We start from the raw sequence: 71,768 nt of genomic DNA on the forward strand, positions 1-71,768 counted from the left end.
AAAGGAGAAATATTCCACGGTGGTCTCATAGATATCTTAGAGATAAATATTCTATGATATATTCTTAGGGATATTTAGATTATATATCTGATGCTAGGGGTATAGGTCTTGTAATCAATAAATATGAGAAAAGTCTTGGAAGACAATTTAGATTGTTTTGAGAATCACGTGTAATCCTCTTGGAGTCTCTGGGGTTCATAGAGTAAGAGAGTTGTGAGAATCAAGAGGGTTGTTAAATTCTTTTCGGGTTGGGTCTTGTAAAGGAGGTTGGGAAAAGCGAGTATGATCTCTGTTGTAATCTCTTATTTTCGATATAGTGGATATTTCTGCTTTGTCAATGCATGTTTTCCTCGGGTTTTATCACGTATATTTGGTGTCATTTATTTTTTGAAGGCTCATTATTCTAATTTCATTTGGGTATCTTGTTACAACAAGTTAACTGACCGGTGGTAGTCGTTCCTTAAATAAGGTTTGGGGATTGCCTCCCTAGCTAGTTCTTTCTAGGGATTATTCCTCTTATTCATATATGTCAGGCGTAAAATTAAATAAAAATTAATTCTTCCATTATATTACAGTGTGCGCTTGACAAATAGTCAAGACCAAACTAATTAATTTTTTCTTGACGTACTGCAGACGTTGCTAATAAATTTCCTGAGCAAATGTTTTCCCGTTGAAAATTGTATTATCGCAGACCATTGTACCAATCCTAGCGAAAGAAACCAAAACTGATCCAGTGGTCCTTGCGGGGCTGTCATTTCATGGAAAGCAGAAAATCACCGCCGGGTGGGTAAGCAGCATGAATATAAATATATAAGGGCGAATGAACGAAGAAGAATGCGAAGGCAAGTGGGAGAGAGTTGCATATAATTCAGGCGTTATGGTTTCACATCAGTCATTTGCATTGGTAATGCAGCTAAGCGCTCAGTTGTTAATACTCTTAGGATTTTGTGGGAGTGGAGGCTTGTCAATAGCATGCTTCGAACCAGAGAGAATTGGGCTGATGAAGCTCAAAGCCGCCTTCAATCTCCCTAATGGGTCGGCACTTCCTTCGTGGCGTGATGATCAAGGTGATTGTTGCAGATGGGAAGGTGTCAGCTGCCACAACATCAGCATGCGAGTGACTAAGCTCCTGCTCAATCATACACGAGATTCTAGACTAGCCCCGTGGTCTCTTAAGGCCTCCTTTTTCCTCCCTTTCGAGGAACTTGAAGTACTTGACTTGGGCTTCAATCAGCTAACTGGTCTCTCTCTCTTTCTCTCTCAGTCATTGTTACTCTGCCCGCTCGAGCTAGTCTTTTTTTTTTTTTTCCTTTTTGGACGAGACCTCTCCAGCTAGTTTGCATTTGTGTATGTTTTCAAGTATACTTCTACTGAAAAATATGGTATATATATATCAATGGCTACTGCGGATTGTCATGAAGTTTCTTCTTTTCTTTACTTTCTTCCACTGGCAGCTTTTACGGAGACGTTGAGATTGAAGAGACTGCAAGTGTTAGATTTGCGTGCAAACGAACTAACAGAGGTCCCCTCCTTGCATGAGTTGCCATCCTTGAATGCACTGTACTTACAATTCAATTATCGCCCGAAGAACCTCTCCCGTCTTGAAGGTGCATACTGAGTACTGCACCAATTAATCTAGTACCAAAGCGAACCCCTTTAATTCTTTCATCCTCATAGTCAAGCTTCTAAGACTTTCTATATATATATATATAACAGGACTGAAGCTGGAGGCGGTAGATGTCTCGTTCAATCATTTGGCTGGAGATAGTCTTTCAGCAATTTGGAGCATGACATCCCTTAAAGCCTTGTCGATAGCTGGCAATCAATTGGGAGACTCAATATTTCAAGGTAACTTATCTGAAATTTATCCTATCTTAGCGTAGTTTTCCAAAATATTTCAGATTCTTGAGTTTATATCGCACTTAAGACTAGCAAAATCTATTTGGACAGGCTTGTGTCAGTTGAAAAGTCTTGAAGAGTTGGACGCTTCCTATAACGAGTTTGTAAGCAGCATTCCACCATGCATTCAGAACATGACCTCACTCTATGCACTCGATCTTCATCGTAACCATTTTGGAGGGAACATCCCTTCCTCCCTCTTCGCTAATCTCAAGTCACTACAATACATCTCTCTTTCCGGGAATGCTTTTGAAGGGTCGTTTTCTCTCGCTGCATTAACCAACAACTCCAGGCTTGAAGTATTTGATCTCGCCAACAATTACCATCGGTTGAATATCACAACAGAGGATCCTCTCTATGCTCCTTCGGCTCAGTTGAAGATCTTCTGTTTATCTGACTGTGCACTCAACGAACCTCGTGGTGTCATCCCTACCTTTCTACGAGACCAACATGAGCTAAGACTTCTTGATCTCAGCCATAACAACATGAGAGGAGCTTTTCCATCTTGGTTATTAGAGAACAACACAAAACTAGAGGCCTTAAAGCTTTCAAATAATGCCTTCTCCGGAAGTTTTAGTTTCAACTCCTCCACTGCAAGCAATGTTGACATCCAGTTGATAGATATGTCGTCAAATTTTATAGATGGAGAGTTTCCAGTTTCTATCGGTTCCACCTTTCCGAATTTAGCTTTCATCAACATGTCCAGAAATCTTATTCGTGGGGGAATCCCTTCTTCTCTGGGTGACATGAGGTTGTTGTCTTTGCTAGACTTGTCAAATAATGATTTCATCGGAGAGCTGCCAGAGTCTTTACTCTGCAAGTGTCAACGTCTCGAGGTTCTAAAGTTGTCGAAGAATGATTTGCGTGGTGAAGTACTTCCAAGAACGGCTAACTTGACAAAGTTACATACTCTGTCTTTGGACAACAATCAATTCACAGGAGTGATTTCTCCTGGGTTGCTTAACAGCCCCGGCTTACATACTCTGGACGTAGGCAGCAACTTTCTGTCAGGAACCATCCCTAATTGGATCGGAGACTTTGAAAGCTTGGAGAATCTTCTGTTGACGAATAATTCCCTGGAAGGTCCTTTGCCGTTGAGATTCTGCAAATTAAATCTAAAGTTCCTGTGCCTTGCTGCTAATGATTTTGGTCCCACGATACCTTCATGTGTAAATGTTTCTGTGCTATCACATTTAAGCTTGGAGAGCAATCATCTTAGAGGACCTTTTCCACAGTTTCTACATGACGCCTCATCGATAGTGACATTGAATCTCAGAAACAATGGATTGTCGGGAAAAATTCCTCCGTGGATTGGATCATTTTCAAAACTTCGGGCTCTTTTACTGAAGGGAAACAATTTTGAAGGTCTGATTCCTCACGAGTTGTGCCACATAAAGAATATGAGCATCATGGATCTATCAAATAATAGTCTTTCAGGACCCATTCCGTCTTGTTTGAATAAGCTGGATTTCGGAAACCTGAGAGTTCTCGGAACATTTAGTACGCTTTCTTTTTCGACAGCATCTCTCTCAATGATATATAAATTCAATTCGAAGGTTTCATTCTTCGTTGAAGGTGCTGTCGAAAATGCTTACACGGATGATAAGTTAGTAGAAGTGCAGTTCATCTCCAAGAGCAGGTTAGAATCTTACAGGGGAAATATCCTGGAATACATGTCTGGGCTAGATCTCTCGTGCAACAATTTGAGCGGTTCTATCCCACTAGAAGTTGGGTACATGATCGATCTTCTCATATTGAACCTTTCAAATAATCATCTCATGGGCCCGATTCCGAGCACATTCTCTGGATTGAAGCAAATAGAGAGTCTGGACCTTTCGTACAACAGGTTGACTGGAAAAATACCACCGCAGTTGACAGAGCTCTCCTTCTTATCGATCTTCACTGTGGCTCACAATAACCTATCGGGGCAAACACCTGAAAGGAAAAACCAATTCGCCACGTTTGATGAAAAGAGCTACGAAGGTAACATCTTCCTCTGCGGGCTGCCATTAGAGAGTTGCAACAGTTCAGAGCAGTCTCCGCTGACAACAACAATTCCAGATCAAAAGGAAGACTACTCCTTCAGAGAAGCCTTCGCATGGAGCTTTGCAGGATCATATGTCGTAGCATTCCTTGGAACTGTGGCGTTTCTCTTCATTAGCTCCCACTACAGAACAATCATGTTTAACTTTTTCTATAGGCAAATCAACTGTTTTTATTGATAGGTTTTTATCGATAGGCAGATCACACGTGATGGAGAAGAGCTTTCCTGTATGATGGTTTAATGTTCTAGGAAGTGGCTTTTCATATTACTATGTGTTTTTCAGCTTCCCTCCTTCTGATCAATAAGTGCATCACGAGACTCATTCAGCTGCTTCTCTTCATATTCGGAACCATTCACCCAGGCCTCCCTCATCCTTTGGGCTAGCCGATTGAGAATGAGCAACATCTGCACAAGAGAACTGGTGAGAGAGTCCATTCTCAGTTTATAAAGCACAATTCAATCTTTGCAATCCTATAGGTAAATTAACCTTAGGATTTTTTTATTTCTCTTGCACCAACTGTTCATTTGCACCAACTGTTCATAGCAGGGTGCAATATATTCTCCGCAAGTACAATAACGCCCTGATGTCGGTGGGGACCTTTTGACGATTGAAAGTATGGACATGTTTTTCTTCTTGTTGTTGCTGCTGCTGCCGTTGTTGTTAGTGTATGTACAACTCTTTGAATGCCGAGAAAGTCCATTCTTGGAAATGGATTATATTCGGGCCATGGGCATTTTCGTTTTTCTATGTGAGTTTTGGCAAATAGCATACTGAGGTTCTTTGAACAGAGGATAAATTGGATGTGTGATCCATCCATCTTGCTATATCTGCTCTTTTTTCTTTTTTCTTTTCCCCTTTATTTTTTACTATAAGGAAGAGGCTTGTAGAGCTACAAAGTATGAAAAGCAAAATAGAGAAACACCAAAGTTCTATTAACGAGAATCGAACTCGGGAGCTATCGGTACCAAGACTTGCCACCTCTGCTCTTCTTAATTAACCTTCAAGCACTTGTACTCTTTTAATTTTTTATTTGTCCAAGCCCTGGTTGGTGGCAATGGTATACCGAACCATACAGGTCACACACCTTTTGTCAACTTTTATTTAGGAGAACACACTGGTCACACACCCATTGTCGACTTTTATTTAGGTGAACACGCTACGATATGCCCTATATCAACTAAAAGTAGGTATAACCCCGTGCATTACATGGATTTATAAAATTTTTTATTTATTAGACATGGGCCATATGTCTCACGGAAAAAAAATATTAATTTATTGAAAATTTTCTAAGTTATGAATTTTTTTTCAATTTAAAATTTATTCGACTGACTTTTCTTCATAATGTTTATATAATAAACAACGATCATAATTAGATGATCGTGGCATTACGTAGTTTAAACATCAAGTCATCTTGTTTATCCATGACTTTTTTTTTTATCTTTCAGGAATATATTTAATTTATAACGTGAATTGGATAAATTTCTTTTTTCTTTAGAAACCTTTTAATGCTTATTCTTGATTTTCGATATAATAATTTAATGTAATTATGCAATAAAAATAAAACAATAGAGAAAGTTAGAGAATTTAGACAGTTGAGATTTTCTTAATTACAGGATGAATGCTATGAAGATTTGCACTTCTTAGAAACACTAGTGAAAATGCATTTGTGTTGCACTTGATGTCAATTAAGCATGTAGCTAAATTAATACTACTTCTTTTTACTATTTTGTCTTTAAATTTCTCTTAAGTAATTAAATTTTGAATTTTGTTGGTTTTGAAAATTTATTTTGAATTTGTGTATCGAACTTTAATTTTAAAATTCCTCGCATTTTGAAAATTATTCAGAGTTATACAAATTTTTATTTTTAGTTTATTTCACTATTCTTTATAGTTTATTTTTCTAAATTTTATTTTATTTTTTCTTAAATTTTATAAATTTTTCTTTTTCTTGGATTTTATGCAATTTATTTTGTTTTTAATATTTTTGATTTGTGCCGACGTCATCTAAGGGAGCAATTGAAGAGATGCATCATCAAGAACTAACGGCTTTTGATATTTCACCAAGAGCTGAGGCTCTCGAATAAAGGCCTATGGATTTCACTTTTCTGTTTTAATATATTATATATTGATATATTGATATTGATGGACGCACGCCATGATCGTTTGAAACTTTAAATCGTACTGATTATACGATCTAATAATCCCGTGAGCGATCATGCTCTCATCGTATAGATTTCCGATCATTTGACCAGTATCGAAATAGGACGCTTGAGCAAAGATAGCAGGGTGTTACGATCTTACCATCCTACGAGCGATCCTACAGCCTTGTTGGCCAAAGCCAGAGTCGTGGATGTTGATGTGAGTTGACACTGTCCACTAGTAATTTCTGGCCATATTATATTATATCTTTTTTATATTATTACTGGTATATTATCATATCTTTCTTTGTTCATGTCAAGGTTGATTCAAATTTTGATTAATGAATCTCAAATTTGAATTCGAATTCGAATAGTGTTGAGAGGATTTGTCTGATTTGTTGAATGGTGCCACTGCCATGTTGAAGACCACTCGCACGCAGGGGCGGAGCCGGAATTTCCATTCAGGTGGGACAAACTCATACTTTTGTGACAAAATTTAAAAAATTCAAAATTCAGGGGGGGTTAAAATACTAATTTTACATCAAAAAAATTCATACTTTTGAAATAAAATTGAAAGAATTCAAAATTCAAAGGGGCAATTGCCCCCTGCCAATACATTGGCTCCGTCCCTGCTCACACGGGATATATGATGGACATACCTATAACATATATTTACAGGGATTCATACGGGCCGCTAAGATGACCCGAGTGATGTAGATAACGTCCTTCGCAATAAACAAAAATGGCAAAGATAGCCCTCCTTACCACTTATCAATCAAGAAAAAGGAAAATAACTAATAAATAACTAAAATCAAGAGGCGGCCATATAAAAATAATGGTCTAGTCAGAAGAATATAATTTCAATTTACAAACTTGAGGAATCTGATGTGGATTTACCCAAAAATATAATAAATAACTAAGACCCACTTCATGTTCGTCGAGTTTGTAAATTGAAATTATTTCTTCTAACTAGACCACTACTTTTATAAATTCGCCTCTTGGACTTTGCTCCTCCCAAATCTCAGGCTTTCTTATCCGAATTTCGAAGAAATTTCTCTGTAAAGTTGGGACCCCCCATGAACAGGTTCCTCTTCAAGAACTCTCGAGCTCTCCTCTCTTCCCAATTCACCCGATATAGCCTCTGCGTCGAATCGGACCGATGGGCTGCGAGGGGTTGGCCAGAGCCGGAGTCGTGGAAGTCGATGGAGGGTCTCATCTGGTGCTCGGCCAACCACGCACCGCTGTCTCCGATCAGCTTCTTGAAGAGGTCGGCTAAGGTCCATAGGGACAGGACATCTCCGGTCTATGGTCCGGTGGAGTACACGTGGGGTGAGACTCATGCGCGGTGCGTGCGCTTGGCTTCCGCCCTGGCACAGCTCGGGATTTCCCGTGGGGATGTGGTGAGTGAGTAGAATTCTCCCTCCAATCCATGCCTGGGTGATTCTGTTGATTGATGTTGTTTGTGGTCTCTGGTTAGGGCCAAATTGATACACTTGCAACAACAGTGGGACCAATTTGAGTTTACTTACATGCCATTTTGAGACTTGTTTCAAACTACACAAGGAACCCATGAGAATGCTTTGTCTGGAAATTGATCAGATTAGTTCAAATTTAGTTGCATTATTTCTTTCCCCTCCCCCTCTATTCTGCTTTCTCGTTTACGGCTTTGTTTTAATCACAGGTGGCCACTTTAGCCCCGAACGTGCCTGCCATGTACGAGCTGCATTTCGCGGTGCCGATGTGACGTAGCGGAACCTAAATTGCGATCTGTTGATTCGCGTATGAATACCAGACAACAACCTTCTATCACCTGTTGATTCTACGAATACTAGGAATAAGTATCAAACTTGAAAACAAATTCGAGATTGGAAGAAAGAGCACGGTAGCTCTACAACTTTATTGATAAATTCGAAATTCAACTCCCTCAACCATAGGGTTGTACAAAGTTTAAATAGGTCTTAAAAATGCTTAAATTGCACAAAAAATATAAACTTTCCTAAAATTGTAAAAACGTTCTAAATAACATAATTGCCTGTTTGAGACCCTAAACGATGGAATTTGCCTTAAATATAAAAAAATCACAGCAAAGCGGTGAGTTTTGATTCAGAGGCCGTTTCCTTCGAAATAGGGTTATCAAAACCTGTTTTTCTCCAGGTAACGACTTGCCGTCTCTTCTACCGCATCATTCTCCCCTAGGTGGAGAGAATTCACCCTCGAATTGTTCTCGTCCGAGCTGTCACCCGTGTAAGGAATCAAGTGCTTCACATTAAACACATCAGCAGTATGAATGTGGCTATGAAGCTTAAGCCGATATGCATTCGAATTGATCTTCTCTATAACCTTTACCGGCCCAATCTTCCTTGCTGAAAGCTTGTTGTACTCCCCAGCTGGATATCGATCCTTAGTAAGAATTGCCCACACATAATCACCCACTTCAAATTTCACCGAACGACGCTTCTTATCCGCAGCTTGCTTATACTTGGCATTAGTTGCTGTCAAATGTTCAAACACTGCTTGATGAATCTCTCGCAAGCTATCCACAAAATCTGCTACCTTACCATGAACTTTAGATTTGTTAGGTAAAGGAATTAAACCCAAAGGACCCTCGGGAATAGCAGCATACACAACTTGGAAAGGGCTAAAACTCGTGCTATGATTGACTGCATGATTATGGGCAAACTCAGCTTGGCACAACTTGAGATCCCAACTCTTCACATGCTCCCCCACCAGACTTTGCAGCAAGTTACCCAACAACCAATTCACGACCTCAGTTTGCCCATTGGTTTGGGGATGATAAGCACTACTGAATTGCAGCTGTGTATCCACCATCTTCCATAAGCTACGCCAAAAGTGGCTAAGGAATCGGGTATCCCGATCAGAAACAATGGACTTTGGTAATCCATGAATACACCTCACGAAAGTACAGTTGAGGCACTCGAATAGCATCTGTCGTTTTCCTACAAGGAATAAAATGCACCATCTTAGAGAATCGATCAATAACAACATAGATGGAATCATTACCACGCTGTGTTCGCGATAGACCAAGCACAAAATCCATGCTGACATCCTCCCAAGGTCGCGATGGAACCGGTAATAGCATATATAACCCGGCATTGGTAGCTGTCCCTTTGGACACGTTGCAGACCCGACACCTCTGCACGTACTTTTCCACCTCCTTGCGAATGGTCGGCCAAAAATACGAGCCTTGCACTAGCTGTAACGTCCGATCTCACCCAACATGCCCTTCTCCATGCAGCTCCTTAATTATTTGCAAACAGAGGCTGCAATCTGGAATACACAACTGGTTGCTCTTGAACAGAAACCCATCATGCAGCAAAAATTTTGACTTCTCCCCAGCATGAACTTTCCCCAAAACATTAGAGAAATATGGATCAGTCTCAAGCAAATCACAAAAACAGTCAAACCCAGGTACCTCAATACGCAGATTAACAAATAGATTGTTCTTGCGGCTCAACGCATCAACCACCCGATTCGTCACCCTTTACTTGTGTTTCACCACGAAGGTAAAACGCTGCAAATAAGAAATCCACGAGGCATGTCGTGGGGACACCTTATCTTGGTGGTGAAGGTGTTTTAATGCCTCATGATCAGTATAAAACACGAACTCTCGATGAAACAAATAATGCCGCCAATTTTTGACTGCTTGTACCACCGCATAGAACTCCACATCATAGGTGTTGTGCTTTAACTTAGCCCCAGATAGCTTTTCACTGAAATATGCAACATGCCTATTGTTCTGGCTCAAAACTGCACCAATGTCCACTTTAGAAGCATCACAATGTAACTCAAAGAGCTGAACAAAATCAGGCAAGACTAATATTGGGGCAATCGTAAGATGCATCTTGATAAGCTGAAATGCCTTCTCCACTTTTTCCGTCCACGCAAACTTTTCACTCTTCATGCAATCTGTTAAAGACGCCATAATTGTATTGAAGTGAGGGATGAAACGCCTATAAAAGGATGCAAGTCCATGGAAGCTGCGAACTTCAGTAAGTGTCCTCGGTTGCGGCCATTGCCTCACCACTTCGATCTTGGACTCATCTACCTTCAGTCCTTCCCTAGAGACCACATACCCAAGGAATAAAACCTTCGATGCCATGAATACACACTTCTTCACGGCAGCATAGAATTTCTCCCTGCGAAGCACGCACAAAACTGCCCGCAAGTGCTGGAGATGCTCTGTTTGGTTAGCACTATAAATCAGAATATCATCGAAATAAAAAACAACGCACTTGTCAATGAATGGTCGCAAGGCCTGATTCATCACACACATAAAGGTGCTCGGTGCGTTAGACAGCCCAAAAGACATCACCATTCACTCATACAATCCCTCATGTGTTTTGAAAGCTGTTTTCCACTCGTCGCCGGGCCTTATGCGAATCTGATGGTATCCACTCTTCAAATCCAGCTTCGTAAACACTGTTGCACCGCTGACCTGATCAAGCAAATCATCCAATCGAGGAATTAGAAATCTATATCGCACCGTAATTCTATTAATGACTCGACTATCCACACACATGCGCCACGAGCCATCCTTCTTGGGCATAAGCAAGGCTGGAACTGTACAGGGACTCAAGCTTTCACGGATATGTCCCCTGGCCAGCAACTCCTCAACCTGCCTCCGCAACTTCTCATGTTCCCCAGGACTCATTCTGTAGTGGGGTCTATTTGACAGTGTCGCTCCTGGCTCCAAGTCAATTCGGTGTTGAATATCCCGCAAGGGTAGCAAGCTATCGGGAAGCTCATCAGGAAAGACATCCATATACTTAACCGCTACAGGTGCGGCTACAGTTGGAATTGTCGCCTCACCGGCCACTTTTTTTCCGATTAGCACATAAATTGACTGCGATTCGTCCACCTCTTCTTCGAACCTCGCCAATGACAAAAGCTTCGTTTCTCCACCCATAGAGGTTGGTTTCTCCATCTCTCTATTGGGCACTAACACAATCTTCACATTTTCAAACATAAAACTGTATGAGTTAGTCCGCCCCTCATGAATCACTCGACGGTCATACTCCCACGGCCTACCCAACAGTAAATGACATGCATCCATTGCCACCACATCACACCACACAACATCTTTATGTTTCAGGCCAATGGAAAAAGAAACCAATGCACGTTCTGATACATTAACCTCGCCTCTCTTTTTCAACCAAGCCAGTTTATAAGGCTTAGGATGTTTCTCTGTCTTGAGGCCCAATTTCTTCACTACCTCCGCAGAGACAATATTCTCGCAGCTGCCAGCGTCGATAACAAAACGACACACCTTACCAAGAACAGTGCACGTGGACTGAAAAATATTATGCCTTAGCCAATTGTCGTCTGCAATCTTAGGCGTCAAGCATGAACGCCCAACAACCAGTGCCGTTCCTGTGTCTCCAGTCATGACTTCTTTTTTGACGACCTCCTCACTATCAAACTCAGGATATTCGACTTCCTCCACATCCTCATCTTCGCCCTCCTTCGTGTCAACGAAGAATGTCTTTTTGCCAGCGGTCTTCCGGCACTCAGACTGCCTGTGACCAACCTCGCCACATCCAAAGCACTTCATCCCAGCACCTGTTGGTCTATTTGGCTGGTTTGTGTTAGTAGTATTTCTGTTGGCTCCTCCTCCAGGGCGGTTCACCTCGCTACTGCCACCACCACTACCACCAGGACGACTCGCACCACTACTGCTTCCTATACTGGAGGAATTCTCGAAATTACTATTGTGTCGGGACTGTTTTTCAACTTGTAGAGCCCTTTTATGTGCTGCTGAGACACTGGATCGATCAAACATATTAACAGTATCTTGAATCTGCACCCGCAATCCTCTGATATACCTCACCACTAATTGATCTTCAATTTTGTGTACCTCATTCTGGACTTTAAGTTGGAAAAACTCGGTGGTATATTCATTTACCGTTCGAGTTCCTTGCCGTAAATTCTGCAATTGCTGATACATTAATCTCTAAAAATTATATGGCAGAAAACTGGCTCGCAAGTGTTTCTTCATCTTCTCCCACGTCACAACTTTTGACTTGCCCAATTTGCTTCTGGTCAATTTGAGCTGCTGCCACCAAGTCGTGGCTCTGTCTCGCAACCTAATTGCTACCAAAGGTACACGTTTGTCTTCGAGCACTCCTTTAAATTCCAAAATCAAGAAACTCCTCAGATTTGAGGCTGCCATGAAATTCTGGAATTTCAGTCCGCATCCCCAACTCCCAACGCCTCCTGTCTTCCTCGAATGGTCGCCTCCTGTCATGCTCGACAGCGCCCCTTTGCTGTCTTCGTGGAATATCAGCAAAATAGTTCTCTCCTTCCGACTCCTCTTCGGTTTCCTCTCGATCAGGGTCAGAATTCGGATTAGGGTTTCTCCGATTTTAGTTCTCCACAAGTGCAGCCATCTGCTGTGTGAACTGCTCCATCATACGATCCATTCTCTGTTCTAGTTGTCACAGGTTGTCACGCTCAAGAACATCGTCCACACGATCCCTTCTCCTGGGCGGCTTGGCTGTTCCAGATCAAATCGTAGTCTCTGATACCAACTGATGCAGCGGAACCTAAATTGCGATCTGTTGATTCGCGCACGAATACCAGACAACAACCTTCCATCACCTGTTAATTCTACGAATATCAGGAATAGGCATCAAACTCAAAAACAAATCCAAAATTGGAAGAAAGAGCACAGTAGCTCCACAACTTTATTGATAAATTCGAAATTCAACTCCCTCAACCCTAGGGTTGTACAAAGCTTAAATAGGTCTTAAAAACGCTTAAATTGCACAAAAAATATAAAATTTCCTAAAATTGTAAAAATGTCCTAAATAACATAAATTGCCTGTTTGATGCCATAAATGATGAAATTTGCCTTAAATATAGAAAAATCATGGCGAAGCGGTGAGTTTTGCTCCGGATGCCGTTTCCTTCGAAATAGAGTCGTCAAAACCTGTTTTTCTCCAGGTACCGACTTGCCGCCTCTTCTACCGCGTCACGATGGCTGGCGCGGTTCTCTGCACGCTAAATGCCTGCCATGACCCTGCAATGGTCTCAGTCCTATTGAGACATTCAGGGGTGAAGCTCATCTTTGTGGACTATGAGTTGTATGAGATTGCCCCAAGGGCCCTTGACCTCATTGGAAAGATTTCAAATTGATCAGCCTCGGACATGATTTTTACACTGCAAAGTTTGATAATTCAGAAGATAGGGAGTACGTACTTCGGGAAGGTCCCCGGATAATCCTCGGCCATTACCTTTCGATGAGGGCATGGGTCCCTGATTTCGTCCCCTCCAAGGCTACAATCGATAGGGCGGCAGTGTGGGTGAGGATTCATGAATTCCCTGCGGAGTAATATACTGAGGAATGTCTTTTGGGAGCTAGGGAATATCATTGGTAAAACAGTTAAAATTGATTACATTACTGAGGCTCATGAGAAAGGGAATTTTACCATATCCTTCACGATTCTTACACGTGCATATCCTGCACTAGTCACCCAGTAATCAACATCGATATTGCGTCCAAATAGAAACGACGGATGATCCAAAACTCACGACGTATGCTATAAGATCAACAGACGGCATCCAATCTATATGCCGCAGAGCAGATTCTTGCAACCCTTCAAATCTATCATTCCTCAGTTAACCATATACGTGTCAAATTCGAACGGGTAAATGAGACAAGACCGCGTTTTTCGGAAATGGATCAACTGTTGCCCGTGAAAATCCAGTAACGGTCAACAGACAGTGAAGTCCTTTTCTCCTTAGAAATTTCAAACTGGACACCTGGAGGACGTCTTTTCCCCGCGTACATGTAGACCATGTGAAATATTGTTACTATCAACATCAGGTTTTTAATAAAAGTAACCTTTATCTTTCGTTAAATTTTAAGGAAAGCAATGTTATTATCATCTCCTCTTTTCCTTCGTCTTCCCATCAGGAAAACTTTACCTTTTAACGGATTGACTTAGTTTGACTAAATTAATCGATGCTCAATTGACTTTCGGATATCAGGGTTTCACACCGAAAAAATATCAACATATATATATTGACTAAATTATTATTAAATGCAATAATATTATTCTAAACATTATTATTGTTAATAGGATATTGATACAATAGATAAAAAGATAGAGATTATGATAATTCCTATTTGAAAATGATTAATTCAACATATGTACAACTCGACCACCGCTTAGTTATACAAATTTTTGTATTATGGTCATCATATATATATATATATATATATGTATATAAGAACTTTTAAATATATCCATAATAATCTACCCAAAAAATCCATAATAAATAATATTATTTACTCGTAATATAATGCTGTATATATACATCGGAATTAGCTAATTGCTTTTTTCTTTTTCCCTGGCCGTTCAATCAATTGCTTGAGGTAAAAGTAACATTATCTATCTACCCATAAAAAAAATACATCATACAAAACTGATCCAGTGGTCCTTGCGGGGCTGTCATTTCATGGAAAGTGGAAAATCACCGCCTGCTGAGTAAGCAGCATGAATATAAATATATAAGTGCGAATGAATGAAGAAGAATGAGAAGGCAAGTGGGAGAGAGTTGCATATCATTCAGGCGATATGGTTTCCCATAAGTCAGTTGCATTGGTAATGCAGCTAAGCGCTTTGTTGTCAGTACTTTTAGGATTTTGTGGGAGTGGAAGGTTGTCAATAGCATGATTGGAACCAGAGAGGATCGGACGGATGAAGCTCAAAGCCGCCTTCAATCTCCCTAATGGGTTGGAACTTCCTTTGTGGCTTGACGATCAAGGTGATTGTTGCAGATGGGAAGGTGCCAGGTGCCACAACATCAGCATGCGAGTGACTAAGCTCCTGCTCAATGATACACGAGATTCCCGCCTAGGCCCATGGTCTCTTAATTCCTCCTTGTTCCTCCCATTCGAGGAACTTGAAGTACTTGACTTGGGCTTCAATCAGCTAACTGGTCTCTCTCTCTCTCTCTCTCTCTCTCAAGTCATTGTTACTCTGCCCGCTCGAGCTAGTCTCTTTTTCTTTTTTTCCCCCTTTTTGGAAGACCGCTACAGCTAGTTTGCATTTGTGTATGTTTTCAAGTATACTTCTACTGGAAAATATGGTATATATATATCAATGGCTACTGCGGCTTGTCATGAAGTTTCTTCTTTTTCTTTACTTTCTTCCTCTGGCAGTGTTAATGGAGACTTTGAGATCGAAGAGATTACAAGTGTTAGATTTGCGTACGAACGAACTAACAGAGGTTCCCTCCTTGCATGAGTTGCCATCCTTGAATGCACTGTACTTACAATTCAATTATCGCCGGAAGAACCTCTCCCGTCTTGAAGGTGCATACTGAGTACTGCACCAATTAATCTAGTACCAAAGCCAACCCCTTTAATTCTTTCATCCTTACAGTCAAGCTTCTAAGACTTTCAATATATATATATATATATAACAGGACTGAAGCTGGAGGCGGTAGATGTCTCGTTCAATCATTGGGCTGGAGATAGTCTTTCAGCAATTTGGAGCATGGCATCCCTTAAAGCCTAGTCGATAGCTGGCAATCAATTGGGAGACTCAATATTTCAAGGTAACTTATCTGAAAGTTATCCTATCTTAGCGTAGTTTTCCAAAATATTTCAGATTCTTGAGTTAACATCGGACCAATGACTAGCAAAATCTATTTGGACAGGCTTGTGTCAGTTGAAGGGTCTTGAAGAGTTGGATGCTTCCTATAATGAGTTTGTAAGCAGCATTCCACCATGCATTCAGAACATGACCTCACTGTATGCACTCCATCTTCATCGTAACCATTTTGGAGGGAACATCCCTTCTTCCCTCTTCGCTAATCTCGAGTCACTGCGATATATCTCTCTTTCTGGGAAAGCTTTTGAAGGGTCATTTTCTCTCGCTGCATTAACCAACAACTCTAGGCTTGAAGTATTTGATCCTGCCAACAATTACCATCATTTGAATATCACGACAGAGGATCCTCTCCATGCTCCTTCGGCTCAGTTAAAGATCTTGCGTTTATCTGACTGTACACTCAACGAACCTCGTGGTGTCATCCCTACCTTTCTACGAGACCAACACGAGCTAAGACTTCTTGATCTCAGCCATAACAACATGAGCGGAGCTTTTCCATCTTGGTTATTAGAGAACAACACAAAACTAGAGGCCTTAAAGCTTTCAAATAATGCCTTCTCCAGAAGTTTTAGTTTCAACTCCTCCACTGCAAGCAATGTTGACATACAGTTGATTGATGTGTCATCAAATTTTATAGATGGAGAACTTCCTGTTTCTATCGGTTCCTCCTTTCCAAATTCAGCTTTCATCAACATGTCCAGAAATGTTATTCGTGGGGGAATCCCTTCTTCTCTGGGCGACATGAGGTTGTTGACTTTGCTAGACTTGTCAGATAATGATTTCATCGGAGAGCTGCCGGAGTCATTTCTCCGAAAGGGTCAACATCTCGAGGTTCTAAAGTTGTCGGAGAATAATTTGAGTGGCGAAATACTTCCAAGGACGGCCAACTTGACAAAGTTACATGCTCTATCTTTGGACAGCAATAAATTCACCGGAGCGATTTCTCCCGGGTTGCTTAACAGCCCCGGCTTACATTTTCTGGACGTAAGCAGCAACTTTCTGTCAGGGACAGTTCCTAGTTGGATCGGAGACTTTGAAAGCTTGGAGAATCTTATCTTGTCGTATAATTCCCTGGAAGGTCCTTCGCCTTTGAGCTTTTGCAAATTGAATCTTAAGCTCTTGTGCCTTGCAGCTAACGGTTTTGGTCCCACGATACCTTCATGTGCAAATGTTTCAATGCTATTACATTTAAGCTTGGGGATCAATCACCTTCCAGGACCTTTTCCGCAGTTTCTAAGTGATGCTTCATCAATAGTGACATTGGATCTCAGAAACAACGAATATTCAGGAAAAATCCCAAAGTGGATTGGTTCATTTCCAAACCTTCAGGCTCTTTTATTGAAAGAAAACAACTTCGAAGGTCTGATCCCTCACGAGTTGTGCCAGTTAAAGAATATGAGCATCATGGATCTATCAAATAATAGTCTCTCAGGACCCATTCCGTCTTGTTTGAGTACTCTGGATTTCGGAAACCTGAGAGTGCTTGGAGCATTTCGTACACTCTCTATTTCTAATGCATCTGCCTCTATGATCTATAAGTTCAATTCGAAGGTTTCATTCTTTGTTGAAAATGCTGTAGTAACTGCCTACACGGATGATCAATTAGTAGAAGTGAAGTTCATCTCCAAGAGCAGGTAAGATTCTTAGAGGGGAAGCATCCTGGAGTACATGTCTGGGCTAGATCTCTCGTGCAACAATTTGAGCGGTTCTATCCCACCAGAAATTGGGTACATGATCAATCTTCTCATATTGAACCTTTCAAATAATCATCTCCTGGGCCCGATTCCAAGCACATTCTCTGGATTGAAACAAATAGAGAGTCTCGACCTTTCATACAATGGGTTGACTGGAAAAATACCACCGCAGTTGACAGAGCTCTCCTTCTTATCGATCTTCACTGTGGCTCACAATAACCTATCGGGGCAAACGCCTGAAAGGAAAAACCAATTCGCCACGTTTGATGAAAAGAGCTATGAAGGTAACATCTTCCTCTGCGGGCTGCCATTAGAGAGTTGCAACACTTCAGGGCAGTCTCCGCTGACACCAACAATTCCAGATCAAAAGGAAGACTACTCCTTCAAAGAAGCCTTCGCATGGAGCTTTGCGGGATCATATGTCGTCGCATTCCTTGGAACTGTGGCGTTTCTCTTCATTAGCTCCCACTACAGAACAATCATGTTTAACTTTTTCTATAGGCAAATCATCTGTTTTTATTGATAGGCAGATCACACGTGATGGAGAAGAGCTTTCTTGTATGATGTTTTAGAGTGCGTTTGGATTTAGAGTTGAGTTGAGTTTTAGTTTTAATTGATTTCTAATGATTGTATTGTTGAATTATGAGAAAAAGTTTGAAAAAGTAATGAATAGTTGAGAGAAAGTAATGATTAAATAATGATTGTGTTGTTGAATTGTGAAAAAGTAATGAATAGTTGAGAGAATTTAATATTAAAAATTGAATTGAATGATTAAAAAATAAAAAAATGTAATGATTGTGTTGTTGAATTGAAAATAAGTGGAATTGAGATGAGTTGAGTTGTGTTGTTTTAGGAAGTGACTTTTTGTATTACTATGTTTTTTTCAGATTCTCTCCTGATCAATAAGTGCAACACGAGACTCATTCAGCTGCTTCTTTTCATATTCGGGACCATTCACCCGGGCCTCCCTCATCCTTTGGGCTAGCTGATTGAGAATGAGCAACATCTGCACAAGAGAACTGATGAGAGAGTCCATTCCCCGTTTATAAAGCACAATTCAATCTTTGCAATCCTATAGGTAAATTAACCTTAGGATTTTTTTTATTTCTCTTGCACCAACTGTTCATAGCAAGCTGCAATATATTTCTCTGCAAGTACAATGATGCCCTGATGTCGGTGGGGACCTTTTGACGATTTAAAGTATGGACATGTTTTTCTTGTTCTTCTTGTTGTTGTTGTTAGTGTATGTACAGCCCTTTGAATGCCGAGAAAGTCCGCTCTTGGAAATGGATTATATTCGGGCCATGGGCATTTTCGTTTTATTTAGGAGAACACACAGGTTACACACCCATTGACCACTTTTATTTAGGTGAACATGCTACGATATGCCCTATATCGACTAAAACTAGGTACCACCCCATGCATTACGTGGGTTTTTTTTTAAATATTTATTTATTAGACATGACCACATGTCTCACGGAAACAATATTAATTTATTGAAAATTTTTTAAGTTATGAATTTTCTTTCAATTTAAAATTTATTCGACTGACTTTTCCTCATAATTTTTATATAATAAACAACGATCATAATTAGATGATCGTGGCATTACACAGTTTAAACATCAAGTCATTTGGTTTATCCATGACTTTTTTTTTAATCTTTCAGGAATATATTTAATTGATAACGCGAATTGGATAAATTTCTTTTTTCTTTAGAAATCTTTTAATGCTTATTCTTGATTTTTGATATAATAATTTAATGTAATTATGCAATAAAAATAAAATAACAGAGAAATTTAGAGAATTTAGACAGTTGAGATTTTCTTAATTACAGGATGAATGCTATGAAGATTTGCACTTCCTAGAAACACTAGTGAAAATGCATTTGTGTTGCACTTGATGTCAATTAAGCATGTAGCTAAATTAATACTACTTCTTTTTACTATTTTGTCTTTAAATTTCTCAAAAGTAATTAAATTTTAAATTTTGTTGCTTTTGAAAATTTATTTTGAATTTGTGTTATATTCGAACTTTAATTTTAAAATTCCTTGCATTTTAAAAATTATTCAGAGTTATACAAATTTTTATTTTTAGTTTATTTTACTATTCTTTACAGTTTATTTTTCTAAATTTTATTTTATTTTTTCTTAAATTTTATAATTTTTTCTTTTTCTTGGATTTTATGCAATTTATTTTGTTTTTAATATTTTTGATTTGTGCCGACGTCATCTAAGGGAGCAATTGAAGAGATGCATCATCAAGAACTAACAGCTTCTGATATTTTACCAAGAGCTGAGGCTCTCGAATAGAGACCTATAGATTTCACTCTTCTATTTTAATATATTATATATTGATATATTGATATTGATGGACGCATTCCATGATCGTTTGAAACTTTAAATCGTACTGATGTGATTTCCGATCATTTGACCAGTATCGAAATAGGACGCTTGAGCAAAGATAGCAGGGTGTTACGATCTTACCATCCTACGAGCGATCCTACAGCCTTGTTGGCCAAAGCCGGAGTCGTGGATGTTGATGTGAGTTGACATTGTCCACTAGTAATTTCTGGCCATATTATATTATATCTTTTTTTTTTACTACTGGTATATTATCATGTCTTTCTTTGTCCATGTCAAGGTTGATTCAAATTTTGATTAATGAATCTCGAATTTGAATTCGAATTCGAATACTGTTGAGAGGATTTGTCTGATTTGTTGAATGGTGCCACTGCCATGTTGAAGACCACTTGCACACAAGGGCGGAGCTGGGATTTCCATTCAGGTGGGGCAAATCAGTGTTATCAGAATCGTACCGGACATCAAACCGATCGAGGTATGAGTTCATGAGTTTATAGGTTCAACCGGGGTCGATAGGTCGGATCGCATGTTTAATTATAAAATAAATAAATATTTATTATTTTAAGAAAATAGTATAAAATACAAGAAAATTGTAATGGGAGGAGCATTTAGGTAAATTCACACGACCGAGCATGTTGAAAGGCCCAAGCTGCACACACACGCACACTCTCCCTCCCTCGTCAAGCGCCCAATGTCCTCAATCCACACTTTTTAATTGATTAATCTTTTATTTATAAAAGGAAAATTAATAAATAATTAAAAGGAAAAAGAAAAATCAGAAGGACAAATAGTCAAATACCAACGAAATGCAGAAACCGGCAAAAAAAAACCCACTCATTTGCGAAAGAGGGGGGAGAGAGCAATTCCTTCGTCTTCTTCACAGTTTCTTCCCTCTTCTTCAACCTCCTCTCAGGTAATTCTTCCCCTCGCCACAGTAATTCGAAGCTTTGCGTGCCGGAATTAGATTGTGTCTGCCGACCCTTTTCTGCAAACTTTGTTTCTTGGCGGATAGCACGAAGAAGAAAGGCAAAATAATGGCGGTCCCTAAAGCAAATCCGAAGTTGGAGAGCTTATTAATGGCGGTCCTGCTGGGTTCTGATAACCCCTATTGAGAATTCATCATAAAGTTGCCATTTTGATTGCTGGGTTCAAATCTAAATCTGCCTAAGAAAGGTGGGGCGAAAAATTCGAAGCCGACGAGGTAAGTGGTAAGCTCCATTGTTGAGATATGCCCAGCTCGAGAAAGATGGCGGTAGGAGGAAAGGACTGGGTGGTTTCTGTTCAGCTGCTTCTTCTTCCTGCTCTGCTTCTGCTATTTCTAGCGACGGTCGGGGAAGCCCAGTCGTCGGGGACCGAGAGCATTAGGGTGTGTTTGTTTTTTAAAAATTATTTAACTCAACTCCACTTATCTTCAATTCAATATCGCAATCATTACTTTTTTATTTTTAAATTTTTTTTTAACCATTCAATTCAATTTTTAATATTAAATTTTCTCAACTATTCATTACTTTTTCACAATTCAACAACACAATCATTACTTAATCATTACTTTCTCTCAATTATTTATTACTTTTTCACACTTTTTCTCATAATTCAACAATATAATCATTACAAACCAATTAAAATCAAAATTCAACTCAACTGAACTCTAAATCCAAACACACTCTTAGTGTTCTAATAAATGCGGGGTGAATTCCAGTGTAACACACTGGGTTTGAGGTGAGGAGCGAAGATGAAGAACAGAAGGAAGAAGACTAGGATTTTCGATTCAATTCTGCAATTTTGCTCCTTTTTGATTTCGGGTCGGGGGATTTGGTTCGGATTTTCTTTAAAAATTTTGAACCCATGTAACCGGCCGGTTCGAATGGATTCAATGGGTTTATCTAAAAACCGGCCGATTTTTTGAGTTCATCGGTTTTTTTTGTGCATTTTCGGTTTTTAAGCTAAACGGACCGGACATAGGTCTGGTTTCCAATCCGATCGGTCGAACCGATCGATCCTGTCCGGTTTTGATAATACTGGGGCAAACTCATACATTTGGGAGAAAATTTAAAAAATTCAAAATTCAGGAGGGTAAAATATTAATTTTACATAAAAAAAACTTCATACTTTTGGAGTAAAATTGAAAGAATTTAAAGTTTAAGGGGGCAATTGCTCCCTTGCCAATACATTGGCTCCGTCCCTGCTCGCACGGGATATATGATGGACATACCTATCATAATAAACAAAAATGGCAAAGACAACCCTCCTTACCATTTATCAATCAAGAAAAAGGAAAATAATTAATAAATAACTAAAATCAAGAGGTGGCCTTATAAAAATAATGGTCTAGCTAGAAGAATATAATTTCAATTTACAAACTCGAGGAATATGACGTGGATTTACCCAAAAAAATATTAAATAACTAAGACCACTTCATATTCGTCGAGTTTGTAAATTGAAATTATTTCTTCTAACTAGACCACTACTTTTATAAGTTCGCCTCTTGGACTTTGCTCCTCCCAAATCTCAGGCTTTCTTATACGAATTTCGAAGAAATTTCTCTGTAAAGATGGGATTCCCCATGAGCAGGTTCCTCTTCAAGGACTCTCGAGCTCTCCTTGCTTCCCAATTCAACCGATATCTTACAGTGATCAATCGGAGCCTCTGCACCGAATCGGACCGATGGGCTGCGGGGGGTTGGCCAGAGCCGGAGTCATGGAAGTCGATGGAGGGTCTCGTCCGGTGCTCGGCCAACCACGCGCCGCTGTCTCCGATCAGCTTCCTGGAGAGGTCAGCTAAGGTCCACAGGGACAGGACATCTCTGGTCTATGGTCCGGTGGAGTACACGTGGGGTGAGACTCATGCGCGGTGCGTGCGCTTGGCTTCCGCCCTGGCCCAGCTCGGGATTTCCCGTGGGGATGTGGTGAGTGAGTAGAATTCTCCCTCTAATCCATGCCTGGGTGATTCTGTTGATTGATGTTGTTTGTGGTCACTGGTTAGGGCCAAATTGATACATTTGCAACAACAGTGGGACCAGTTTGAGTTTTCTTACATGCCATTTTGAGACTTGTTTCAAACTGCACAAGGAACCCATGAGAATGCTTGGTCTGGAAATTGATCAGATTAGTTCAAATTTAGTTGCATTATTTCTTTCCCCTCCCCCTCTATTCTGCTTTCTCGTTTACGGCTTTGTTTTAATCACAGGTGGCCACTTTAGCCCCGAACGTGCCTGCCATGTACGAGCTGCATTTCGCGGTGCCGATGGCTGGCGCAGTTCTCTGCACGCTAAATGCCCGCCATGACCCTGCAATGGTCTCGGTCCTATTGAGACATTCAGGGGCGAAGCTCATCTTTGTGGACTATGAGTTGTATGAGATTGCCCGAAGGGCCCTTGACCTCATTGGAAAAACCGGAACGGAATTACCGGTCCTAGTTGTTATTTCCCAATTGGATGGCTCTGATTCACCCTCTTCTCATTCCGCTCACGAGTCGTACGAGGATCTTGTTGCAGGTGGGTGCGATGACTTCGACGTGTTGAGACCCAATAGCGAGTGGGATCCGATAAGTATAAATTACACCTCTGGTACAACCTCGAGGCCTAAGGGGGTGGTGTATTGCCACAGAGGCGCTTATCTCAATTCCATCTCGACGTTCCTCCTCCATGGCATGGGGCCGCCACCCGTCAATTACCTGTGGACCGTCCCGATGTTCCATTGCAATGGATGGTGCCTCACTTGGGGCATGGCGGCCTTAGGAGGCACCAACATTAGCCTCCGGAAGGTCACTCCAAGGGGAATTTTCGACAATATAACTCGACATGGGGTGACCCATATGGGTGGGGTCCCAACCGTCCTGAACATGATTGTGAATTCTCCAGCGACTGATCGTCAGCCACTTCCCCATCCGGTGGTGGTCATGACCGGTGGCTCACCACCCCCGCCTCAGATTCTCTCAGGGATGGCTGAGTTGGGATTCCAGGTTTCTCACCTATACGGCCTCACGGAGACTTACGGACCGGGGACATATTGTGACTGGAAGCCCGAGTGGGACTCACTGCCGAATGAAGAGAAATTTAGGATGAAGGCCAGACAAGGATTTCAACATCTTGGGCTGGAGGAGGTTGATGTTCAGGACCCAATCACGATGAGTAGCATCCCGGCTGATGGGCAGACTATCGGAGAAGTAATGTTTAGGGGAAACACGGTAATGTGTGGATACTTGAAAGATCATGAAGAGACCAGGAAGGCCTTCGAGGGAGGCTGGTTCCATAGTGGCGATCTTGCAGTGAAGCACCCTGATGGGTATCTCGAAGTTAAGGACCGATTAAAGGACGTCATTATCTCAGGAGGAGAGAACATAAGCTCGGTTGAGGTAGAGACAGTCTTATATAGCCATCCGGCGGTTCTTGAGGCTGCAGTGGTGGCTCGCCCTGACAACCATTGGGGCCAGACTCCGTGCGCGTTTGTGAAGCTGAAGGAGGGATGCCAAATAAGCGATTACGAGATATTAGATTTTTGTAGGGCCCGCCTGCCTCACTACATGGCTCCTCGGACGGTTGTGTTTGAGGACTTGCCGCGGACCTCGACGGGGAAGGTACAAAAGTTCATCCTTAGGGAGAAAGCAAAGGCCCTAGGTAGCTTGTCTTGAACAGCAAGAAGGACACAACCTCAATCAAAGCTCCCATTTGTGATTACAATACCCAAAATTTTAACAGGAGTAATAATTCCGATACAATGAGTTTCAACTATTGATGCAGCACAAATGGTTATTCTGCTTACATTGAGAAATGCATCCAGATCCGACCTCAGCATTCATGCTCGCCTCAGAGGGCCCCATGTAGGGTCCAGTCGAGTCGGGTAATGTAAGTATTGATAAGGGAGCCGCAGTACAAATGGTTCCCGATCTTTAAGCTTGCAGAGACTAATGTCCATCCGGAGTCATAATAGTGCGCGATCAGGTTTCCTTCAAGGTCAACCAAAAAAGGCCCACCGTTGTTCCATTGATATGGAATGGTAAGGTGCTTGTGCAAGATAGCGAGCACTTACCTGATAAAAGGATATTTCAACACCAGTTCCCATGTAACGCTATTCCCCTGCAAAAAATCAGACGATCAAATGAAAGTCGACACGAAAAAGTCCCATGGCTTAGAACGTGAAGCAATAACTATAGGATCGCTTTATTCCTTAATCTTATAATTTAGTTTTCGATCAATCGGCAAAGTCTCTTCCGTATACTGTATAGGATACATCCGACAAAAATATTCACGAATTCCAATACACAGAAGTTAGTCATTAATTTTCAAGCAGCATTGATGAGGACTGCACCGCAAAAGGAAAACGTTGGACCTGTGCTAATATCATACTGGGAAATCGAACGACTGCAGATAATTAAAAACCTACCTCAGGGAATAAAAAAACTAATGAAAATCATCGAGCTATCGTTCCCAGCCAGTACTAGCTTGGTAACATTTTGTGGTACTGTTTCAAACGCATATACTGATTTTCTGCCACTATGTGACTAGTCAGGGCAATACAAAAGATGGAGTCAAGAGTTTTCTTACTTGGGTGAGCTCAACCCAGTAATGACCTTCCTGGTCACACCGTATGTTGTCGGGCATACCCGGCAAATGGTCAATGAACTTATCAACTGTACCATTTTCTACAGTAAGGACATTTGATTTCTACAGCATGGTCATTGGTAATATCAAACAAGAAACATAAAAAATTAACAATTGAAGTCCGGATTTAATTCTCAAGCTCATGTCATGATAGTTGAGCACAAGTTGAAAAAGAGCAGAGAACGAGGACCTGATTCCGACCCAACTTACATGAGCGTTTCGCAAAACACTACAAAATCTTGATTCGGGGAGACTGCCACTCCATTGGGGAAATGGAGGTTATGAACCAGCACCTCAGTCCTCCTCGTCCTCGGATGAAAGCTCATGAGTCGCCCGTGGGGTCTGCCCTCGAGAAGGTCTAGGGCAGCCTCTTTCGGGCCATACTTTTGAGATGCATCGGTGAAGTATATTGTACCAGCGTCTGCAACATCCACGCCATCCACTAGCTTGATCTTCACCCCCTCTGCTTCGTTAGTTAACAGCTCCATTTTTCCATTTTTTCTGAGTCTGAGAAGCCCCTGTTTTTGCAATACCAACTAATTTTTACCGTTCAAAAAGAACTTGGAAAGTTAAACATTTACTCCAGTTATTTTGATTGTAATCAATTTAGTCCTCCAACTTTTTGTGTCGTCACAGATTATTTGTTACTTCACATTTTTGGTCGCCCCTAGAACCGTAGGCAGCTTTCATATAAACATTTCCTAAACGATCGTAGCATGTGAAATTTTGAAGAATATACCGGCCGACCTTTTCGATGTCCGTCACAATAACTTCTTTATGCCCATCGAGGACAAGCCCAATTGGCCTGCCACCGGTATTGACCCAGTTCTCCACCACCGAGTCATTCAACCTTACTCGCTTGACCCACCCATCAGCGCAGCCCGTGTAGATGAGCCCCCTTCGGGGTCATAAGTGTCAGCACCCAATTTCGGTCCATCGGCGCCGCGGGGGGGGGGGGGAATTTGTCATTTCCCAATTTATCACCTTTTCTTAAAAAATATATATATATTCAGGCGAACAGGGCAGGGCCGAGCAGCGCTCACCGGCTGCCCGTGAACCGCCGGCCCAGAGAAAAAAAAAATGTGTTCGGGCAGGTCGGGCAGCGCTCACCGGCTGCTCGCAATCCCCGCCGGCCCGGAACCCCCAAATCGCGGATTTTCGCGATTTTCTCCAAAATCGACCAAAATCTTAACGGAAAAGGGGAAGAGATTGCAATTAAATGGACAGAAAAACAATTCGGATGCACACGAACAGAACCCAGTGAGAGAAAACGGGAAATTTGCTCTCGTTTTGGGGAATTTTGAAATCGGTCGAATTCGGAACCATCGCCGGAAAATCGCAAAATCTTCCCCGATCCCGACCGTTTTAACCCCGGTGAAACCCAGATCGACCACGGCGAAGCATCGATGGTGTCCAGAACCGTCACCGGCGTCCATTCCAGCCCTCACCGCGGCATCCAGGGGCGAGAACCGCCGCCCGCAGCGTCGTCGCCGCCGTTCCCGGCGATCCCGACAACCCGTCGGCTAACCGGCCTCTGCCCATTTCTTTTGCTTCGCAGGCCCAACCCAAGTCCATTCGGCCCAACGCGCCTAGTCCGGCCCAGCGCTCTTCCGGGCGGTTTCTCCTTGGGGCGGGTCCAATCCGACCCGATTCGCTCGGTGATTTTTTTTATTTACAGAATCACCTCTCAACTTTCCAAGCTAGGTAAATTCTAGACTTAGTGGCATGATTAGGGCTCATTTCCTGAATATTATTGCTTGCTTGATGGATATAATGTGAAATGAGCGCTCTTTGATTGCGTGGGTGATCGGATTTGTCCCGAACTCGATTTTACGAACTTTCTATTTTGTCACATTTTAGTCCAAAGGACGCATTTTATTTTATTTTATTTATTTTAGATCTACCCTGAACTCTAAAATTATTTTCAATCAAGTCCCGGTCACTTTACTATTTTCAATCAGTCCTTGGATTTTCCAGAATTTTTCTAAACATCCCAAAGAGCTTTTCAAATTGTTTCAGTTTAGTCCTGGGACCATTTTTCACCCTTTTCAGATCTGCCCTGAATTTCAAAAAATTCTTTTCAATCAAGTCCCAGTCATTTTACTATTTTCCAATCAGTCCTAGAATTTCTAGAATTTTTCAAGAATCCCAAGGAACTTTCCAAGTTGTTTCAGTTTAGTCCTGGGGGCATTTTTATTTGTTTTCAGATCAGTCAAGATTTTCGAATTCATTTCAAATAAGTCCTAGGACGTTTTCAGTAATTTTTACACTGTCCACAATTTTTTTTAGTATTTTCAAATCAGTCCCCAATTTTTTCAGAATTTTCAAATCGGTCCCCGAAACTTCATCCGAATTTTCAAATCAGTCTCTGCTCTTTTAAAATCGTTCAATTCAGTCCCCTAGACATTTTCTAAAAATATCCAACCATTTTCTACTTGGATCACCCATCGACAATGTATGTGCCCCATTTAAATATTTTATTTTTGTAATTATATGTATACAATGTGATAATGTCGAAAATTAGAGTTTATCGGGCGATCAATTAATGGCCATCTCGACGACTCGAAATTCGTAGATTAACACATTCGGCAAATTTCTAATCAACCTAAAATTCTACATACGGGATAATCGGGACGTTAAATTTGGCTAAATTAAATCACTTGACTCTTTTAAATGAATTGTACAAACCGATTAATAATCTGTAATCACGTCGACAGTTCAAGAACTGTTAGTCACTCCCTTTTTAAATTCACAATTTCAAAAGCATTGAGATACGTGCTACGTAATCTTGATTTTTCATACACACACATATTTTTTCGATTCAAGGGGGATGACTATCGGTTCTTGTCCTGCCGTCACTTTAGTATAGATTTGTGTTTAGAACGGGTTAAAACATGGAAAAACAAATTAATCTCAAACTCGGCTTAAATCAAACTTGGGCAATAGTCAAATAGAGGGTTAGGTTTTGGGTTTTAGGTGAAAATACTCTTAATCTGTAAAAACCATATTGTCACAATACATAATTATCTAAAAATAACCCACACATTCGAGACTTGACTACAGACATCATGTCTGTCGGGTCCCTTAAAATAATGCCAAATGCTACACGTCCTCTCCATCACCCCGTTTGTTTGTTTTAGGGTAGGATTTGCATGCCAAGATACCTCGGTTAATAATCGGTTAACTCACGTAAATTCGGTAATAAAAAAAACCCCATTGTTTGTTTATTTATGCTTACTTGTTACATTTGGGCACTTGTTTGTTATGCGGGTCGAGCCCGATCCTTTAGGACACGATTCACACAGTGTCCAACGCCCATAACCGTCGATCACGGGTCTAATGCCCCTACACACCGAGTGCGCATTTAATTTAATTTTCGATCTTTTCCAAAACTATACGGTGAGCATGAGTGAAATCATGGCCGAATGCGAACCGACCGGGATTTAGTCATTGTAGCTTGTCTTTTATTTATTTGAGAGAACAATGTAAGGGTTTATGATGTGTATTTACTCATGTAATAATCCCGGTCGGAGAGTGGACGGTTCAAGTGTCTCTTCGAATTTACGGTGTCAAAACGGGCGAGTCGAGTGCAACTCTAAATCATGCGGTAAATAAATAAAATGGCAAGTCTACCTAACTAGAGTAACGAAAGGGCTTGTGGGATATAGGCCCACACGTAATAGAACCCCCGAATTCGAAATTTTCGGTTCCGTACAAGACCATTGCCTTAGCATACTAGGTGTATCCATACCCTTAGACCCGGGCAACTCACCGGCCCTCGACCTTCGGGTCGTAAACAAGTAGTGGCGACTCCTTCTCACGTGCATCCATCGCGCGTCCCCGGGAAGGTGGACACTCCCAAGCCGCGTTGCATAGGCGCGTGCATGCGTGACCCGACGAGATGAAATTCGGGTGCGCACAATAAGCAATATCCTCTGGACCTTGCAGTTTCTGCTCACCAAACCTATGCGACCTGTCCAGCATGTGGATGTTTACTCGCTGAGCCGCCACCGGCAGGTGGCCAATCAACTCATGGAGAGGCAGCTCGGCCGGGTCAAGTGACTCCTGGTGGAAGAGGAATATGGCGGGTAATACAGGGAACAAGATCAATAGGAAAGCGAATGGTCGCCATAGATGGTGCTTGTTTCCTGATTTGGAGCTCGACAAGTTGATTCGGACATTGGAGGCGGCTCAGTGGTGATTCTGCGCAAGAAAGTGCACATCATTGAGATTGTGATTATAGATAAATTGGGAATGTTATACTTATCAACTATGTAAAATTAAAAAAAAATCATCAATACTTTATAAGAGAATCATAATTTCGAGGGTGTTTGCTATGAGATAATCCATATGGATTACTGGATTACCATAATTGGCTAAAGCAAATTACTAGTAAAGTAATCTAGATGTAATCTACTTTCTCATTCAGCCAGTAATATACTTTTATCTGTAGGGAGTGACTATCTACATCAGCAGCAAGATTATCACTAATGTATAACTTTATCAATTCATACCAAACATGATAATCAACATTACCAGTACTTTTAAAGATGGAAATTTATCTAAATGGTAATCTAATTACTAGTAATCGAAACCGCACCTTCTATCAAAATTAAAGTTGAACTTGCCCTGTCAGCGTACCCAAAAAAAAAATGTCGGGATTGCTAATGACCACAGCATCCTCGTACACCATCCCAATTGCCCATTGGTTTGCTCCTCACTTTGTATCTTCAATCTTGAAACCGCTCTGTTTGCTTGCTCTACCCTGCTCTATGCGTAACAGAGCAGCTGGTGCAGCTGGAAAGGGAAGATAAGACCCACCAAGAACGGTACGGTCACTTTTTTTTGCTGAGCTCTTTCAACTTTCTGGTGGCTACATGTTACTATGCGCTGAAGGATTGGAGATTCCGCCACGGAGGAGGAGGAGCGAATCGACTCGTCCTTTTATAATTTTCAATTAATTAATAACATATTTCATGGAAAATTCATCAATATTTCTTTTTTGTGGACAAATCTATCTATATTTACATTATAATTAGTACTCATATTTGATTTGATGAAAACAATTTTACATCTTCATTTAAGAAAAAAGATTGAAGGATTTATGCATCGAACTCAAGTCATAATAGTTATCCACTTCCCGTTCTAACATATGTTGGGAATTCTCTTCAATTAAAAATGAATTAGTGTCTCTCCTGGCTAGAAATAAACCGACATCTGAGCGAACAGCAGTTTTTTGTTAATAGACGTCTAAGTGAAGCAGTAAAGTGGACCACGACGGGGAAGATACAGAAGTTGATCCTTAGGGAGAAAGCAATGACCCTTGGTAGCTTGTTTTAAACAGCGAGAAACGGGGCACAACATCCATGAAAGCTCCCATTTGTGATTTACAATACCCAAAATTTTTACAGAGTGAGAACTCCGGTACAAGGAGTTCCCACTATATGTTTATGCAGGTCTTAGTCGATTATTGTGCTTATGTTAATAACTGCATCCAGACCCGACCGAAGCATTCCTGCTCGACTCAGAGGGCCCCATGTAGGGTCAAGTCAAGCCGAGTAATGTAAGCATTGATAAGGGAACCACAGTACAAATGGTTCCCGATCTTTAAGCATCCAGTGACTAATGTACATCTGGAGTCATAATAGTGGGCGATCAGGTTTCCTTCCAGATCAACCATGAGAGCTCCGCCGTTCCCTTGATATGGAAGGCTCAGGTACTTCTGCAAGATCCAGAGTGCCTTTCGGATAAAAGGATATTTCAACACCAATTCCCACGTGAAGGTATTCGTATTCCCCTGCAGAAAATCACATGAGAACCTGAGTTTCACCTCATTCATCTGTATGCCAAGATTTAGTCAATTCTAGAAGAGGTGAACAAGATTGCAGAGAATTATTAGAGCTTAGAATTTAGTTTGTCAGTCGACGTAGTTTCCTTGAGCGCATCATAGAGAATGCATCGTAGGAAAACATCCACAAATTGATTTGCAAACAGCATTGACAGGGACCTTGTGGTATATGGGGAACCTTGGACCTGCCTTCATATCAACCTAAGAAATCTAACTGTTACATAATTAACAGCCTAACTCGGGCAAGCATAAATCGTAACAGAGCAATGAAAAACTAATGAAAATCATTGATCTATTGATTTTATGCCTCTATGTGACTAGTCATGCCAGTGCAACAGATAGAACAGGAGTTTACGTACTTTGGTGAGTGCAATCCAGTAATGGCCTTCGCCATCGTACCGGATGTTGTCAGGCATACCCGGCAAATGGTCGATGAACTCATCGACAGTACCACTTTTCATGCCACTAATGTAATACTTCTTGCATCTGTTCCTGCAATGTCAGCAAGGACATTTGAGTTCTTCATGGTAGTATCTAACAAGACATCAAATATCAACAAATTGAAGTCTGAATTCAATTCTCAAACTCATGATAGCTGAGCACAAATTGAGAAAGAGCAGGGAGCACGTGCAACCGAGTGTGAGGACCAAATGCCAACCAAACTCACATGTTAGTTTCGCAAAACACCACAAAATCTTGATTCGGCGAGACGGCCACTCCGTTGGCGAAATAGAGGTCACGAACCAGCACGTTGGTCTGCTTGGTCTTCGGACAGTAGCTCATGAGTCACCCATGGGGCCTGCCCTCGAGAATGTCCCGGGTAGACTCATTCAAGCCGTACTTGTAAGATGCATCCGTAAAGTATATGGTACCATCTTCTGCTACATCCACACCGTCCGCTAACCTGAACTTCACCCCCTCTGCCTTGTCCGTTAACAGCTCCACCGTTCCATTTTCACTCAGTCTGAAAAGCCCCTGTTATGCAGTACCAATAAGTTATTACCGTTATATATAGCAATTGGAAATGTACAAAATTAAGTCCCGCTCTTTTCGCTTATGACAGATTTAGTCCTTCAACTTATCTGTTTACTTTTTGGTCATTCCTAGAACCGTAGCTAGGCAGCTCTCATATCAAGATACCCTGGACCATACCAGGTGAAATTTTGAAGAATAAACCGGCCAACCTTTTCAGTGTCCGTCACAATAACTTCCTTGTGAGGACCGAGGACGAGCCCGAGTGGCCTGCCGCCGGTGTTGACCCATTCTTCCACGGTCGAGTCGTTCAACCTTACTCGCCTGACCCATCCGTCAGCGCAGCCCGTATAGATGATCCCTGATTCAGGGTCGTAAGCAATATCCTCTGGGCCAGGCAGTTTCGGCTCACCAAGCCTCTCCGACCCATCCAGCATGTGGCTGTTCACCCGCTGAGCCACCACCTGTGGGCGATCGGTCAGCTCATGGAGGGGCAGCTCAGCCGGGTCAAGCGAGTCGAGGTGGAAGAGGAATATGGCGGGTAATATGGGGAACAAGATCAATAGGAAAGCGGAGGGCCGCCGTAGGTGGTGTTTGTTTCCCGGTAGTTGTGGAGCTCGAGAGGCCGTGGTTGAGTCGGACATATTGGAAGGCAGCTCGTTGGTGATCCGATGGAGAAATACGGACGTCATTCTTTTATAGATAAATTAGGGAAGCTAATACTTTTTTGTTGTTTTTGGGTAGGTGGGGAAGTTATCCTTTTCAACTGTCGAATATAAAAATGGTAATACTCCGAAGTTGAATTCGAATTGTATACAGGAACTATATGAATTGATTTTTTGTGAATGGGTCCCTCCCAATTTTTATGAATGGATTTCACTCCTACGAGGACTACATTAGACCGGAGTATATATTTTCGGTTACAAAGGAGTCTTAAAATTTATACAGTGAAAGAAAAATGTCAAATAACTAATAATTGAACACGGATAGTTTAATAAGTGCCAAACCTGCGACCCTAAGTCAAGAGCCCTTGGAGAGGCAATAAGAACATAAACTTATCAATTTAGTAAGGCAAATAGCAGTAAATTTATGAATATTTAAAGGACCATATAAAAATTTCCTCAGAAAATCGGTCCCTCGGCCCTCTTCGGTCCATTTTGGACATGCACCACTTCCTTACGCATCTTTTGATAATGTGTTTTTATTTCCTCTTCATCTATTGCACGCGTAAAACCCAAAAATAAAATGATAACATAAAAATGTTCAACTTTATCAGGTCAAATAGCATATATTACATGTATATAAACTATATATAAATAAGTGTTCACATGAAAACGCCATAAGAAAGCTAAATCCTTAAGAGTGCTTAAAAATCCATATTTAGTCAAACGCTTCTATAGAACTTGAACAAGTGCAATTATTAGAGGTGTAATCGAGTTGAGGCGAGTCCAAATATGGAGGCTCGAGCCCAGCTTGATCACGTTTTTGTGAGCACAAGCTCGATAGCGCTTCAACTGGGGAGCTCAAGCTCGCAAGTGATATAAATAAGCAGGCAACAACTCAAGCTCGACTCGCCAAGAGCAAGCGAAGCTCAAGGGTTTGATGATCAGATGAGAGTTGCGGCCGCCGTGCAGGTGGAAGTCTGGCAAAGGAGCAGATGATGTATAACAGTTCTTCTGGGTTTTTCAAGAAAAAAAATCAATAAAAAATCTGCATCCTCTAGATGAGTCCGCCGGCGCCTTGGCAGGTAGCCGATAACCTCATCTTGGCGAGGCCCCACATCTGACAACTACCTAGTCGAACAAAGAGGTTCTTTCAATTTGTAGACTTCTCATTGAGCTTTGGATTTTGTAAATTGTATAATTAGAAAGATACCGTGGATATATATAATGTGAATAATATTGGCCGTGACCCAATTAGGGTCGGTATATCTCATATATATAGTTAAGAAAGATACAATAACGATGTCCCAATACATAATGTGCTATACAAGGTAAGAATATTTTCAAGATAACAAAATATATTCTAATACACCCCCTCAATCTGTTAGGGGCGTAGACACAGACAGATTGCGACAATGAGATTGAAATAGGGACACCGACAAATTTTTAGTGAGAATGTCAGCCAACTGACTGGATGTCGGAACGTAGCGTACAAAAAGATCCCCACGTTGAAGCCGCTCACGCACAAAATGATAGTCCACTGCTATGTGCTTAGAGCGTTGATGTTGAATTGGATTTGCTGCAAGGTAAGTAGCACTTATATTATCACAACATGCAATGATGGGGCTCGGAGAGTGACGACCAATGTCCTGAATAAGTTGACGAAGCCAGAGCGTTTCTGCTACAACATAAGCTAGGGCTCGATATTCAGCCTCTGTCGAGCTTTTAAACACCGTAGGCTGTTTCTTGGAGCGCCAGGAGATGAGATTTGGTCCAACAAATACTGCATAGCCTGTTGTCGATCGTCTGGTGTCCGGGCAGCCAGCCCAATCGGCATCCGTGTAGGCTGTGATCTGTAGGTCAGAGGACCTGCGTAGAGTAAGCCCATGGGAGATTGATCCCCGAAGATAACGTAGAATTCTCTTCGCAGCCTACAAGTGGATTGTTCGTGGGGCATGCATAAACTGGCTAACCAAATTGACAGCAAAACAAAAGTCAGGTCTAGTAATTGTTATGTACTGTAGAGCACCAATCATACTCCTATATTCAGTCGGATCACCCAATAACTCGCCATCAGTTAATGATAGGTTACTACGAGATGGTAATGGCGTCTTAACTGCAGTTGAGTGTGCAAGTCCAAACCTAGCGAGAACATCTGAGATGTATTTTTGCTGGGAAAGAAAGAGGGTATTAGATGAATGTTGGACTTGTATGCCAAGAAAGAAATGTAAGGGTCCTAGATCTTTCATTGCAAATTCATCAGAGAGAATTTTGATGAATCGATTAAGAAGTGAAGGGGAGCTGCCAGTAAGGATAATATCATCAACATAGAGCAGTAACAAGATGGTATGATGAGCATTACGATAGATAAAGAGTGTGGAGTCAAGTGGACTAGAGGCAAGCCGAAGGGATTGAAGGAAAGAACTGAATCGAGTAAACCACGCTCTGGGAGCCTGTTTCAGACCATATAAAGATTTATGAAGTCGACAAATCTGGTTAGGGAATAGAGGATGAATAAAGCCAAGAGGCTAACGCATATAAACTTCCTCCTGCAAGTGACCATATAGGAATGCATTTTTGACATCTAATTGACGAATATCCCAAGAGGAGGAATGAGCAAGAGAAAGGACTAAGCGAATGGTAGATGGTTTAACCACAGGACTGAAGGTCTCATGGTAATCAATACCTGGTTGTTGACGGAATCCTTGGGCAACTAGACGAGCTTTGTATCTATCGATACTTCCATCAGCCCGATACTTGATTCGAAACTTCTAGGTGCTTCCCACCACATTGGCCTGAGGAGGCGGCGGTACCAGACTTCATGTTCCATTTTGGAGAAGAACATTGAACTTTTCCGCCATTGCATTACGCCACTTTGGATCTTTAATAGCTTGCGAGTAACATGTAGGTTCCCTGACCATAGTGGGTGACGTGGCAAGAAGAGAAAATTTGGGATTTGATTTGACGATTCCCGATTTCCCACGTGTGACCATTGGATGTTGATTTTTGAGGTTTGGTTGTCTAGGCTTGTTAATATTGGAGTTGGACGGCTGCCCGGAAGTGGGTTGTAGGGAGATTGCTGGGTTGGGCAGGGAGTCTTGCTGAGGACATGAGGGACGATGGACTGGGCTTGGGGTTGATGTCGGGTTGGACAGTCCGCCTGTTAAGCAATGTGGGCTATCGGTGGAACAAGGCAAAGGCACGGGCTGAGGGTTGGGTGAGGTGCTAACTGGGCTTGGGCCGGGTAAAAGGCTGGGCAGGACTTCTGTGGAACAAGGCGAGCTTTCAGTAGGACCGAGTGGGCCATACTGTCCAGGACAAATTGGTTGTGAGGACGAGCTTGGAATTACCGAAGATGGGCATGTGTTGACAGTGGGCTGAGGACAAGGGTGCCGGCCTTGGGCTGATCCAGCAACAGTGGGTAGAATTGATGTACGTGGAATGGATATCTGAAAGAAAATCGGGCGACTAATGGTTTTGTCCTGAGCCCCAATAACTGTAGATTTTGCAAATGGAAAATAGGACTCATTAAATCGAACATGTCGAGAAACATAAACACGATTTTTATGAATATCAAGACATCGATACCCCTTATTTTCACTTGCATAACCTATGAATACACAAAGTTTAGAACGAGCCTCAAGCTTGTGTGAAGCATAAGGCGTGAGATTAGGATAGCAAGCACATCCAAATGTTTGTAAAAATCCATAATCCGAGATTTTTCCAAACAATTTTTCAAAGGAGAAAAATTTCGTAAAACCGGGGAAGGGAGTCTATTTATTGTAAAAACCGTTGTAAGTGAGGCATCGACCCAAAATTGATGTGGAAGATGGCTTTGAATTAGAAATGTTCGGACCATATCAAGAATGTGACGATGTTTCCTTTCCGCTACACCATTTTGTTGCGGAGTGTGTGGACATGACATACGAAAAGTAATTCCCGACTTATTAAATAATTCTCGAAATTTGGAGTTGTTAAATTCCAAGCCACCATCACATTGAAAAATTTTGATTTTCCTATCAAGTAAATTTTCCATTTGTGTTTTAAAAATTTGGAAATTATCGAAAACTTCCGATTTAAACTTCAATGGAAATAACCAAGTAAATCTAGAGAAATCATCAATAAAGATAACGTAATATTTGAATCCTAAATGAGACGGAATTGGAGAGTGCCAAACATCTGCATAAATTATTTCCAAAGGAAAAGTTGCAACATGGTCCACAGGAGAAAAAGGTAATCGAGAAGATTTTCCCAAATTACAGGGGTCACAAGAATCTTTATTCATGGAAAGCATGGGAATTAATTTTCTAAACTTGAGAACTTCCAAAACCGACTTATTTGCATGCCCAAGACACTGATGCCAGATCACCGAAGGTTGTGTGGTAACATGAAAAGCCCATGGCCGTGATAGTGGGACAAGATAGAGAGACTCTTTAGAGGAGCAGCTGAGGAGGATCGTCCCCGAAAGATTGTCCTTTAATGAAAAACCAGAATTAGTGAGTATCACATGACAATCGTGATCTTGACATAATCGATGAAGAGAAACAAGATTATAATCAAGATTAGGAACATGAAGCACATTTCGTAAATGTAGGGGTCTAGAATTTGTTGGAATGGTCACGGAACCAACATTATGTATAGGCAAAATAGATCCATTTGTAGTAACAATTGATGAGGAACCAGAGTATGGAGTGAGATTGTCAAGTATACCTTCACTATGGACCATGTGAGAGGAAGCACCGGAGTCCAAGTAAGCATCTGGTGAAGGTGCATCATTTAAGCTTATGGCAGCAAGAGACTTAGGAAAAGTATGAGACTGCTATTGGTTGTAGTAATCAAGGCATTGGATGGCAGTATGCCCAGCAGTATTGCATAGTTGACAGACCACGACAGCAGGAGCATGTCCTAGTATCCCATCACTAACTGAAGGAGAATTACCCGAGGACCTTACCGAGTATGGGAGTTGGCCCGGTTGTCCACGACCATAAGCAATTACAGCAGGGCCTCCACGTGCACCAGAATTAAATCCACGACCAGCATTGCCTCGGCCATAGAATTGTTTACGCCAAGACCCACTGCCATTGAATCGGCTACTGCCTCTGCCACCCCCTCGGTTCGATTTTCAGCCTCGGTTATTATTTTGGTGCTGGCCACGACCTCCACCCCGTCCTTCAGACTGCATGGAGACCTGCAGAGTTGTGGTGGCTGCTGGAGAGGGAGCAGGAAAGAATTTCCATACCCTACTTTCATGAAATAATAGTTTGTTGCGAAAAATATCAAATGAGATGGGGCTAGGATCATTGGCATTAACAGTGATAAAAGACTCGTATTCACAAGGAAGGTCAGCTATAGCAAAAGTAATGAGATCCTCATCGTCGATGGGTTTTCCGATCTCCATTAGTTGATCAGCAAGGAGCTTGCAGTTGTGGAGGTACTTCTCAACCCCTTGGTCCTCTAGTTTCATGCGGGTCAGTTCGACCTTGATATCCCGATACATGACCCAGGATCGTTCAACAAAGCGGTTATGAAGGCCATCCCAGACTTGCTTTGCTGTGCCCAGGTCGTGGACCTCCTCCAGCAGCAATTCAGAGAGTGTGGAGAATAGTCATGATCGAACATTCTGATCCAGCCGACACCAAGCTGAATATGTCAGGTCTGTCGGGTCGGGACATGGTTGGCTTCCGTCAACGAGGCCGAATGGATCGTGGGATTTCAGGAAAGTAGAGAAGAGTGTTTTCCAGACAAGGTAATTTGAATTGTTGAGTTGGACGTGAACAAGATTGGTGATGTTTGGCATTGTAATGGAGGTAGAAAATAGGTTAGAAGAGGACGGAAGAACATGGGAGGTAATTTGGGGAAAATGAACAGTAACTGGGGCTGGTGGGTCAATGGTCTGACTTGATGTGTCAGTGTCATTGGACATGATGAACACTGGAAAGAAGAAAAAAAATATTAAAGGGGATGACAGAGGTTTCAGACGAAAAGAAGAAGGAAAAGAAGAAGACAAGGCAGGGTAGGTGCAGCGGCCAGGAGAAGAAAAGAAAACCTAAGGCTCTGATACCATGTGAATAATATTGGCCGTGACCCAATTAGGGTCGGTATATCTCATATATACAGTTAAGAAAGATACAATAATGGTGTCCCGATACATAATGTGCTATATAAGGTAAGAATATTTTCAAGATACCGAAATATATTCTAATATATAGTTTAAGCATTTTCTTGGTATTACTGAGAGCCACTATTGTATTATCATTAAGTTAGTCTTGAAATTTTCGCAATTCAGTGCATCGAAATTGCCACATAATTAGATTGGTTTATCAAAGTCGGTACAGTATTCTATTCGGTCCATGTAAACTTGTGCAAATAGATAGAACATTCCGGATTCAGTCATTGTCTATACTAGGTATAAATAGAGCATTTGATGAGGATGGAAATTTTATCTTTATTTTCAAAGACTTGATCGAATCCAAGAATAATATATAAATTGCTTTTTGGATTTTATGCAATTATTTAAGGATCATATGTGGATTTTGGAGAATTGCGCAGGGAATTACAATTTTTATTGTTAGTTTATGTTGTTAAATGTTTGAAATTTATAATGCAAAAGATAAAAATAAAATGCATTTTTTATTTTTAGTTGATATTGTTCAATAAAATATATTGGGAGTAGTTTCATTTATATATTAATATCTTTAAATAAAGGGGTTTTTACCCCATATATATCATGGTTTCACATTTCTTTTAAATCTATCATATGCTTGTAAAATGATCTAAAATATCTCATGGTTTACATTTTTTTTCAAATCTATCTCGGCATTATATATTTCGTTAATGACACATATGTACGCTCCAAATCCATCCCATGGTTTTAATTTTTTTCTTAAATCTATCCCAAGTAAAAGGGCCACAGTGGCAAGACCGTTAAATGTAGACGGAGATATAACGGCGCGATAGATTTGGAAAAAAAATGTAAACCATGAGATATTTTAGATCATTTTAAAAGCATATGACAGATTTGAAAGAAATGTAAAACCATGGGATATATGGGGTAATTTACCCTTAAATAAATAGAACAAGTTTTCTCATGAACATCAAATAAAATTATAAAAACATCATGGAAACCAGAAGATATTGGAAAAAGTCTAACTAAATATTAATGGAAAGACTCGAAGAGATGAACGTCCATGAGCTTAGGTTTTTCCCTATACGCTCGCTTATGTGGAAGGTGCTCGTTGTATGAAAGAAAGAAATATATATATATATATATATATATATAGATAGATAGATAGATTTAGATTGGTTTCATATAATTTATAGAAAATAAAAATAAAAAATCACGGAAGTAATTTTTGTGGATTAGTATTGTAGAAGTAAATATGTTTGTTCATTAAAATGTGCATATGATAAATCTATTTTATTATATGTTATATATAGATGAATATTTTGATTTATAGTAGAATGTAGATACGGAATTTTATGTTAACTTAGCGTTTGTAATGTTTTTATCGAAAAGAGAAAGAAAAGCTGGGGGCAAATATTCTAATTTTTTTAAAAAATTGAATGAGCATTTTGAAGAAAAGAAAAGGACAAATGAAAAATAGGTGAAAAAGGTGCACTTCCAAAGAATTGAACCCATGATAAGATAAAGATAAAGAGAGCTCTTCCACTAGATCATCTATAAGCTTCTATCACATAATATTTCACCTTTATATTGTTTGAAAGAAAGATGAAAAGAAAAAAAGAAGAACTATGTGCATGAAAACACAGGGCACCTGCCTTCTAGGCTAAATGGACCCGTAATTATTGTTTTATAAATATATCTAGATTTAGATTTAGATTTGGCTTTGAATTGACTTCATATAATTTATAGAAAATAAAAATAATAAATCAAGAATGTAATTTTTGTGGATTAGTATTGTAGAAGTAAATATATTTGTTTATTAAACTGTGCATATGACGCATCTATTTTATTGTATGTTATATATAGATAAATATTTTGACTTATAGTAGAATGTAGATGCAAAATTTTATACTAACTTAGCATTTGTAATGTTTTTATCGAAAAGTGGAAGAAAAGTTGGGGCAAATATTCTAATTTTAAAAAATTGAATGAGTATATTGAAGAAAAGAAAAGTACAACTGAAAAATAAGTGAAAAGGGTGCAATTCCCAAGGATGGAAACCCATGATAAGATAAAAGATAAAGACAACGCTTCCACTAGACCATCTATAAGCTTATGTCACATAATATTTCACCTTTATATTGTTTGAAAGAATGATGATGAAAAAAAAAAAGAATTGCATGTATGGAAACACAGGGCACTCGCCTTCTAGATTAGATGGACCTGTAATTATTGTTTTATAAATATATTTAGATTTAGATTTAGATTGGTTTCATATAATTTATAGCAAATAATAATAATAAATCACGGATGTAATTTTTATGGATTAGTATTGTAGAAGTAAATGTGTTTGTTCATTAAACTATGTAGATGACAAATCTATTTTATTATATGTTATATGTCGAATGTAGACACAAAATTTTATATTAATTTAGCATTTTGTAATGTTTTTATCAAAAAAGGGAAGGAAAGTTGGGGGCTGATATTCTAATTTTAAAAAATTGAATGGACATATTGAAGAAAAGAAAAGGACAAATGAAAAATAGGTGAAAAAGGTGCAAGCTCAAAAGATTGAACCCATGACCAAGATAAAAGATAAGGAGAACTCTTCTACTAGACCATCTACAAGCTTTTGTCACGTAATATTTCACCTTTATAATGTTTGAAAGAAGGATGAAAAAAAAGAAGAACATCGTGTATGAAAAACACAGGGCACTCGCCTTTCTAGGCTAGATGGACCCGTAATTATTGTTTTATAAATACATTTAGATTTATATTTAGTTTGGTTTCATTTAATTTATAGCAAATAAAAATAATAAATCACGGTTGTAATTTTTGTGAATTAGTATTGTAGAAGTAAATATGTTTATTCATTAAATTATGCATATGACAAATATGCAGATACAAAACCTCATATTAAATTTATCATTTGTAATGTTTTTATCGAAAAGAGGAAGAAAAGTTGGGGGCTGATATTCTAAAGTAAAAATTGAATATTGAAGAAAAGAAAAGGTCAAATGAAAAATAGGTGAAAAATGTGCAATTCCAAAGGTTTGAACCCATGAATAAGATAAAAGATAAAAGAGAATTCATTCACTACACTATTTGTAAGTTTCCGTCGCATAATATTTCACATTTATATTGTTTGAAAATGATGAAAAAAAGGAAGAAGAACTGCGTGTATAGAAACATAGGACACTCGCCTCCTGGGCTAGATGGACCCGTAATTATTGTTTTATAAATATTTTTGAGATTTATTATGTACATTGATTAAAATAATTGGGCCAATTTCCTCCATGGCATAGTTTAACGCCGATCAAAGTCAATACCCAACGAATTTACTTCTTTAATTGCCATAATCCATCCATCCATTCATCGATGTTCATATATGCGTATCCATATCCATATATCCATAGTAAACTCCATTTTATCAAAAGAGGGTATAGCATACTGACACAAGCTCTTGCCTGAAAATAAAGAAGTTTCAAGTTTGATACTCGGTGGAACAACCCATGCCCCTTTATTAATTATTACGATTTATATTTCATTATATTAGACTTCCCTTCTAACTGAAAAAATGACTCCACTTTACATTAAAGAAGATCACATGTAGTAGGGTTAAACTAATCAATTTATAACTATATAACAATGGAATATTTAATTGCATATTATTATGTAACCTATATTGGAAAAATATCAATTGATCTATATAAAACTAAACCGTAAACTATTGGCATGTGAAATAAATTAAATATATAAAATCTAGTATAAATATGTATAACTCAAATTTGTAAGGGAAATTTCAAAAAATGAATAAGATAATTAGTCTATCTTCATCCAAGGTAATTATGCAAAGATTATTGTGTGAAATAATTTTATGACTCTTAAGAAGCAAAATATTTTTAAGAGATATATAATTATTAGATAAATAAAATAAATGTATGAAAAGATGAAATTGCATAAAATACAAAGATAGAATACTAAAACTATCATATAAAAACTTCCCAAAAATATTAGCAAATCACTAATTCTACAAAATTATGGTCCAATAACTAAAATCGACTCCTATATTAATAAATGATCTCCCATTACTGAACAAAATTTTAGAAAGTTTTAAAGAGTTTGTTTAATCATGCAAATTTCATTTCTTTAGTTGGATGTTAACATAATTTCTATATTAAGATTAAAATTTTTATTATTACTCATCAACTTAGCATAATATAAAAAGTTAAACAAGGATATCATGAAATTTGCATATTTAAAAAATAGTGAAGTAAATATATATGAACGATGGGACTTGTTTGGATGCCATCTACAGCAAACCTCTCTAGCATTCTTACTATTATATAAATATATAATATAATGCTTACTAATTGGGACTTGTTTGTTAGAAATTATATATTGAACGATGCAAAATTAGTCTAATTTTATTATTTAATTATCATATGGAACTTGAAATTAATTATCAAAAATATTTTATTATGTTAAGAAGTCAATATGGTTTTCAAAATTCAGAATAATTGTAATAAAAATGATATATAAATGTTTTAAGCTCATAAATGAAAATATACTTTTCAAAAAAGTTATGGTCTTATAATTGACAAATATTAATGTTTAGCGCTATGAGTTTAAATTTATAATTACAATAAAATATATAATTTTAAAAATAAGAACCTTATAAATATTGTTTAAAAAATGAGCGTGATGAAATTTTATTCTAATTAACTTAATACATGTCAATCTATATTGATAATTAACGAAGATAAGATGATGCATATTAATTAATATAAACAGTTTCAAAATATTATTATAATAATTAAGTTCTTATGTGGGAAAAAAGAAATTGACTGACTCTTTTTAACAAAAAAATGTTAATACAAATATTTGAAATTATAATTAATGATGGAAAATTTTTATTATCTTTAATAAAAATATTTGTATTTAGAAATGTAAATAATTATAATAAGAAATGGTATAGGAATATATGAAAACAATTGCACGGCTAGAAATTAGGTATTCTCTATAATAGAGAAGATTAGCATGAATCATCACCATCAATGCTTGCTATTTATAACTTATGTATTTTAGTCGTGTATATATATTGTTTTCATATCTAGAACTAGCTTCCATAATTAGACCCTTGTATACGACTATTTATTTCAATCAATTTCACCTCACTATTAACGTGAGGATTCAGCCAATTCTTCTCAGTCTTTATGGTATCAGAGCCTCAAATCGGGATAACACCCGTGCTGCTCTATAATCCTTCCTGATCCTAATCTGTAATTCTTCCCATAGCTTTTCTTTCTCACATTCTCTATGGCTGACAATAATTCCTCACTCATCTCCTCTTCATCCTCATCTGTTATCATTCAAACACCCTCTAGTATTCCTACTATCCCTGTCAAACTCAATGGCAGAAACTATCTCTATTGGAAAGGTATCATGACTCCTCTACTCGCTACCTATGGATTGCTGGACCATGTTGAAGGTCGAGCAATTGCACCAAACAAAACTATCACAGCAGCTGAAGGCACCATAGCAGCTAATCCTGACTATCTCAGGTGGGAGTCCAGAGACAATTTTGCACTTACCTGTGTAATGTTGGCAGTAACAGAGGAGATCGGTGTCACTATTCTCACTGCCAGGACATCACAGGAGGCATGGACCTCCCTTGCGACTTCTTTTCTCACCCAGACCGCCGCCCAGGAAGATCTTCTCGACCAACAGTGGCGAGACCTGAAAAAGGGCAATCAACCAATGGCTAAATTTATCGGAACGGTAAAAGAGCATGCTCTTCGATATGCCCAAATCGGAAAACCAAAAACATCAGCAGACATTAATCGACGCATATACACAGGTCTCGGCCCCGATTGGGAACCGATAGTCTTAGCACAGTCGGAACGAATGCTTACCCTCACCACCGATGAACTTCAATCTCTTCTCGTCGGCCATGAAGAGCGTCGCCTTTACGCTCAGGGAAGCCAGACGATTTCCGCACCTTCGAGCGCTCCGCTCTCGGGTCTGCTCGGTGCAGGACCCATAGAGGCTCTTTACACGGACGGAAGGAAGGGAGGCAATGGCGGCAAGAAGAACTCCGGGAAGGGTTACGGCGGCAAGAAGAACTCCGTCAGCAAAGGAGGCTCGGGAGGATCGGGAGGCTCAGGAGGCTCGGGTGATTTTCTCTCTGGAACGTATGAAGGAAACCCTAATTTTCAGATTGGGGGAGAAGTCGGGCAGAGAAGATTGGTTCAGGCCGGGCAGGCGAACTCGGGTCAGAATTATCCGGGTCAGTTCAACTCGGGCTCAATCCGAGATCCGCGCTTCGGCCCAGGTTCCTTCGGCCCAGGTCCTTTCGGGCCTCAGGGCAGTAATTCTTTCGGGCCTCAGGGTAATTTTGGGCCGTTCACTTCTGGCCGGCCCAATTCAGCCCGTCACTCTACCAGAAGCCCAGCTACTTTTGGAAATTCTGGGTTTCGGCCCAATTCAACGATTATTTGCCAAATCTGCAACCGTCCAGGACACACCGCTCCATTCTGTCAGTCTTCTGGAGCACAGGCTCATCTGACTCATGGTGCCTATCCGGGAATTCATGATTCAGACTGGTACATGGACTCAGGGGCAACACACCATGTCACATCTGACATATCCAACCTCAATTTTCATGATGACACCTCACACTCAGATCACATTCTCGTGGGTGATGGTAAATCAATTCCAGTCCTTGCCTCTGGTTCTTCAAGTCTTAAACTCTCTCAACGTCCTTTACACTTAAATCATATTCTTTATGCACCACATATTTCAAAAAATCTCATTTCCATATCTAAGTTCGCTAGAGACAATACTTGCTTTTTTGAGCTTCACCCAGATTGTTTCATTGTGAAGGATCGTCATACACGCCAGGAGCTTATGCGTGGACCGGTTAAAGATGGACTCTACTGTTTTCACCCGAGAGACAGGCATATCACCCATCCTCAAGCCCATTTTTCTGTGTCCGGATCCAGTGTTCTCTGGCATCAACGCCTGGGACATTCGTCTTTTCCAATAATCCGTCGTGCCTTAAGTACTTCCTTTTCCCTTAATAATGATCATGTTGGTCATATTTGTTCCGCCTGTCAAGAAGGAAAATTAATAAATAATTCTTTTCCATCTACTCTTCACAAAAGCACCTTTCCTTTTGAGCTTGTTCATACCGATATTTGGGGTCCTGCACCAATCACATCTTCTACTGGTCATCATTATTACATTCATTTCCTTGATGATTACAGTAAATACTCTTGGTTCTATGTCCTTAAATCTCGATCTGATGTCCTTAGTGTTTTTCGAGCATTTCGTCTTCAAATTGAGAACCTCCATGGACGTCGAATCAAGTATTTTCAGTCAGATGGTGCAAAGGAATTCCTCTCTGCAGATTTTCAATCTGAACTGCAGAACAATGGTATCTTCCACCGTATCTCATGTCCTCATGTTCCCCAACAGAACGGCTCTGCTGAGCGTAAACACCGTCATATTGTTGATATGGGACTCACATTACTCTTTCACTCTTCCATTCCACCAAAATTCTGGAATTTTGCCTTTGAAACAGCAGTATATCTTATTAATAGATTACCTACAAAATCTCTTAATTTTCAATCTCCATTTGAGGTGCTTCATGGTAGTTCCCCTGATTACTCTACCTTACGAGTGTTTGGGTGTCTTTGCTATCCTTATTTACGACCTTACACACGTCACAAATTAGAACCTCGATCTCAGCCCTGTGTCTTCCTTGGGTATCCTTATCATTACCAAGGGTATCGATGTCTAAATCCTATCACTGGTCGAATCTTCATATCTACTCAGGTTGTGTTCGATGAGCGTTCTTTTCCTTTTAGGACAGGTGAGCCTATCTCGGTGGTTGACAGTCGGTTCTCTTCTGGTCCTGCACTTGCTACTGGTATGTCTATTCCCTCCTCCTCTAGCACTACTTCTACCTATATCCCCATTCCCTCATCTGTTTCTTTTCCACTAAATGAGTCTAGTGGTCCTACCACTTCCCCTCCTGAGTCTTATGTTCCTGCTCCTGAGATTCATGACCAGTCCACTGAGTCTGGAGTTTCGGCTGAGGTTACTGAGGGTAATGATGTTGCACCTGTTACTCAGAATACTCACAGGATGACAACACGATCTAAGGATGGTACACTGCCTCCTCCTCGGTTTACTATATCTCGCCATCCCTATGCTTTCTCTGTTTCCGCTGCTTTGCAGGAACCTCAAACTTTTGCACAAGCTCGCAAACACTCCACCTGGCGAGCTGCAATGGAAGAGGAATATCTGGCATTACTCCAGAATCATACATGGGATCTTGTCCCCCCATCTTCTACACAGAATGTGGTTGGCTGCAAATGGGTTTATCGCATCAAACAGAAGGCCGATGGCACCATTGATCGTTACAAGGCTCGTTTGGTGGCAAAGGGTTTCAATCAGAGAGAAGGAGTTGACTATTCAGAGACGTTTAGCCCAGTCATCAAGCCGGTAACCATTCGAACAGTACTATCTATTGCTGTCTCCTCCCAGTGGCCAATTCGTCAACTGGATGTGAAGAATGCATTTCTTCATGGGCATCTCACTGAGGAAGTCTATATGTCTCAACCTCCTGGCTTCTTAGATACTTCTCGTCCTGATTATGTTTGTCGACTCCGTCGATCTCTCTATGGGCTCAAACAAGCCCCCCGGGCCTGGTTCCAGCGCCTCAATACATATCTTCAGCGACTTGGATTCTCAGACTCTAAAGCTGATCCCTCACTGTTCATTCTACGAGGACCTACTTATCATGTCTATCTTCTCGTCTATGTTGATGACATCATCTTGACGGGAACTCCAGGTGCACCCTTTGATTCCATAATTACTGCCTTACACCGGGAATTTGCCATGAAGGATCTCGGTCCCCTTCACTACTTTCTTGGGATGGAGGCTCGAACTAATGGTACTGGCCTCTATCTGACACAGTCCAAGTATATTCATGATCTTCTTACTCGCACTTCTATGCTGGAGTGCAAGCCTATTAGCTCTCCAGTCCCTTCAGGATCCAGACTTTCCCTTCATGATGGAGATATCTTTCAAGATCCTTCTCTTTACAGAAGTGTGGTAGGCAGCCTTCAGTATCTCTCCCTCACTAGACCTGATATTGCCTATGCAGTAAATCAGGTATGTCAGTTTATGCACTGTCCAACTACTGCTCACTGGATGGCAGTGAAACGTATCCTCCGTTATCTCAAGGGTACAATTACTTATGGTCTTCATATTCGCCCGGGCTCCATCTCATCTATTCATGGCTTTTCTGATGCTGATTGGGCCGGTAACCCTGATGATCGTCGCTCTGTCAGTGGTTTCATAGTCTTTCTTGGCTCCAATCCCGTCTCTTGGAGCTCCAAAAAGCAGAGGACAGTCGCCCGGTCGAGTACTGAGTCTGAGTATAAGAGTCTTGCCAATGCCACCGCTGAAATTTTATGGCTTCAGTCTCTCCTTCGGGAACTTGGAGTTTCCCAATGTCATCCTCCGACTCTTTGGTGTGACAATATCTCTGCGATATATCTTACAGCGAATCCAGTTTTTCACGCTCGGACCAAGCATATTGAGATTGACTATCACTTTGTACGGGAGATCTTCATGAGCAGGCAACTCTCTATTCACTTCATTAACTCCGATGATCAACTCGCTGATGTACTCACCAAAGGCTTATCTTCCTCTCGCTTCATTGACATCCGCTTCAAGCTTCACGTGGCGAAGTCCCCGTTCGGCTTGCGGGGGAGTAATAGAGAAGATTAGCATGAATCATCACCATCAATGCTTGCTATTTATAACTTATGTATTTTAGTCGTGTATATATATTGTTTTCATATCTAGAACTAGCTTCCATAATTAGACCCTTGTATACGACTATTTATTTCAATCAATTTCACCTCACTATTAACGTGAGGATTCAGCCAATTCTTCTCAGTCTTTACTCTATATTCGAAAAGCTGGTCATTTGAATGATGTGGTTGGGGTTAATAGTAAGTGCGATGAGATAGTCGGTTAATTACTATTTCCAACTGGTCAGTTAATTTATGAAAAAGTATACGAAGTATATCACATATATGCGAAGAAGCATGTATGACTTGAATAGCAGAAAGTAATGCTTATATAATCATCTTAGAAGACGTATATCTCGTTGGTGTTCTAATCTTTTATACAGTTCTTTATACTCAATAACAACTAATAGGCCTTTCTATTAATAAATTGTTACGCAGATTTTCAGCTAATTATATCTAGTAAAATTCACTTCTCCATAAGACTCCTCAATTCACGACCATAACCAGCTTTGGGTGCTTCGAGAGGTGAGACTTTTTTTGTTACAAGAGATGCTCATTGATCTAGTACAGTTTTAATGACTAATAAAAGGGTGAGAGTAATCCAAACACGAATATCGAATGTGGAATCTTTGGTTATCAAATGAGAGTATACATCATCACGCTACATTCTTCTTGATTTTTTTTTCAAAAAAAAAGGGATGCGATGCAACACTATGCAGAGGTGAGATTTCGTCTATGTAGGAGAGGAGGAGACAAAAGGCTTATTTACTTTTAGAAAAATCTTCTTTATTTTTCTTTCCCATTTTTCTTCTCATTCTCTAAAGAAAATTAAGAAATTATGTTTACAAACTCATGATTAAGAATTTTCAACTTCAATTCAATATTTAACAAAATAATTGATAAAAAAAATATTCCAATTGAAGAGAAGAGAATTGAAAAACTATCAAAAAATACTTCTCTAAACTACTTTGAATTTAGAGAATTAGAAAAATCTATTTTGTCAAAAAACTCTTCTTCATTTGAGACAGGTAAACGCATATTTTACAGTTTAATATTTTTTTATGAAAATATTTCAAAATTTTCTCAAAGTAAACAGTGATTTGGTTTCCCGAACTCACGGCCCAAGTAGAGAGTGGTTCAGTGAGAAAGAAAGGTCGATACTACTAGAGACATTCTCAGTGAGAAAGAATGCCCACCAGTTCTAAGACGATGTGGGAACATATATCTAATTAATTGCGACATATCCTTGAGCCACTCCTCTAGAACAAACTAACGGTGGATAGCTTTTTATTTAATGGCGGTCATGCTGAACTAGGTTCGTGATGAGATAAGTAGAAATGATGCTATCACAACGCAACCAATTAATTATATGTTACTCAGAGATGCTGGTGGTAAGTTTTCTCATGTATATGTGCTATGATGTTGCCTGATGAGACTGATGTAATAAGGTTGTCATATACGTTCTAGGTGTGTCTGGTATTCACAGTTGCTCACTTGTTGGGACAACTTACTAACACTAGGGGCGGCCTAAGAGATTTTGAGGCCTAGAGCAAAATTTTTAAATAAGAGGCCTTTTTATATTTACATAATAAAATTACTAGAGATTTTAAGTATTTTTTTTTAACGTTTTTTTTTTTTGAGATGCAAAGTCATTAGTGGAATTTTTATATCAATTAATCCTTTTTATTTTAATTTGTACCAATTAAGTCTACTATTAATAATATAAAAGTAAGAAGCTTAAATAAGTGTGTCTCCATATTTCGTAATTCCAATTTTACCCTTCAAATATTTTTATATATATTTTTATTCTTTTCCAAATATACCATTAATTCCATGTATTTAGACGTGACTCAGGAATTTGATGGTGTTTTTGTGATAAAAATCTCTTGGTAGGGTACCTTCTGATTTCTCATTAGTAGACGCGTCCCTATTGAATCAATGTGTTTTCATTGCAACGGTAATTATGCGAAAAAAAAAAAAACTGTGGACAAACCTCTTCTACTCCAGCGAAGAATACGAAACGTCTCCTTCATATACCAACGATCCCAAACGCTTGTGCAATCCGCTTGTATGCTCTCTCCATTATCAACTTCTCATGCGCCGGTGATGATTTCTCATCTCTTTGCATCATCAACTTCTGATGCCACTGCCTCCCATTGTTTTTGCATTTGAACTGCTTAAACGGTCTCCCTGTTATTTTTAGTTTTTTATTTATTTGTTCTCTTCTTCAGTTGCAGTTTCTATTGGGGAAAATTCACCGACACTCTATAAGAGTTCTTCCGGTGTTTCCTGATTCTTCACGTACACATATTCCTGGTATATATGATACCCCTTGTGTGCGAGACACAATGATAAAAGAATATTTTCCTCCTCCTATTACTGTTTGTGGTATCATAGTGCTGCTTTAAGTGAACGAAAGCCCCAGATGCCTCTGCCATGTCTATATGCCCCGGAACAAGTTGATCGATGCATGCCTCTTCGCCCTCCTGCTTGAGCGCACTTCAGATATTCCGAATGCCAGCCCATTTTGTTTGACTGACCGGCTCAAACAACTAATTATAGACGTAGTCAAGAGCAATGAAAAGCGTCCTATTTGCTCGAGAACGAAATGGCCTTCATGGACATACACATAGAGGCTAATTTTAGAGTCGTCCGTACGTCAATATTCCCAATAATTTCCACTCTTTCAGAGATTCCATGAAGCATTTCTTTCTTCTACCAATTACAAGGATTAATTTTTGGGCCAAGAATCGTTAGTTTCGTTCCACTTTTGTTCAGCATACAGTCCAATAATGGTTAAAAATTTATTGACATGTGTAAGCCATGCCTGATTCAAATGCCACCAAAATGGCCAAAACATAATGGAAACTATAAAAAATTATAAGTAATTAGTTCAATTTTTTTTGCCAAAATTAAGTCGATTTAAGTATAAAGTTACGGTTAATATAAGAAGTGAAGGTATAATCTTTTAATATTGCAGATTACTAGACTACTATATATTTGTTTGATTTTTGAAGTAATTAATCGAAACAAAAGAAGGAAAAAAAAATTTCAATTCTAATGTTTAACTGAAAAGGTATTGTAATAAACATTCATTTGAAGTATTATTAGTAATTTATATCTTGTTGTATTGCACATATAATAAATGTCAAAATAATATAAAAAAGGACTTAGCAAAAATCAGGATTAAACTAATGATGACAAAGAGCAATATGAGTCAATACTGTCAAAGGAAAAAAGAGAGAAAAGCAAAATAACAAAAAAAATTTAGTCTAATCTATATTATTATAATGGGGAAGGAAAGTAGTTAGTGTCACTTTCCTTTTCTTAAAAATACCCTTAATTAGATAGTATATTATATGAAAAACCCTAAACTATTGGAAGCTAAGTAAAGGGTGATTTAGTCAAACCATGTCTTCAACAACTAACAATTATTTCACTTCTCCTATCTTCTCTCTCCCTCTATCTTTCTCTCTCTCTCTCTCTCACATCTCTCCCGTTTCCTTCAATGTGTCCTTTCTTTAATTAATTAATTTTATGATTTAATGTTAAAATCATAAGAACATTTGATAAACCATATTATTTGATATATGTTATAAAGGTATTGAATATAATTATTTTTGCAAAAAAATTAAAATAGCAATGAAAACAATTACGTTAGTTCACATAATTGCGAGTCTTGATAACTAAGCCGCACGTAGTGCGAGAATGAATAATTATTGCTAATCTTCTTTTGTGTGCAATTCGAATATAATTTCAATTTCTTCTCAATTTTCAATTGAGAAAAGTACTAAAGAAATAAAAACTTTTGAAGCATTTTTTTTAGATCAAAACGTTTATTTTTGTATAAACGGGACATAATATTTGTTAATATATAAATAAGACCTTTCCTATAATTTGAATATTTTTATGTCTCAAAAGTTAAACCTAAAATATATAAATTTTAAAAGATTAGAACAATTACATATACACATAAAGAGCAAACTTACGGGGTCGAAGAACGAAAGTGAAAGGCTAATTGGCCAGTGGTAACCACACTCCTGACAAGGTCGTGGTCAGTGGTGGTTGTCGACCAAAGGCCTTCATCGCTCAACTTCCTACTTCTTATGAAGATATGACCAAGGGTACTGATAAAAAACTTAGAAAAAAAATGACAAGAGACATTTTCTTGTTTTTAGTATTTAATTTTTTAATGTCTTATGTTTTTAGTATTTAATTTCCTTGATTCTTTATTAATTTTCCGAACCTTATATTTTATTTGATTTTATTTCTTTTCTTTTTTCTGAGTTTTATTTTATTTTATTTTTAAATTTCACTTTTATTAATTTTCCTAAATTTTTCTTATTTTTGTATGATTATTTCTTAATCTTTTCTAAGTTATTTTTGAAAAGTTTTTTAAGCATTTTATATTAATTTTCTGCATTTTTCTAGTGCCATGTCATCGGACTATTCACCATATAAGCAAAAATTAACAAAAAGAATTACGGATGATAGAATTTGTTGACCAGTCACCTTCTCATGAAAGTCAATTAATTAAATATGTACGTTGACCTGACAATATACAAGTTTAAATAGCTCCTTTGGAATGTGTAAATACTTCCTTTGGAAGGTGTAATAATTCTGTTCAAATGCACAATACTTTTGAGAATTCATTGTTGTAGTGCACTTCACAAAGGAAGCACTACAATAAAATGAAAAAAAAAACAAAGAAGAAAAGAAAGAAACAAATATGGCGGTGGAAAATGAGGGAAACAATTTGGGTCACGTGGAGCCCATGGCTCCATGCCCTTTTTTTTTTATTGCTCCAGCAACTTCTACATAATATATACATATATATATATATATAAGCATATGTATATATGTGTATGCAAATACTGGGTCTCACACTTTGTCCATGTCAAGGTTGATTCAAATTTTGATTAATGAATCTCAAATTTGAATTCGAATTCGAATACTGTTGAGAGGATTTGTCTGATTTGTTGAATGGTGTCACTGCCATGTTGAAGACCACTCGCATACAGGGTGAAGCCAGGATTTCCATTCAGGTGGGACAAACTCATATTTTTGGAATAAAATTTTAAAATTCAAAATTCAGGGGGGTAATATACTAATTTTACATAAAAAAAACTTCATACTTTTAGAGTGAAATTAAAAGAATTCAAAGTTTAAGGGGGCAATTGCTCCCCAGCCAATACATTGGCTTTGTCCCTGCTCGCACGGGATGTATGATGGACATACCTATCACAATAAACAATAAACAAAAATGGCAAAAGACAACCCTCCTTACCATTTATCAATCAAGAAAAAGGAAAATAATTAATAAATAACTAAAACCAAGAGGTGGCCTTATAAAAATAATGGTCTAGCTAGAAGAATATAATTTCAATTTACAAACTCGAGGAATAGGACGTGGATTTATCCAAAAAAATATTAATGGTGCGTTTGATTTTAGAGTTAAAGTAAGTTTGATTTTGATTTTGATTTTGATTGTGGAAAAGGACAAATGAGATGAGATTATAAATTTAACTTGGGAAACGTGTATTTTTATTGTGTAGTGTGTTGAGTTAAAATCAAAATCATAATTCTAAAATCAAACTTACAAATCAAACCTGGCCTAAATAACTAAGACTAGGGCTGGCAATATTTCACACGACACGATAACACGACACGGATACGACACGAAGTTAAACGGGTTTGGGTTGGACATTTTTGATAATCGGTCTAAACGGGTCCAACCCGTTTAAACACGATTAATAAGCGTGTCTTATCGGGTTGAACCTGTGTAACCCGATTATACACGATTAAACCTGTTTATTTAAACATGTTTAATCGTGTTACTATAATCATGTAACCCGTTCGTTTATGTATTTGGATTTACCAAAATATCCTCATGTAATCCTAACTTCCTAAGTCCCTAACCTAATTTATTTTCCTTTTTTTCATCCAATCCAACACATGTCGTGTTAACGTGTAAACATGCCATGTTAACGTGTTCGGATAAACGAGTTAATCGGATAAACATGTCTTGTTAATGTATCCGGGTAACTGAGTTGATCGGATAAACAAGTTGTGTTAACGTGTCCTGATAACGTTTATAATCGAGTCGTATATACGTGTACCTATTATGACACGTTTCGATAAACGGGTTTAAACGTGTCTAAACGGGTTGACACGGATATAAACGTGTCGTGCATGGGTTTCCAAAACCTAACCCGTTTAATAATCGTGTCGTGTACGGGTTATAACTTTGATGACACGAACCCGTTTAGACACGACACATATAAACATGACACGACACGAATTGCCACCCCCAACTAAGACCCACTTCATGTTGGCCGAGTTTGTAAATTGAAATTATTTCTTCTAACTAGACCACTACTTTTATAAGTTCGCCTCTTGGACTTTGCTCCTCCCAAATCTCAGGCTTTCTTATCCGAATTTCGAAGAAATTTCTCTGTAAAGTTGGGACCCCCCATGAACAGGTTCCTCTTCAAGAACTCTCGAGCTCTCCTCTCTTCCCAATTCAACCGATATCTTACAGTGATCAATCGGAGCCTCTGCGCCGAATCGGACCGATGGGCTGCGGGGGGTTGGCCAGAGCCGGAGTCGTGGAAGTCGATGGAGGGTCTCGTCCGGTGCTCGGCCAACCACGCCCCGCTGTCTCCGATCAGCTTCCTGGAGAGGTCGGCTAAGGTCCACAGGGACAGGACATCTCTGGTCTATGGTCCGGTGGAGTACACGTGGGGTGAGACTCATGCGCGGTGCGTGCGCTTGGCTTCCGCCCTGGCCCAGCTCGGGATTTCCCGTGGGGATGTGGTGAGTGAGTAGAATTCTCCCTCCAATCCATGCCTGGGTGATTCCGTTGATTGATGCTGTTAGCGGTCACTGGTTAGGACCAATTTGAGTTTACTCACATGCCATTTCGAGATTTGCTTCAAATTACATAGGGGCCACATGAGAATGCTTGGTCTGGAAATTGATCAGATTAAGTTCAAATTTCGGTGCATTATTTCTTCCCCCATCCCCCTCAATTCTGCTTTCTCGTTTACGGCTTTGTTTTAATCACAGGTGGCCACTTTAGCCCCGAACGTGCCTGCCATGTACGAGCTGCATTTCGCGGTGCCGATGGCTGGCGCTGTTCTCTGCACGCTAAATGCCCGCCATGACCCTGCAATGGTCTCGGTCCTATTGAGACATTCAGGGGCGAAGCTCATCTTTGTGGACTATGAGTTGTATGAGATTGCCGGAAGGGCCCTTGACCTCATTGGAAAAACCGGAACGGAATTACCGGTCCTAGTTGTTATTTCCCAATTGGATGGCTCTGATTCACCCTCTTCTCATTCCGCTCACGAGTCGTACGAGGGGCTTGTTGCAGGTGGGCGCGATGACTTCGACGTGTTGAGACCCAATAGAGAGTGGGATCCGATAAGTATAAATTACACCTCTGGTACAACCTCAAGGCCTAAGGGTGTGGTGTATTGCCACAGAGGCGCTTATCTCAATTCCATCTCGACGTTCCTCCTCCATGGCATGGGGCCGCCACCCGTCAATTACCTGTGGACCGTCCCGATGTTCCATTGCAATGGATGGTGCCTCACTTGGGGCATGGCGGCCCTAGGAGGCACCAACATTAGCCTCCGGAAGGTCACTCCAAGGGCAATTTTCGACAATATAACTCGACATGGGGTGACCCATATGGGCGGGGCCCCAACCGTCCTGAACATGATTGTGAATTCTCCAGCGTCTGATCGTCAGCCACTTCCCCATCCGGTGGTGGTCATGACCGGTGGCTCACCACCCCCGCCTCAGATTCTCTCAGGGATGGCTGAGTTGGGATTCCAGGTTTCTCACCTATACGGCCTCACGGAGACTTACGGACCGGGGACATATTGTGACTGGAAGCCCGAGTGGGACTCACTGCCGAATGAAGAGAAATTTAGGATGAAGGCCCGACAAGGAGTTCAACATCTTGGGCTGGACGAGGTTGATGTTCAGGACCCAATCACGATGAGTAGCATCCCGGCTGATGGGCAGACTATCGGAGAAGTAATGTTTAGGGGAAACACGGTAATGTGTGGATACTTGAAAGATCATGAAGAGACCAGGAAGGCCTTCGAGGGAGGCTGGTTCCATAGTGGCGATCTTGCAGTGAAGCACCCTGATGGGTATCTCGAAGTTAAGGACCGATTAAAGGACGTCATTATCTCAGGAGGAGAGAACATAAGCTCGGTTGAGGTAGAGACGGTCTTATATAGCCATCCGGCGGTTCTTGAGGCTGCGGTGGTGGCTCGCCCTGACAACCATTGGGGCCAGACTCCATGCGCGTTTGTGAAGCTGAAGGAGGGATGCCAAATAAGCGATTACGAGATAATAGATTTTTGTAGGGCCCGCCTGCCTCACTACATGGCTCCTCGGACGGTTGTGTTTGAGGACTTGCCGCAGACCTCGACGGGGAAGGTACAGAAGTTCATCCTTAGGGAGAAAGCAAAGGCCCTAGGTAGCTTGTCTTGAACAGCAAGAAGGACACAACCTCAATCAAAGCTCCCATTTGTGATTACAATACCCAAAATTTTAACCGGAGTAATAATTCCGATACAATGAGTTTCAACTATTGATGCAGTACAAATGGTTATTCTGCTTACATTGAGAACTGCATCCAGATCCGACCTAAGCATTCATGCTCGCCTCAGAGGGCCCCATGTAGGGTCCAGTCGAGTCGGGTAATGTAAGTATTGATAAGGGAGCCGCAGTACAAATGGTTCCCGATAATCAACGTCAGCAGCAAGATTATCACTAATGTATAACATTATCAATTCATACCAAACATGATAATCAACATTACCAGTACTTTTAAAGATGGAAATTTATCTAAATGGTAATCTAATTACTAGTAATCGAAACGGCACCTTCTATCAAAATTAAAGTTGAACTTGCCCTGTCAGCGTACCCAAAAAAAAAATTAAAGTTGAGGGAACATGAGGGAATACTTAGAAGCAGAGAAGAAAGGGAAGGCGGGGTGACATGGAATGAGTATAAATCGATGAAATTCACAACGCAGGTGAATCTTATTAGCATATCAACGAATGTACTTTTTCTTCAAATTTCTGAATGATTTCACGAAACTTTCATTATGGATCGTCCTGAAATATTTTGCTGTCAGATGTTTTAAACTTGCAGGACGTCAACGAATCACTGAGAACGGCGAGCATTGCACCGGGATTATTGAGGAGGGCGATCAAAGATATTCGTGCGAATGGTAATTGATTCTGTTAAGGGAATGAAAAGTTAGGAAAAGCCTAGAAAAATATGTGGCTTGTGCAAGATCATTACTGGAAATATCTTTTGTTCGAATTTCTGAAAGTCAAGAACTGGCAATAGGATTAGGGGTGTGCATGGGTACTGGGTATACCCGGAACCGGTTGGAACTTACCCTAACGGGTAGGGTCCGGGTAGCTCGTATTGAAAATAGGGTAGGTTCCGGGTATTAAAATTAGGAACCTGTGAAAATCGGTTCCAGTTCCGGTTCCTGCCGACAGGGTACCCGGAACCGGTTATTTATTTAAAAAAAAAGAAGAGGAAAGAGTAAAGTTGCTATCTTCTCTAATGAATCAGAACATAAACACTTTGTTTTGTGAGGTCGTATTATGGATGTTCAATTTTGTCGATGGATTGATGAAACATATTATTATTTCATTATTGTGGATTAATCTAAATTTTGTTGATATTCTATTTGGCGTAATTACTGATTATGTCTGTGATATTTTCGATTTTATTTAACGAGAAGAACAGGGTACCCGGAACCTGTGGTATAATACAGGTTCCGGGTAGGTTCCGGTTCCATGATTCAACAGGGTAGGGTCCGGTTCCAAAATCTTGGAACCTGTCCCTTACAGGGTAGGGTCCGGGTATTATGAAAAATACAGGGTACCCGAAACCGATCACCCCTAAATAGGATACACAATTCCTGAAGGATAGACAATCTTGGTCGTCCGATCTGCTCTTCAGCTTAACTCTGAGATGTACGAGGACCCACTTTCATTCAATGAAATCATCAAGAGCAATGGAACAAAGCCCATCTCCTCTGCAAATACTCAACCCAAAGAGCAGTATAATCCGGTACAAGTCGCAGCCCAGCCCTGTCTTGTCCAGGCACTTCACTGTGATCACGGTGGAGTAATGGCCTTCAATGTCGGTATTGCTAATGACCACAGCATCCTCGTACACCATCCCAATTGCCCATTGGTTTGCTCCTCACTTTGTATCTTCAATCTTGAAACCGCTCTGTTTGCTTGCTCTACCCTGCTCTATGCGTAACAGAGCAGCTGGGGCAGCTGGAAAGGGAAGATAAGACCCACCAAGAACGGTACGGTCACTTTTTGATTTGCTGAGCTCTTTCAACTTTCTGGTGGCTACATGTTACTATGCGCTGAAGGATTGGAGATTCCGCCACGGAGGAGGAGGAGCGAATCGACTCGTCCTTTTATAATTTTCAATTAAGTAATAACATATTTCATGGAAAATTCACCAATATTTGTTTTTTGTGGACAAATCTATCTATATTTACATTATAATTAGTACTCATATTTGCTTTGATGAAAACAATTTTACATCTTCATTTAAGAAAAAAGATTGAAGGATTTATGCATCGAACTCAAGTCATAATAGTTATCCACTTCCCGTTCTAACATATGTTGGGAATTCTCTTCAATTAAAAATGAATTAGTGTCTCTCCTGGCTAGAAATAAACCGACATCTGAGCGAACAGCAGTTTTTTGTTAATAGACGTCTAAGTGAAGCAGTAAAGTGGACCACGACGGGGAAGATACAGAAGTTGATCCTTAGGGAGAAAGCAATGACCCTTGGTAGCTTGTTTTAAACAGCGAGAAACGGGGCACAACATCCATGAAAGCTCCCATTTGTGATTTACAATACCCAAAATTTTTACAGAGTGAGAACCCCGATACAAGGAGTTCCCACTATATGTTTATGCAGGTCTTAGTCGATTATTGTGCTTATGTTAATAACTGCATCCAGACCCGACCGAAGCATTCCTGCTCGACTCAGAGGGCCCCATGTAGGGTCAAGTCGAGCCGAGTAATGTAAGCATGGATAAGGGAACCACAGTACAAATGGTTCCCGATCTTTAAGCATCCAGTGACTAATGTACATCTGGAGTCATAATAGTGGGCGATTAGGTTTCCTTCCAGATCAACCATGAGAGCTCCGCCGTTCCCTTGATATGGAAGGCTCAGGTACTTCTGCAAGATCCAGAGTGCCTTTCGGATAAAAGGATATTTCAACACCAATTCCCACGTGAAGGTGTTCGTATTCCCCTGCAGAAAATCACATGAGAACCTGAGTTTCACCTCATTCATCTGTATGCCAAGATTTAGTCAATTCTAGAAGAGGTCAACAAGATTGCAGAGAATTATTAGAGCTTAGAATTTAGTTTGTCAGTCGACGTAGTTTCCTTGAGCGTATCATAGAGAATGCATCGTAGGAAAACATCCACAAATTGATTTGCAAACAGCATTGACAGGGACCTTGTGGTATATGGGGAACCTTGGACCTGCCTTCATATCAACCTAAGAAATCTAACTGTTACATAATTAACAGCCTAACTCGGGCAAGCATAAATTGTAACAGAGCAATGAAAAACTAATGAAAATCATCGACCTACTGATTTTATGCCTCTATGTGACTAGTCACGCCAGTGCAACAGATAGAACAGGAGTTTACGTACTTTGGTGAGTGCAATCCAGTAATGGCCTTCACCATCATACCGGATGTTGTCAGGCATACCCGGCAAATGGTCGATGAACTCATCGACAGTACCACTTTTCATGCCACTAATGTAATACTTCTTGCATCTGTTCCTGCAATGTCAGCAAGGACATTTGAGTTCTTCATGGTAGTATCTAACAAGACATCAAATATCAACAAATTGAAGTCCGAATTCAATTCTCAAACTCATGATAGCTGAGCACAAATTGAGAAAGAGCAGGGAGCACGTGCAACCGAGTGCGAGGACCAAATGCCAACCAAACTCACATGTTAGTTTCGCAAAACACCACAAACTCTTGATTCGGCGAGACGGCCACTCCGTTGGCGAAATAGAGGTCACGAACCAGCACGTTGGTCTGCTTGGTCTTCTGACAGTAGCTCATGAGTCGCCCATGGGGCCTGCCCTCGAGAAGGTCCCGGGTAGCCTCATTCAAGCCGTACTTGTAAGATGCATCCGTGAAGTATATGGTACCATCTTCTGCTACATCCACGCCGTCCGCTAACTTGAACTTCACCCCCTCTGCCTCGTCCGTTAACAGCTCCACCGTTCCATTTTCACTCAGTCTGAGAAGCCCCTGTTATGCAGTACCAATAAGTTATTACCGTTATATATAGAAATTGGAAATGTAAAAATTAAGTCCCGCTCTTTTCGCTTATGACCGATTTAGTCCTTCAACTTATCTGTTTACTTTTTGGTCATTCCTAGAACAGTAGCTAGGCAGCTCTCATATCAAGATACCCTGGACCATACCAGGTGAAATTTTGAAGAATAAACCGGCCAACCTTTTCAGTGTCCGTCACAATAACTTCCTTGTGAGGACCGAGGACGAGCCCGAGTGGCCTGCCGCCGGTGTTGACCCATTCTTCCACGGTTGAGTCATTCAACCTTACTCGCCTGACCCATCCGTCAGCGCAGCCCGTATAGATGATCCCTGATTCAGGGTCGTAAGCAATATCCTCTGGGCCAGGCAGTTTCGGCTCACCAAGCCTCTCCGACCCATCCAGCATGTGGCTGTTCACCCTCTGAGCCACCACCGGCGGGCGATCGGTCAGCTCATGGAGGGGCAGCTCAGCCGGGTCAAGCGAGTCGAGGTGGAAGAGGAATATGGCGGGTAATATGGGGAACAAGATCAATAGGAAAGCGAAGGGCCGCCATAGGTGGTGTTTGTTTCCCGGTAGTTGTGGAGCTCGAGAGGCCGTGGTTGAGTCGGACATATTGGAAGGCAGCTCGTTGGTGATCCGATGGAGAAATACGGACGTCATTCTTTTATAGATAAATTAGGGAAGCTCATACTTTTTTGTTGTTTTTGGGTAGGTGGGGAAGTTATCCTTTTCAACTGTCGAATATAAAAATGGTAATACTCCGAAGTTGAATTCGAATTGTATACAGGAACTATATGAATTGATTTTTTGTGAATGGGTCCCTCCCACTTTTTATGAATGGATTTCACTCCTACGAGGACTACATTAGACCGGAGTTTATATTTTCGGTTACAAAGAAGTCTTAAAATTTATACAGTGAAAGAAAAATGTCAAATAACTAATAATTAAACACGGATAGTTTATTAGGTGCCAAACCTGCGACCCTAAGTCAAGAGGCGAGGACATGCGCTAGGGACGAATGCATTTAGGATTTAGCTCTAAAGGAGTGAGGCCCTTGGGGAGGCAATAAGAACATAAACTTATCAATTTAGTAAGGCAAGTAGCAGTAAATTTATGAATATTTAAAGGACCATATAAAAATTTCCTCAGAACATCGGTCCCTCAGCCCTCTTCGGTCCATTTTGGACATGCATCACTTCCTTGCGCATCTTTTGATAATGTGTTTTTATTTCCTCTTCATCTATTGCACGCTTAAAACCCAGAAATAAAATGATAACATAAAAATTTTCAACTTTATCAGGTCAAATAGCATATATTACATGTATATAAACTATATATAAATAAGTGTTCACATGAAAACGCCATAAGAAAGCTAAATCCTTAAGAGTGCTTAAAAATCCATATTTAGTAAAACGCTTCTATAGAACTTGAACAAGTGCAATTATTAGAGGCGTAATCGAGTTGAGGCGAGTCCAAATATGGAGGCTCAAGCTCAGCTTGATCACGTTTTTGTGAGCACGAGCTCGATAGCGCTTCAACTGGGGAGCTCAAGCTCGCAAGTGATATAAATAAGCAGGCAACAACTCAAGCTCGACTCGCCAAGAGCAAGCGAAGCTCAAGGGTTTGATGATCAGATGAGAGCTGCGGCCGCCGTGCAGGTGGAAGTCTGGCAAAGGAGCAGATGACGTATAACAGTTCTTCTGGTTTTTTCAAGAAAAAAAAATCAATAAAAAATCTGCATCCTCTAGATGAGTCCGCCGGCACCTTGGCAGGTAGCCGATAACCTCATCCTGGCGAGGCCCCACATCTGACAACTACCTAGTCGAACAAAGAGGTTCTTTCAATTTGTAGACTTCTCATTGAGCTTTGGATTTTGTAAATTGTATAATTAGAAAGATACCGTGGATATATATAGTTTAAGCTATTTCTTGGTATTACTGAGAGCCACTATTGTATTATTATTAAGTTAGTCTTGAAATTTTCGCAATTCAGTGCATCGAAATTGCAACATAATTAGATTGGTTTATCAAAATCGGTACAGTATTCTATTCGGTCCATGTAAACCTGTGCAAATAGATAGATCATTCCGGATTCAGTCATTGTCTATACTAGGTATAACGACCTGCACGTTGTTGGCGGTATTGATAGAGCATTTGATGAGGATGGAAATTTATATTTCAAAGACTTGATCCAAGAATTATATGCTTTAATTTTCAAGAATAATAATATTATAATTTTTTATTTTACGAATTATATAAGATAAATTATCTTATATTTATTTTAATTTTGGTTAATTTATAATTTTTTTTTTTTTAGAAATTATTTTAATTTAATTTTAGTATTTTATTGTTTTTTAATATAGTTAGGATTAATTTATAATAGTATTTTTATATTTAGTTTTTTTAATATTGTTCAACGGTTTTTTCAAATAATCTTGATTATATGTGGATTTGGAGAATTCGCAGGGAATTACAATTTTTATTAGTTTTGTTGTTAAATGTTTGAAATTTATAATGCAATTTTTCAGTTGATATTGTTCAATAAAATATGGGAGTAGTTTCATTTATATATTAATATCTTTAAATAAAGGGTTTTTACCCTATATATCCCATGGTTTCACATTTCTTTCAAATCTATCATATGCTTGTAAAATGATCTAAAATATCCTATGGTTTACATTTTTTTTCAAATCTATCTCGGCATTATATTTTCCGTTAATGAAACATATGCAGGCTCCAAATCTATCCCATGGTTTTAATTTTTTTCTTAAATCTATCCCGGGTAAAAGGGCTACAGTGGCAAGACCGTTAAATGTTGACGGAGATATAACGGCGCGATAGATTTGGAAAAAAATGTAAACCATGAGATATTTTAGATCATTTTAAAAGCATATGACAGATTAGAAAGAAATGTAAAACCATGGGATATATGGGGTAATTTGCCCTTAAATAAATAGAACAAGTTTTCTCATGAACATCAAATAAAATTATAAAAACATCATGGAAACCAGAAGATATTGGGAAAAGTCTAACTAAATATTAATGGAAAGACTCAAAGAGATGAACGTCCATGACCTTAGGTTTTGCCCTATACGCTCGCTTATGTAGAAGGCGCTCGTTGTATGAAAGAAAGAAATCCTGGAGAGTGGGTTAATATAATAATATATATATATATATATAGATTTAGATTGGTTTCATATAATTTATAGAAAATAAAAATAATAAATCACGGAAGTAATTTTTGTGGATTAGTATTTGTAGAAGTAAATATGTTTGCTCATTAAAATGTGCATATGATAAATCTATTTTATTATATGTTATATATAGATAAATATTTTTTATTTATAGTAGAATGTGGATACGAAATTTTATGTTAACTTAGCATTTGTAATGTTTTTATCGAAAAGAGAAAGAAAAGCTGGGGGCAAATATTCTAATTTTAAAGAAAAATTGAATGAGCATATTGAAGAAAATAAAAGGACAAATGAAAAATCGGTGAAAAAGGTGCACTGCCAAAGAATTGAACCCATGATAAGATAAAGATAAAGAGAGCTCTTCCACTAGATCATTTATAAGCCTCTATCACATAATATTTCACCTTTATATTGTTTGAAAGAAAGATGAAAAAAAAAACAAGAAGAACTGCGTGCATGAAAACACAGGGCACTTGCCTTCTAGGCTAAATGAACCCGTAATTATTGTTTTATAAATATATCTAGATTTAGATTCAGATTTGGATTTGAATTGACTTCATATAATTTATTGAAAATAAAAATAATAAATCAAGGATGTAATTTTTGTGGATTAGTATTGTAGACGTAAATATATTTGTTTATTAAACTGTGCATATGACAAATCTATTTTATTATATGTTATATATAGATAAATATTTTGACTTATAGTAGAATGTAGATACAAAATTTTATACTAACTTAGCATTTGTAATGTTTTTATCGAAAAGAGGAAGAAAAGTTGGGGCAAATATTCTAATTTTAAAAAGTTGAATGAGCATATTGAAGAAAAGAAACGTACAACTGAAAAATAAGTGTAAAGGGTGCAATTCCCAAGGATGGAAACCCATGATAAGATAAAAGATAAAGACAACGCTTCCACTAGACCATCTATAAGCTTCTGTCACATAATATTTCACCTTTATATTATTTGAAAGAATGATGAAAAAAAAAAGAATTGCATGTATGAAAACACAGGGCACTCGACTTCTAGGTTAGATGGACCTGTAATTATTGGTTTATAAATATATTTAGATTTAGATTTAGATTGATTTCATATAATTTATAGCAAATAATAATAATAAATCAAGGATGTAATTTTTGTGGATTAATATTGTAGAAGTAAATGTTTTTGTTCATTAAACTATGTAGATGACAAATCTATTTTATTATATGTTATATGTCGAATGTAGATACAAAATTGTATATTAATTTAGCATTTGTAATGTTTTTATCGAAAAAGGGAAGGAAAGTTGGGGCCTGATATTCTAATTTTAAAAAATTGAATGGACATATTGAAGAAAAGAAAAGGACAAATGAAAAACAGGTGAAAAAGGTGCAAGTTCAAAAGATTGAACCCATGACCAAGATAAAAGATAAAGAGAACTCTTCTACTAGACCATCTACAAGCTTTTGTCACGTAATATTTCACCTTTATAATGTTTGAAAGAAGGATGAAAAAAAAAAAGAACATCGTATATGAACAACACAGGGCACTCGCCTTTCTAGACTAGATGGACCCATAATTATTGTTTTATAAATACATTTAGATTTATATTTAGTTTGGTTTCATTTAATTTATAGCAAATAAAAATAATAAATCACGGTTGTAATTTTTGTGGATTAGTATTGTAGAAGTAAATATGTTTATTCATTAAACTGTGCATATGACAAATATATTTTATTATATGTTTTCTATAGATAAATATTTTGACTTATAGTAAAATGCAGATACAAAACCTCATATTAAATTTATCATTTGTAATGTTTTTATCCAAACGAGAAAGAAAAGTTGGGGGCAGATATTCTAAAGTAAAAATTGAATATTGAAGAAAAGAAGAGGTCAAATGAAAAATAGGTGAAAAATGTGCAATTCCAAAGGTTCGAACCCATGAATAAGATAAAAGATAAAAGGGAATTCTTTCACTACACTATCTGTAAGCTTCCGTCGCATAATATTTCACATTTATATTGTTTGAAAATGATGAAAAAAAGGAAGAAGAACTGCGTGTATAGAAACATAGGACACTCGCCTTCTGGGCTATATGGACCCGTAATTATTGTTTTATAAATATTTTTTAGATTTATTATGTACATTGATTAAAATAATTAGGCCAGTTTCCTCCATGGCATAGTTTAACGCGGATCAAAGTCAATATATACCCAACAAATTTACTTCTTTAATTGCCATAATCCATCCATCCATTCATCGATGTTCATATATGCATATCCATATACATATATCCATAGTAAACTTCATTTTATCAAAAGAGAGTGAAGCATACTGACACAAGCTCTTGCTTGAAAACAAAGAAGTTTCACGTTTGATACTCGGTGGAACAACCCATGCTCCTTTATTAATTATTACGATTTATATTTCATTATATTAGACTTCCCTTCTAACTGAAAAAATGACTCTACTTTACATTAGAGAAGATCACATGTAGTAGGGTTAAACTAATCAATTTATAACTATATAACAATGGAATATTTAATTGCATATTATTATGTAACCTATATTGGAAAAATATCAATCGATCTATATAAAACTAAACCGTAAACTATTGGCATGTGAAATAAATTAAATATATAAAATCTAGTATAAATATGTATAACTCAAATTTGTAAGTGAAATTTCAAAAAATGAATAAGATAATTAGTCTATCTTCATCCAAGGTAATTATGCAAAGATTATTGTGTGAAATAATTTTATGACTCTTAAGAAGCAAAATATTTTTAAAAGATATATAATTATTATATAAATGAAATAAATGTATGAAAAGATGAAATTGCATAAAATACAAAGATAGAATACTAAAACTATCACATAAAAACTTCCCAAAAATAATAGCAAATCACTAATTCTACAAAATTATGGTCCTGTAACTAAAATCGACTCCTATATTAATAAATGATCTCCCATTACTGAACAAAATTTTAGAAAGTTTTAAAGAGTTTTATTTAATCATGCAAATTTCATTTCTTTAGTTGGATGTTAACATAATTTCTATATTAAGATTAAAATTTTTATTATTACTCATCAACTTAGCATAATATAAAAAGTTAAACAAGGATGTCACGAAATTTGCATATTTAAAAAATAGTGAAGTAAATATATATGAACGATGGGACTTGTTTGGATGCCATCTACAACAAACCTCTCTAACATTCTTACTATTATATAAATATATAAAATAATGCTTACTAATTGGGACTTGTTTGTTAGAAATTATATATTGAACGATGCAAAATTAGTCTCATTTTATTATTTAATTATCATATGGAACTTGAAATTAATTATCAAAAATATTTTATTATGTTAAGAAGTCAATATGGTTTTCAAAATTCAGAATAATTGTAATAAAAATGATATATAAATGTTTTAAGCTCATAAAAGAAAATATACTTTTCAAAAAAGTTATGGTCTTATAATTGACAAATATTAATGTTTAGCGCTATGAGTTTAAATTTATAATTACAATAAAATATATAATTTTAAAAATAAGAACCCTATAAATATTGTTTAAAAAAATAAGCGTGATGAAATTTTATTCTAATTAACTTAATACATGTCAATCTGTATTGATAATTAATGAAGATATGATGATGCATATTAATTGATATAAACAGTTTCAAAATATTATTATAATAATTAAACTCCTATGTGGTAAAAAAGAAATTGACCGACTCTTTTTAACAAAAAATGTTAATATAAATATTTGAAATTATAATTAATGATTGAAAATTTTTATTATCTTTAATAAAAATATTTTTGTTTCGAAATGTAAATAATTATAATAAAAAATGGTATAGGAATATATGAAAACAATTGCACGGCTAGAAATTAGGTATTCTCTATATTCGAAAAGCTGGTCATTTGAATGATGTGGTTGAGGTTAATAGTAAGTGCGATGAGATAGTCGGTTAATTACTAGTTCCAACTGGTCAGTTAATTTATGAAAAAGTATACGAAGTATATCACATATATGCGAAGAAGCATATATGACTTGAATAGCAGAAAGTAATGCTTATATAATCATCTTATATAAGCATTACTCAATAACAACTAATACGCCTTTCTATTAATAAATTGTTACACAGATTTTCAGCTAATTATATCTAGTAAAATTCACTTCTCCATAAGACTCCTTAATTCACAACCATAACCAGCTTTGGGTGTTTCGAGAGGTGAGACTTTTTTTGTTACAAGAGATGCTCATTGATCTAATACAGTTTTAATGGCTAATAAAAGGGTGAGAGTAATCCAAACACGGATATCGAATGTGAAATCTTTGGTTATCAAGTGAGAGTGTACATCATCACGCTATATTCTTCTTGATTTTTTTTTTTCAAAAACAGAGGGATGTGATGCAACACTATGCAGAGGTGAGATTTCGTCTATGTAGGAGAGGAGGAGACGAAAGGCTTATTTACTTTTAGAAAAATCTTCTTTATTTTTCTTTCCCATTTTTCTTCTCATTTTCTGAATTTATTTCTCTAAAGAAAATTAAGAAATTATGTTTACAAACTCATGATTAAGAATTTTCAACTTCAATTCAATATTTAACAAAATAATTGATAAAAAGACAAAATAATTGATAAAAAAAATATTCCAATTGAAGAGAAGAGAATTGAAAAACTATCAAAAAATACTTCTCAAAACTACTTTGAATTTAGAGAATTAGAAAAATCTATTTTCTCAAAAAACTCTTCTTCATTTGAGACAGGTAAACGCATATTTTACAGTTTAATATTTTTTTATGAAAATGTTTCAAAATTTTCTCAATGTAAACAGTGATTTGGTTTCCCGAACTCACGGCCCAAGTAGAGAGTGGTTCAGTGAGAAAGAAAGGTCGATACTACTAGAGACATTCTCAGTGAGAAAGAATGCCCACCAGTTCTAAGACGATGTGGGAACATATATCTAATTAATTGCGACATATCCTTGAGCGACTCCCCTAGAACAAACTAACGGTGGATAGCTTTTTCTTTAATGGCAGTCATGCTGAACTAGGTTCGTGACGAGATAAGTAGCAATGATAGCAATCACAACGCAACCAATTAATTATATGTTACTCGGAGATGCTGATGGTAAGTTTTCTCATGTATATGTGCCATGATTTTGCCTGATGAGGCTGATGTAATAAGGTCGTCATATACGTTCTAGGTGTGTCTGGTATTCACAGTTGCTCACTTGTTGGGACAACTTACTAACACTAGGGGCAGCCTAAGAGATTTTGAGGCCTAGGGTAAAATTTTTAAATAAGAGGCCTTTTTATATTTACATAATAAAATTACTAGAGATTTTACGTAAAAAAAATTTTAACTTTTTTTTTAGATGCAAAGTCATTAGTAGAATTTTTGTATCAATTAATCTTTTTCTTTAATTCGTAATTCCAATTTTATCCTTCAAATATTTTTATATATATTTTTATTCTTTTCCAAATATACCATTAATTCCTTGTATTTAGACGTGACTCATGAATTTGATGGTGTCTTTTGTGATAAAAATCTCTTGGTAGAGTACCTTTTGATTTCTCATTAGTAGACGCGTCCCTATTGAATCAATATGTCTTTTCATTGCAACGGTAATGTCCTTCCGCCACTAATTTCCTACCCCATCCTTGTAATTATGCTATAACTTATCAATTTACAATTCAAAATAAATATTGTAAAGCGAAAAAAAAAAACTGTGGACAAACCGCTTCTTCTTCAGCGAAGAATGCGAAACGTCTCCTTCATATACCAACGATCCCAAACGCTTGTGCAATCCGCTTGTATGCTCTCTCCATTAACAACTTCTCATGCGCCGGTGATGATTTCTCATCTCTTTGCATCATCAACTTCTGATGCCACTGCCTCCCATTGTTTTTGCATTTGAACTGCTTAAATGGTCTCCCTGTTATTTTTAGTTTTTTATTTATTTGTTCTCTTCTTCAGTTGCAGTTTCTATTGGGGAAAATTCACCCACACTCTATAAGAGTTCTTCCCGCTGTTTCCTGATTCTTCTCGTACACATATTCCTGGTATATATGATACTCCTTGTGTGCGAGACACAATGATAAAAGAATATTTTCCTCCTTCTATTACTGTTTGTGGTATCATAATGCTGCTTTAAGTGAACGAAAGCCCCAGATGCCTCTGCCATGTCTATATGCCCGGGAACAAGTCAATCGATGCATGCCTCTTCGCCCTCCTGCTTGAGCGCACTTCAGATATTCCGAATGCCGGCCCATTTTGTTTGACTGACCGGCTCAAACAACTAATTATAGACGTAGTCAAGAGCAATGAAAAGCGTCCAATTTGCTCAAGAACGAAATGGCCTTCATGGACATACACATAGAGGTTAATTTTAGAGTCGTCCGTACGTCAATATTCCCAATAATTTCCACTCTTTCAGAGATTCCATGAAGCATTTCTTTCTTCTACCAATTACAAGGATTAATTTTTGGGCCAAGAATCGTTAGTTTCGTTCCACTTTTGTTCAGCATACAGTCCAATAATGGTTAAAAATTTATTGACCTGTGTAAGCCATGCGTGATTCAAATGCCACCAAAATGGCCAAAGCATAATGGAAACTATAAAAAATTATAAGTAAATAGTTCAATTTTTTTTGCCAAAATTAAGTCGATTTAAGTATAAAGTTACGGTTAATATAAGAAGTGAAGGTATAATCTTTTAATATTGCAGATTACTAGATTACTATATATTTGTTTGATTTTTGAAGTAGTTAATCGAAACAAAAGAAGGAAAAAAAATTTCAATTCTAATGTTTAACTGAAATGGTATTGTAATAAACATTCATTTGAAGTATTATTAGTAATTTATATCTTGTTGTATTACACATATAATAAATGTCAAAATAATATAAAAAAGGACTTAGCAAAAATCAGGATTAAACTAATGATGACAAAGAGCAATATGAGTCAATACTGTCAAAGGAAAAAAGAGAGAAAAGCAAAATAACAAAAAAAATTTAGTCTAATCTATATTATTATAATGGGGAAGGAAAGTAGTTAGTGTCACTTTCCTTTTCTTAAAAATACCCTTAATTAGATAGTATATTATATGAAAAACCCTAAACTATTGGAAGCTAAGTAAAGGGTGATTTAGTCAAACCATATCTTCAACAACTAACAATTATTTCACTTCGCCTATCTTCTCTCTCCCTCTATCTTTCTCTCTCCTCTCTCTCACATCTCTCCCGTTTCCTTCAATGTGTCCTTTCTTTAATTAATTAATTTTATAATTTAATGTTAAAATCATAAGAACATTTGATAAACCATATTATTTGATATATGTTATAAAGGTATTGAATATAATTATTTTTGCAAAAAATT

At 38.7% G+C, this 71,768-nt stretch overlaps 6 protein-coding genes and 2 pseudogenes across 7 annotated transcripts; 5 read left to right on the forward strand and 3 right to left on the reverse strand.

Annotated features, from left to right (window-relative positions):
* The first annotated feature begins 856 nt into the window (after nt 1-856).
* Nucleotides 857-17,388, forward strand: LOC116211545 (receptor-like protein 15). Of its 2 annotated transcripts, none has more exons than XM_031545987.1 (4): nt 857-1,241; nt 1,455-1,607; nt 1,717-1,848; nt 15,770-17,388. In XM_031545987.1, the coding sequence occupies exons 1-4, from the start codon at nt 878-880 to the stop codon at nt 17,359-17,361; spliced, it is 2,241 nt and encodes a 746-aa protein (XP_031401847.1). In that variant the 5' UTR covers nt 857-877; the 3' UTR covers nt 17,362-17,388. The 2 variants fall into 2 exon arrangements, with proteins under 2 accessions (XP_031401847.1, XP_031401846.1); XM_031545986.1 differs by lacking the exon at nt 15,770-17,388 and adding an exon at nt 1,951-4,650.
* On the forward strand, nt 7,079-8,043 carry LOC116211549 (probable acyl-activating enzyme 2). Its single transcript, XM_031545990.1, has 2 exons — nt 7,079-7,482; nt 7,764-8,043. Exons 1-2 carry the CDS (start codon nt 7,159-7,161, stop codon nt 7,824-7,826), a joined length of 387 nt encoding a protein of 128 aa, XP_031401850.1. The 5' UTR covers nt 7,079-7,158; the 3' UTR covers nt 7,827-8,043.
* Nucleotides 17,357-17,976, forward strand: LOC116211548 (putative receptor-like protein 8). The gene has a single exon (XM_031545989.1). The coding sequence runs from the start codon at nt 17,392-17,394 to the stop codon at nt 17,938-17,940; it is 549 nt and encodes a 182-aa protein (XP_031401849.1). The 5' UTR covers nt 17,357-17,391; the 3' UTR covers nt 17,941-17,976.
* A 4,227-nt stretch (nt 17,977-22,203) lies between these two features.
* On the forward strand, nt 22,204-24,536 carry LOC116211547 (probable acyl-activating enzyme 1, peroxisomal). Its single transcript, XM_031545988.1, has 2 exons — nt 22,204-22,682; nt 22,964-24,536. Exons 1-2 carry the CDS (start codon nt 22,329-22,331, stop codon nt 24,404-24,406), a joined length of 1,797 nt encoding a protein of 598 aa, XP_031401848.1. The 5' UTR covers nt 22,204-22,328; the 3' UTR covers nt 24,407-24,536.
* Nucleotides 24,537-24,556: 20 nt separating this feature from the next.
* LOC116211087 lies at nt 24,557-26,812 on the reverse strand (annotated as a pseudogene).
* A 3,719-nt stretch (nt 26,813-30,531) lies between these two features.
* LOC116210368 lies at nt 30,532-32,910 on the reverse strand (annotated as a pseudogene).
* Nucleotides 32,911-55,205: 22,295 nt separating this feature from the next.
* Nucleotides 55,206-57,455, forward strand: LOC116211875 (probable acyl-activating enzyme 1, peroxisomal). The gene is made up of 2 exons (XM_031546403.1): nt 55,206-55,628; nt 55,881-57,455. The coding sequence occupies exons 1-2, from the start codon at nt 55,287-55,289 to the stop codon at nt 57,321-57,323; spliced, it is 1,785 nt and encodes a 594-aa protein (XP_031402263.1). The 5' UTR covers nt 55,206-55,286; the 3' UTR covers nt 57,324-57,455.
* A 2,195-nt stretch (nt 57,456-59,650) lies between these two features.
* LOC116210105 (protein STRICTOSIDINE SYNTHASE-LIKE 5-like) lies at nt 59,651-61,885 on the reverse strand. Its single transcript, XM_031543914.1, has 4 exons — nt 61,380-61,885; nt 60,864-61,171; nt 60,556-60,688; nt 59,651-60,145 (listed from the first exon to the last, which is right to left on the reverse strand). The coding sequence occupies exons 1-4, from the start codon at nt 61,857-61,859 to the stop codon at nt 59,873-59,875; spliced, it is 1,194 nt and encodes a 397-aa protein (XP_031399774.1). The 5' UTR covers nt 61,860-61,885; the 3' UTR covers nt 59,651-59,872.
* Between the last annotated feature and the right edge of the window lie 9,883 nt (nt 61,886-71,768).

This window comes from Punica granatum, chromosome 6 (genome assembly GCF_007655135.1).
Source record: "Punica granatum isolate Tunisia-2019 chromosome 6, ASM765513v2, whole genome shotgun sequence".
NCBI lineage: Eukaryota > Viridiplantae > Streptophyta > Magnoliopsida > Myrtales > Lythraceae > Punica > Punica granatum.

Bases quoted from the DNA above. Each gene is read 5' to 3' on its own strand.
- LOC116210105 (XM_031543914.1), bottom strand. From the start codon at position 61,859: ATGACGTCCGTATTTCTCCATCGGATCACCAACGAGCTGCCTTCCAAT. The intron at 61,172-61,379 runs GTTGGCCGGTTT...ACTGCATAACAG, and splicing joins TTGTGACGGACACTGAAAAG to GGGCTTCTCAGACTGAGTGA. The intron at 60,689-60,863 runs GTGAGTTTGGTT...CTGACATTGCAG, and splicing joins GTGTTTTGCGAAACTAACAT to GAACAGATGCAAGAAGTATT.
- LOC116211875 (XM_031546403.1), top strand. From the start codon at position 55,287: ATGAACAGGTTCCTCTTCAAGAACTCTCGAGCTCTCCTCTCTTCCCAA. The intron at 55,629-55,880 runs GTGAGTGAGTAG...TTTTAATCACAG, and splicing joins GGATTTCCCGTGGGGATGTG to GTGGCCACTTTAGCCCCGAA.
- LOC116211548 (XM_031545989.1), top strand. From the start codon at position 17,392: ATGTCTGGGCTAGATCTCTCGTGCAACAATTTGAGCGGTTCTATCCCA.
- LOC116211549 (XM_031545990.1), top strand. From the start codon at position 7,159: ATGAACAGGTTCCTCTTCAAGAACTCTCGAGCTCTCCTCTCTTCCCAA. The intron at 7,483-7,763 runs GTGAGTGAGTAG...TTTTAATCACAG, and splicing joins GGATTTCCCGTGGGGATGTG to GTGGCCACTTTAGCCCCGAA.
- LOC116211547 (XM_031545988.1), top strand. From the start codon at position 22,329: ATGGGATTCCCCATGAGCAGGTTCCTCTTCAAGGACTCTCGAGCTCTC. The intron at 22,683-22,963 runs GTGAGTGAGTAG...TTTTAATCACAG, and splicing joins GGATTTCCCGTGGGGATGTG to GTGGCCACTTTAGCCCCGAA.
- LOC116211545 (XM_031545986.1), top strand. From the start codon at position 878: ATGGTTTCACATCAGTCATTTGCATTGGTAATGCAGCTAAGCGCTCAG. The intron at 1,242-1,454 runs GTCTCTCTCTCT...TTCCACTGGCAG, and splicing joins GGGCTTCAATCAGCTAACTG to CTTTTACGGAGACGTTGAGA. The intron at 1,849-1,950 runs GTAACTTATCTG...CTATTTGGACAG, and splicing joins GGGAGACTCAATATTTCAAG to GCTTGTGTCAGTTGAAAAGT.